The following is a 72,089-nucleotide window of genomic DNA, read 5'->3' on the forward strand; positions in this document are numbered from 1 at the left end:
TTATTCGGCATTGCAAGACCTGTTTTCGATAGGGCGGTACCATTCTCAGTCTTTGATATCCACACCATATTCGGAAATGAGAGGTCGATTTCGATAGAACAGTGACATCCTCAGTCAATGACACTCCCACCTTATTCGGTATTGAACGATCGATCTCTTTAATACACCTTATTCGACACTGCAAGGTCGATTTCTGTAGGTCAGTACCATCATCAATCTTTCATAATCACACCATATTCAGCACCGCAGGACCGATTTCGATGGAATGGTGCGATCCCTACCATCTCTGCAATGTCCGTCTCTGATATTGAACTGAAGTTGGTATTTTGTTTGGAAAATAAGAAACGAAATTAAATTGACAATGAACCGAACAATAAAACAAACACTGATTACTGATTTTCATTCTCACCGATCCTCACCGTGCCACCACCAACAACAACATTAACTTTGGTTAATCCTGTTTTAAATAAGCATTGATTAACTAGTTTATGTCATTATCTGATAATTTAATCTTCTATAAAATTAGGATTTCATTGGCCAATATTTTACTTGATTACCTAATAACGTAAACTTCGACGTAATTCTTTTAACGTTACGTTTGATTGGCCAATTCTGTGGTGAAAAAAAAAATGGAAAAATATTGCAATCTGTGATAATACATTATAAGGTACATGTACTCTGACGGTTTATATCAAGAGTACATTCTTTTTATGGATATTTTAAATTGATAGATAAATAAAAATAAAAAAAATAATGATGATAGCAGTTAAATCTTATAACATACCAACAACCTTTTACATTACATCTTGTTACAAGCAGTGCCTATTATTCCCTGAGAGGAGAAAATTCATTTACAACAAAAGAAATATACCAGTGCTCGATCACAAAACATACTTTTTTTGCTGTTGTTATCTCAATACTTGTCAATTATTTCAATTATTGTTTTGTACGTCGAAGACATGTTCAGCTATATAAAACAATTGTGTACAGTTATTGGCAGAATGTTATCGACGGACTTCTAAACCAATGCTCGAACATCCCTTTCAAATATCAAATATTTACAATATTTTGTGTGGTATTGTTCTATATGGTGATATTCAAACCTAAAGGTACAGACAGTTTTCTTTAGGGATAATTTAGTAAAAAAAAATCACAGATCAGCTTGTGTTTCTATGAGGGAAAACGTGGACCAATACTTTAGTTTGTTTCATATTAAGAAACTACGTTATATTCACTTTTGATGCAATGCTGTTCTTTAAAAGAGAATATTCTACTATGATTAATTCAGAATAAGCAAAAAATGAAATACACAACATTTTTAGAAACTAACGGTTATTTCACAATTATCGCGATCACCAGGATCGGCTGCGCAGTCGTCTGCTTGGATCAAATTTCCTCCGTAGTTGGAGAGCTTTTCTTATTAGAGGTAAAAAAGTCAGTACATAGTTACACGTATCATGTATCTTGAAAGGAAAAATCGCATATTTACATACTCTGTAATACAGTGTTGTTTTTGAGATTTCGTTCTGTCCCACTTCCTTACCTCTGTAATAATCTGTGACATGCAATGCAGAGTGCCGCAATATAGTTGGCAGTCTTAAATATTTCAACACGAGGACCAATTGAAAAATACAAGACTCTGAGTTGTAAAATGAATAAAACCACGTTGCCGTGCTGGGTATATTGATCTGATGATGTATTCCGATAAAGTTGTTATTATCAAAACTGCGTGTACAAATGAATACCATGACGTTAAAACACACATGCTCACGTTTACAAAGTCCCTGCTCACGTAACACATACACTGTACTTCATTCGCGTACTGTTTCATTGCCCTAAAATATTATTTCGTTTAAAAGTGGAACATGTGTATAAATGTTTTAATTGTTGTCTTGTTTAAAATCTTATTTCCTTAGCTCTCAAACTGTTGTTCAGATTTCTTTTAACAATGAAACATGAAAATATGTGAATATTTAATAGATGTTGGATACGATGTCTCTCAAAGAGCATTTTTCCCCCCAAGAAATCCATAAAACTGAAATTATGTCATTTTGACCATCTTTAATGTATTTTAATAACCGTTATTCTGATAAAAGTATAGGTTTAATAAAGATTTAGTACACCTATACAGTAATGGCTTAATGCGAACAGCTGCTTCTGAGATATTCACATAAAGACGAAGGATTATCAACATTTTAAAGATGAATATACGGTTTAATAGGTTAATGTTTGTTACTTTTGTGTATTGATATAACACTGTAGTGTCTATTTATGCTTTTGTAATTGTTAATTTAACAGAATTAAATAATTACATGTCTACATGTTTTAAATTATTTTATGACAAGAATAACTATGTTATTATGATCCGAAAATACCAGCAGAGATTCAAAGGGTAACAATCATCTGCATAGCGACTCGGCTGTACTCAGACAGGATAATCCATCACGTTTACACCTATGCACCCAAGCGTGATGAACAGGGAGTGATACTTGAGAAAAGCTACTGTTTTTCCTATGCCATAAATTACAATGAAACATTTTTCTAATGGATGTTCCTATCTGGAGATCCCTATATGGGTCGATTCATTCTCTATGACGACAAATATATATATATTTTCTTTCGCTATTGTATACAGTAGATGATGTTTATGTATTTGCAATGTTTCTGTTTTTGTTATGAAGTTCGACATTCTTCAAGCTGCTTGATCTTGGCGTTTTAGGTCAATTCTACTCACGGTGTTATGTAAAGATACTAGTTTTCCCGATAGATACATTACTTCACCACGTTTATGATTAATTTTCGCTGATTTTGGCACAATCTTACATGACAAATCAGACTCCGTTGATTTGCCAGATCTCCAGCAGTGTCATCATTTATCTTTTTTTTTTCATTCACAAGTAACCTGCTGCATAGCATGTTTTCAAAATGTGACCACATCTTTTTAAAATCTAACAAAATGTATTTACTACAGTTTTGCCAGTGAAATATCTCATTGATAAAAGTGTTATTTTTCACTAATGTAAAATGACACTTTTGTAGACTGACGCAAACGAAAAGAGAACACAAATCATCTGATAAAATTCACAAATCATAAAGCCCGGTACAAAAACACAAAATCAGACATCTGAAAGGGTTGTTTGCTTGTAACACGACCTTCAGCTTTGTGGTAAATGTTCATTTCCATGGATGTCAGCGAACAATGCAACGCAAATTACCTTATCAGAGATCAAATCCAATCCCCAACCAAACGTCTTGAATGTGGAACTAACGCGTTAAAGGATGTAGGTTGCCGCGTAGTAACTTGTCATAGGTTAACCTTCCTTTGAACATTTTTATATTCTGTCTCCTAGTGACAGGAATAAGGCATATTTTCTATGGGAATATGAGAAGGCTATATTTCATCGCGTATTGCGAAGTTATAATGAGTGAATAGTGTCCGCGAAAAGCCTTGCAAGCATCCTCGTTTTAAATTTGTTCTAACATGTCAGTAATTTGGCTATTTTGTTCGTGAAAATGTCACCAATAAAATATCAAATATTGTCTTCAGAAAAAACGAATATATTTCACTACTATGTCAATTTTTTTTCTTGTATCCTTCACTTTTGCTATGCTCTCGTGAAAGATATTAAAATATTAGACTCACTTGTGAAATATATCAACATGATGGTCAAAATAAACTTTTTATTACACCTACTCTATCTGTTTACCTCTTAGTACATATCAGATCTCCAAGGTTAACAAGTGATAATTGTTGATAAAGAATATTGTATAAAGATTATAATGAAGAAAACTAAACAGAGAAAGTTATTCTTTTGGCCAGCAGCAGACCATACGTGGGAACAAAGCACAGAGGGTTTCGGGGAAACGTGGGCGTGATTGGAAGATCCGTCCAATTCTTCTGGAACAAAAAAAAAACATTCACATTTGAGACTCATTAAACATGGCCTCGGGTCAACAATTGTGCCTTTTCTGCCATCCGAACTGTCTAGAAAGAAATAAATATGACAATATCTTTTTGTCCGAAATAACCTAATGTAAAAAATAAATAAATAAATAAAATATATGTTCTCAAGTCAGTCAAGAAAAATATGAAAGGAAACATTTTATATTGAACTGCATTGACCTCTAGTCTACTCGAGGAATTTGTTACCGCAACGTTACAAGTCTAAATACCCTTTTCGAAACTTTGCAGATTAATAAAATTCTGAAAGATGTTGGTCTGTACAATATGATATGACTTAGTATTTTAATCTTTTGTGATAGTATAACCATTAGAGATTTTTTAGCATTTGTCTTTTATCTATTAGTTTGTTTGATCTTATTTCCTTTTTGGATCTGTTTCACCAGTTGATGGTCTTAAGGACATTTTGTGTGTTGACGGGTCGTTTGGAATGTAATAATAATCATAATGATAATAATAGCCATGGAAAGCCTACATGGATTGAAGTATTATAATATAACTTAGTGAAGGTATGATTATAATTATAAGAATTGTTGATTGTTGAGGAACTGTACTAGATATCAGTTTGATGATGGTGGGCGGGGAAATAGTTATGTACATGATTAAAAAATCATTATTATTTAACTTACCCCAAATCAGATGTTTTAAATCAAAATCGAAAAACGTAATAATCTCATACTTTACTATTTAATGTTTAATCATACATAGTATGTACGTAAATTTGCATAAAATGTTAAAACTTGATTTCTTATAAAAATAATACCACAGCATACATGTAACTTCATTTAGCTCATAAAAAATTAAATGTTGATCAAACATCAAATTAGATATAATAACATCATTAGCTGGATATTTGCTTGACTATTCAAGCAACAATGACTTAATTGTGCCAAACAGAGATATCTTCCAAAAGAATATAAGTGTTTCAGAGGAATGAGTAAAATTCAAGAACCTACTACACGTATGTCCAAATAATTTTAATATGCGGAATGATATACTAACACACTATCTCCTATATGCCACCTGAGGTGCCAGTAGTAATACTGGATGAACGTACATATACCGTAGACATTTTTTCTTTCACCTCTATGTAACTGAATGAAAGATCACATTTTTTCCGAACATGCATTTCCATATAACTAACATTCGCATATACAAAGTACACACTCATTTTATTAATATCTCGGATGACATTGACAGTCTACCATGTTACACGGTGTATATTTCTAAATGTCACATACACAAACTGTAAGTATAATGATAATTCAGTCATTGCTGATTCGTTGGCAGTAAATCTATCAATCGATACAAACATACAAGTAATGTTGAAATATTATAGACGATTTACTTAGACGTTTCCGTTGACTGTTTGCACAAAGCAAGTTAAAACCTAAATAACTTTAATAAACTCTATATATAAGTTCTGAGTGCTTATCATGGATCAAATTTCAAACTTTTTACATTTATCACCAAATAGACATAATTCAAGTTGTCTGGATATGTTTATTTATGTTGTAATTTTAAACAGCTACATATGTAGTACTTTTTGTATGATTTATAGTCTAAAATAGCAAGAACACATCTCTTTAACAGTATCAAATAAGTGCTCAAAACTTTTAAACAATCATTTCAGACCAGTTTAAAACTTGATATTGCGTATGGTACATCACACTTTAGGCCAAACATAAAGTTGACAATGCCAAATACTCGTTACAGCAAAAGTTGAGTTATCAAATTGTATAAAAACAAGTTAAAAGAACATTAAAAATGAACACAATGTCATTCAATTCAGGTATTAAAACCGAAATGTCATTCGTGATAGTAAACCCAGATATAGGCTACTTTTTGTAAGTATTCTGATGCAATGCATGTATATATCCCTTACCGGTTTAATAACGCTACCATACCTAACATGTATAAAGATGTTGCTGAGGCAGATAATATTCTTATATCATTTTAAAAATTATCTTACTTATTTTATCCTTGATCAACAGCTAGTTACAATTTTGGTTAAACAAGTTCACATTTACAGAGCCAAATCATGTAATGTAAACGTTGATTAAAAAAATAAATAAATAAAAATAAAAAGGGGGCTACTTTCACCTCTCCATAAGCTTTTTAACATCATCATGACCGATTTGGATTTCCCTCAGTTGCCTCCTAGGTTTTAACAATCCAGACCCTTATTATCCTCTCTGTCAAAGCATTATTTGGTTATAATCCTAATGTTTGATAAATGATGTTATCTTGTTTAGTATCTTTGTCACAGTCCTTCTAACTGTATTGGCTTAAAAGTGTTTATTATCTAAAATCATCAACTGATGTAGACTTAAAAGTGTTATGTTTATCTGTAATTCTTCTGGGCACATGTAATTATTTTGTTCACGTTTACACATATTGATAAACAGGCATTATACGAAGTGGAATTCTAAATGGGACAGCGGTGGTGACCAGTTCTACAACTTGGTCTCCATATTCAAATGTAACGTAATATATCACTTTGAAACGAACATTTAACTTTCATTATCATTGTTTAAGTTAACACATCATGAAAAGTCTGTAAACAAAACACGTGTGTTCAAGATAACAAATATATATATAATCAGTATGTTAAACTTAAAATAGTTCATTACTCAAACAATAGAGAGCCTAGTGCAGTTAAAATCCACACTTATTTAATACATTGCAAGCCAATTAGTTTAACACTTCATTAATGGAGAACATTTCCCAGTGTAGATTTTACAACTGATAATAACTACCAGTTAAATTTCCTACCTATTAAATTGTAAAACTGTTCATTCAGCGGTTTAAAAAGGTCTGTTAACATTTCCATCACTCTCTTATCAACATCCGGGTGTTTCCGACCTTTGCCTTTAGATAAACACTGCTCTTGTCTAGTTCCATTGACACCATCAATAGACATGCAGTAAAATCCCTTTTTATCACTAAACACAAATCTATCTGGTGTTATTAAGTGAGGTAATCCAAGAAACTTTTCCACTGCATGAACTTCCTCGTAAGGATTCCGCACCAAGTTATCACCATCGACGATGTGGATTTGTGTAAGAGGGAAGTATTTAAGCCATCGCACCATGTGTTTGTAATAAAACGAAGGACGAATTCCTGGATATCCCTCATTAATTTTTCCATTTTTTTGCCGAATAATTAATTCTTCAAACGATGGTGTTAATTCTTTGTTGCTTTTATCCTTCTGCTTTCTCTGGAGGTAATCGGAAACTGCACGAGCAATAGGTTCTCGAACTAGTAAAATCATTTTCATAGAAGTATTCATACTGTACACACGCCATTCAGTGTCTTTATTGTGAAAATAATTTGAAGTTTTTTCCATGGTTATCTGTCCCTCATAAGAAGGTGGCATTAAGGTTTTATAATAATCAAATCCCAGCTTGAAATTTCTCTCATAGTCAAAGAAGTTAAGTTCTTTATCTGCTATAACAATATCTGGGTGTAATTTTAAATACTGTACCATGGCACCTGTGCCTGCCTTTTTCACACCTATGATAAGACACTGCGGCAGCCTCTGACGAAGATCTGTCTTTTTATGAACAGGAATGTTGCTTTGAATGTAAGTATTGAATTTACCACCGCGTCCTGGTTTGTTTGCTGGACCAAAGAGTCCAACAACGTTTGGCAACAATTGTCTTTTACCACCATAATTATCCTTCGGGCTAAGGTCAGGACTACTGAGAGTCAACAAGAACAGAAGAAGAGCTCCAAAACACAACAGTCCCAGTATCTTTGTTTTTGAGAACCGCCGACAGCAGAATCCCTTGGCACGAGGAAGCAGCCCTGCCTCTTCATGGTAGATATAATTACTAGGTGACATGTTCATGAAGTCTTACGAATTCATCTGTAATGTAAAAGCATCACGTTAATCCATTGCATAGTTCGTATGTTAACATGTGTCAGAGTAATTTAACTGTAATATTTCACAATGTAACTCATCAAATGTCACAATATTCGTACATATGGGTAACTATAACGAAATTAGTATCAGTATAACTTTAATCAGTTTCTTAAGAAATAGGCCACAACATCCAACATATAACGTTTAATCCTTACAAAGATTGAACAAACAACACCAAGATAACAAATTGGACTTAAGGTTTGATAACGTAATACATGTATATGTACCCTGTCGTGACATAGGAGTGTTAGCCCATTCCTACACATGTGTATGAACAGAGAGCTTCTCCCATCACACCGGGATGTGTATTGACTCTAAGATATGTACTTTAAACACTATCCTACTACAATGCATGCATACATTTAGTGAAAACTGATACACCTGAACTTTATGTTCATATTCACAAATCTGATATCTGATATATATAAAAAAAAAATATTTCAAAAATGTTTCTGGGGTCAAAGTGAAATATTTATCTGACTCAACTTGCGAAAAGTATATCTACACAAAATGCAGATATGCTTTCACGTCATCGGTTAAAATTTACATAGGAGACATTTCTGTTGGTAAGAGAAATTTTGATAGGAAATTGTGATCTGTGAATGCCATAGTGACGGGTAACACACATATACTTTTGAATGTAAACACGTTTAGGCAATGTAATGTATTAGATATATACCTGCAATAGTCATGTCTTGTTCGTACAAGATCACTTACATGCTTGCTGTAGTGTTTGTATGATATAAGATTAACTTCCTTTTCGCATGAGACGTTGTGTAATCCTAGTTATTTAGACTGAAATAGCTGGCACAATTTTGTGAACAGTTTTTACACTCATACTCATTAAGTCGAGGCTTTTAACCTCAATTATTGAGATTTAGCAATGTATTTTTTTATCAATGTAAACTACCTGTAAACTATTAAATTCTTTCTTAATCATAAACATAAATAAGTCTGGTTTGTTCTCGTGGATATCAAAAAATACAGTTTTTACTCTTCACACATTGTTAAGATAACCTTTTCCTCTCATGCGAGATGTTTTAAAAGATATACACATTTTTTCCACATGTGGGTCACACTCAAAGTTTAAATGTATCTAATTTACATATATTTGTGCATTATAAAAAGAAAACAGGCTAGGATTGTGGAGTAATAAAGCACTTTTAGGAATGACTCACCAAACACTGAAAACCTGAATCTGTCAAACTATAACAATGGCTAACAATACCATATGACCCAGTTCGCGTAGTAAGCAAAAATGGTATGGACCAGTGCATTGTCAAACCAGAATTCATTATAGTACTTATAATATATGAGAACCATTTTGCTTTAACACGTTAGTGGTCACCGGTTCACGTGGTACACACGTGTGTGGAAAAACAGATATACACACAGTGTAGTAAACATCTATGTATGAAATTATAGCCATTTAACAGTACCTTTTTATGACAGAATAAATATTTAAGATCGTTTTAGTATAACCTCATTTGTAGTCCGGCTGAGAGGTGTGGCATCTGGTTTACCCAGGACAGTATCCCACCTGCGGCATGTCCGTCTTCACATGGCTCAAGAAATCCTTTATAGCCGACTGTAATTCGGGCGATTCACACATTCCTCGTTTCAGAAAAAAATGTATAAATCTCACGTATACACTTATTTATGTGCCCAGAACAAAACTTTTTAGTTGTTTGTTCACCGGTGGCGGTTACGCCGCTAAAACATCAGAAATTCCTCTGCCAGTGTATCAGTACGGTGCTCTGGAGCGATGTAAACAACAATAAAGCCATAATCAGCGTATAACGTGTGTTTAACCTGTTCACCAACACCACACCAATAACAAGCTTACCACAAGATATAGACGACTAATCATGATGACCGACAACACACTGTCTAGGTAGCATAGTCTTGTTTGTGCCAGCCACAATACACACCGTGCTCATGATGGGACAACGTCTCCTCACATACACACAACATGGAGTCGCAAATGAGGATCTATAAGGGGTGTCGATCGTATGATGCTTCATCGTTAATAGTGTATAAAGACTTATTCTGTGTAATAGAATATCAATTAAACTTATAAAACGTAACCATCTACAGTCTAATCAATATTTACATTCAACAATATATGCCATATGTTACTTTTACAAATAAAAAAGTGAGACAGGTGCGCTTTTAATTAATATATACTCAATGAATTGTTTTCATCTTAACATCATATTCAGGGCTTTAAACCAGCAATATAGTTAACTTGTGACTCATTGTCTATTCTATACATGCTGATAAAACTGACAGAATAAATAAGTTTATAACATCTGTAAATTCCCTGTATATCAACACAAACCACAGAAAAGAGCTTTTAATCATGAAACATACGTCAAACATCGAAAACAAAAATGTTTATTTCTTAAACAGGATTTTTTTTCTTTTTTTCTTTTATATATATGTATATACAGATACAATAGAGAGCAGAATCGACCAATTAGGGAAGAACATTTGTAATGCATTGTCTTAACATCTTAAACTGGGATCCGTAAATCTTACTACATAACACATTATCATCATCAAATATTCATAACACCATCAGACGAAACATAGAGTTATGATGTCGTAACAGCGAGAGGAATAGACACTGCGGGCATCAATACCGCATATAAACGCGAGGAACTACAAACGGATTTACCCGTCGATTTACCAAAAATATAAAATGATATCAAACGAAGAATTTGTAAATAGAGGAGGTAAATCAGGAGGAAACAAATACACCTATTCAAATATAGTGCCACATGTATGTTGTTTTTCAGAGGTTTTATCGAAAACAAATCGATTGGATTCCTATAATTGGGCAATAACTACTACTTGTACGGCCTAGTGATTACGCCTTGAGGAAGTGTCGGGGAGAGGGTGTAGGGAGGCATATACTGGGTTAATGTGTCATGTGTATATGCAGATAACATTTTAATCATTTTTGAGGAAACATATTTGCACGTGCACTTGAAGTATGATACAAACTGTGAGAGTTAGAACATTCTCTATAATTGATCCCAGTTGCAGAAATGATTCGTTCTTCATTACTGCAACAAGGCTGCAGAAGGCGAGTCCCTGCCCTCAGCCCCTATATCCTTATATGGCCCATCCATTATCGATCAACGGAATCACTGCCTGTACAATACACTGTGTCGTGGCTTATCGATCTCACACCTCTGACCCTTGAACCTTAGATTCAATTTAGGAGCGTAATTATACAATGACGAATGAATACGAAGAAATCGTACATCTATTATCACACGAAGGTAGGTTACGGTGACATATGTCAATAACTATTTTCTGCACGAAAAACAATATAATGATCTGACACGTACATGTAATTGTGCTTACAAAGGCCTTGTGTCAAGCCTTCTATTTTAAGTTTAGCTTTATTGATCACTTTCTGCCGTTAAATAACTAACAGATATTGACCAAATCGATCGGAATGCCTTTAATAACATAAAATAAAATGCACGGGATTCCTTTACCTTCCACTAAGCTGTATGATTAGTGATTATTTCTGTTTTATTATTATGAATGTTTGGTGCTCGTTATCTTTTATATGTTCTTCGTCTTTATCAGCTTGCTTTAATTGTGAACGTGCCATGACTTACGATTGGATTGACAATCAAAACATAACAGGTATTATCAATGATGTTGAAGACGCTTATCATTCAGGATCTTTCTTTTCTTATTCTTGTTCTTTTTAAAGATTTTTTTTCAATCTTTCTTCCGGTTATATTTATCGATTTTATGTTTGAATTTTTCCAAGAATTTTCTTTGTCCCTGTGGAATTTCAAAGTACTTCTAAAATATATACCGCAAATTTCTAAAACTCTGAAAGAACAAAAATCCTACTATAAGAAGTGTATACCATAAATACTTATACATTGGATGTCTATCCTTTCGTTCTGAATATCTACATGAATGTATTATAGAAAATCTATGGTGTAAATGAAATATGAATACCTTGCATAACTGGGTCCTGCTGTGACATTGAGAAAAAATCTTTGTTGGGCAAATGTAATGGTAACAATACATTTAAAGTACTAATTACGTATAGCTTATTTATTATTGATTTTAATCAATAAAAATTGGAACTAATAAATATACCAAGCAAGGGTCATTTCACTTAACTGTTGCTGATGTTTAATCGCCATGGCAACGGTTGATATGTGTACCTTATAACAAGTTCTGATAACACACAAGTGATAAAAATAGACGCTATAACAATTTAATACTTAAACCTAATCTGGGATTTAGTGTATTCCTTAGGGAAGATTAAAGAAAATCCAAGTAATAAAATTCATAAAAAAGAACGAAGAGGAATTAACACCGATACTGAGATCCAAGAGAACAGGCGATTAGGTAGCCCATGGCTGTCAAACTGTCCGCCCATTAATACTGACACTAACGATTCTAGAGAATAGGCGATTAGGTAGCCCATGGCTGTCATTCTGTTCGACCATTAATATTGACACTAAAGATTCTAGATAACCGACGATTTGGTAGCCCATGATTGCAAAAATGTCTGAACAATAATACTGACGCTAAAGACTCCAGAGAACAAGCGATTAGGTAACCGATGACTGCCAAACTGTCTGACCATTAATACTGACACTATAGAGTTCAGGGTATATACGATTAGGTAACCCATGACTACCAAACTGTCTGACCATTAATACTGACACCTATAGGGTATATACGATTAGGTAAGAGTAAAGACCATTAATACTAACACTATAGAGTTAGGTATATACCCATGACTACCAAACTGTCTGACCATTAATATTGACACTATAGAGTTCAGAGTAAAGACGATTAGGTAACCCAAGACTGCCAAACTGTCTGACCATTAATACTGACACCATAGATTTCAGGGTATATACGATTAGGTAACCCATGACTGCCAAACTGTCTGACCATTAATACTGACACCATAGAGTTCAGAGTAAAGACGATTAGGTAACCCATGACTGCCAAACTGTCTGACCATTAATACTGACACTATAGAGTTCAGGGTATATACGATTAGGTAACCCATGACTACCAAACTGTCTGACCATTAATACTGACACTATAGAGTTCAGAGTAAAGACGATTAGGTAACCCAAGACTGCCAAACTGTCTGACCATTAATACTGACACTATAGAGTTCAGGGTATATACGATCAGGTAACCCATGACTACCAAACTGTCTGACCATTAATACTGACACTATAGAGTTCAGGGTATATACGATTAGGTAACCCATGACTGCCAAACTGTCTGACCATTAATACTGACACCATAGATTTCAGGGTATATACGATTAGGTAACCCATGACTACCAAACTGTCTGACCATTAATACTGACACTATAGAGTTCAGGGTATATACGATTAGGTAACCGATGACTGCCAAACTGTCTGACCATTAATACTGACACTATAGAGTTCAGGGTATATACGATTAGGTAACCCATGACTGCCAAACTGTCTGACCATTAATACTGACACTATAGAGTTCAGGGTATATACGATTAGGTAACCGATGACTTCCAAACTGTCTGACCATTAATACTGACACCATAGAGTTCAGGGTATATACGATTAGGTAACCGATGACTGCCAAACTGTCTGACCATTAATACTGACACTATAGAGTTCAGGGTATATACGATTAGGTAACCCAAGACTGCCAAACTGTCTGACCATTAATACTGACACCATAGAGTTCAGAGTAAAGACGATTAGGTAACCCAAGACTACCAAACTGTCTGACCATTAATGATGTCACTAACGAAGGAGTCCAGAGAATAGACGATTAGATAATCCATGGCTACAAAACTGTCTGACAATTAAAACTGATATTAAAGACTCCAGAGAATAAGCAAAACGGTAACTATGACTACCAAATATTTTATTATTAACACTGATTCTAAGGAGTCCTTTCTAACGGTCGGACCACTACATGATTGTACTGGTAGCAGATCGTACTACAAATCTCATTATGTATAAGCATTCGTTAAAGATAAAGCCAACAATTTCATATTAAAGCAGTCGAGACAATCAGCCCCGAAGAAAATCACTTTCCCGAATGTTGCAGATACAGATTTGCGAGCTCTAAAAGTGAGCGGTCCCGGAAGTTTTCGACTCTTTATATATTGTAGGCCGAGAGTTTTCTGTAAGCTGAGACCATTAAATGTCAACCCTCTGTATCCAGGTACATGTACGTCTCCTGTAAATACATTTTGAGGTCAGAGTTTCAGATCTTAATTCAGCGAATATATTACATGCGAGTTAATTGATATTTGCAGATATTAATTAAACAATAAGGTAAATATATTTGTGAAGTACATTACTTATAAATAGTATTTGATGTATCATAGTAAATAACTACACAAGTTTCAGAAGTTAAAGTTGTAGGAAGACATTGTCCATGCAACGCAATCACTCCCTTAGATCACATGTCTGAATTCAGCCATGAAGCTGAAATCTTCATTGTTTTGTAAATGTCTAGACTAATGATCTAATGAGAATGTGTTGCATCAGTTCTGAACTTCATTCACGGTTGTTTTACACACTTAGTGCGGTAGTAGAAACCGAGCAATACTCTCGATCATCCAATATGACGCAATCTTTCATTTCGACTTTGATCTTAAAAATTGTATATAAAATCCTTGTAGGGCAAAGTTTTAACATGAAAAGACAGATACGGATCACACCAAGAGCCTACTATTTCATCACAAGTCATTTTGTTTACTTGAATTCATGATACAAATGTTTCCGTGACTTAAATAGTTCTTGGTCACCAAAGAAAAGATTCTATATCAATTATTGTCAAATACATATAAATCTACAACACTATGACGCCGTTATATGACATAACGTCTTACCATTTCAATCACATGCGCTGCCACGATACGAATTACAAGCACGCTATACGTCTTGGATCAAAGATTATCGTCAATAAAGAGAGACTATTTTTGCGTATTGCCCTGGTGTCACTTTGATATTTATGCCATTATATTGATATTCAAATCATCAACTCGGAAATCTGTGTATTTAATCTGACAAGGAAAAGAGAATAGTTCATTATGGTATTACAGTCTCAGGATTTTAATGTGTTTTGTCAGAGACATCGCAATATCATTGTACCTAGAATAGCCTGACAGCCTGTCAGTGCTTATTGCTACCAAGTATCTGATTAAGGGAGACGCTGTTTTATGTAGGCGGTATGGAATATAGTACGTGCATCAAAGATTCCAATTCGGTTTCACACGAAATGCAGCTACAAAAGACAGAATGAACATGAATCTCAAAAGGCCTTTTCTTCAAAGTCAAAATGTTGCTGTGAAGCAGAAAACGTCGATACATGCAATAAGATGACCCCCTAACAGGGGTCACTCGCGGCTCTATACACGAAATACCGATGCTACTGACAGGTTGAATGTAAAACAATTTACGACATTCTCCCGGCAGAAACGGATTTGATTTACCGGTTTATTGAATTCGTCAAAAACATGCATCGAAATTTACCCTCGGAAACTTGTAGTCGTTTTTCTTTTTTCTTTTTTTTGAATTATACGTAAAAAGATTCATATAAAATATCACTGTGGGATCTGATCAAACACAGTTTGTGGTGCTTTGATCAGAGATGGACGACGTTCAATACTCATTTTACTAGGCATGAGATTTACTCAATGCCTCCGATTTCAGTTCATTCTATTTAGTAAAGGATACTTCTAAATAAAGGTAAAGAAATGACCCGCCAATCAAATCTCGTCATATACATACATGTAGTTTGATGTGATTTTTTGTTTTCGTAACGGTCAATAGGGAAAATAAAAAAGTTCCGACGTATGCGTATGAACGAAAACACGAACTCGAAAACGACAATTAAATTTAACCGGAAACTAATTTCATGTACAATGACAAAGAGCGTTCTCTGTCCCTTCGACTTAGTTGGTTATATTGAAATTGAGTTTCCAGAATATGCACAAGCATTAAGCACATTGGAAAGGCAACAATGGAAGAGGAGGACCAGATGTTCTGAAGGAGTAAGCGTTTTCAACGTCGTCGATATCTGTCTTGTAAATTTTGATCAATCCAAGTACATGTAAAAAATGGCACGATGGTTTGCCCATGTAGGTATCTATTTATACAACTGATTTCTGTGTACATTTTGAGTCCAAAAATATTGTATCGATTGCGACATATCAACACCATAGGTAGGGGAAGCAGAAATGTTTCAGTCAAGAACTGGAAAATACGGAAACTTACATTTATCATTAAGCTTAGTGGAACGCTGCCGCGGTTGTTTTGTTGTAAGAAAAGAAATAAGAGGTTCAAATTACGCTATAAAAGAATGTTTTCCTAAGAGATTTTATAGGACGTCCTTAAGAAAATTCCAACCAATTTTCATCAACCTGTTTTCCTCCTCTCTTTTTTCTTTATCAAACATCAGGAACGCAAATGTATGCACTTTCACTGTCAACACGAGGACACTCTATGAAACCGACATTGATGCTGCAAAATGTAAGTTTCAGAAATATATGCTTTAAGAATATTACTTACTTTTAAGGAACAATATTTGTTTTCTAAATAAATATTAACGAGCATTTGTCCATTATCTACATAAGCGGACGAACTCTAACACCATCCTGGGTTGCTATTGTACACACATACATTATGCCTACCTGTACATCATCAAGTTATGTGATGCTGCAGCTGTCATACTATAAAACATAATTCATTGTTATTATGAGAATATAAATTTATTCCTTAGACTTGCACGATGTATGTCTTGCATAAAGCAGACTCCTTACCCTCTTCCTAAACATCAGATAATTTTCTCGTCGTACTATTCAAATGTTTCTGTGTATGGATACTTTGCGACTGTTTGTCGATTTTGAGTGTAAACGATATTTTTGACAGGTTGGTATTCTTTTTGTTTTTCTTACACGATAGGTACTTAAGTAAGCTCACCACAATGTATTGTCCATACCGTTCATTTGTCTGAGTTAAGACTACTGCAATAACAGAAAAACTGGGGCGTTCCATAAGTTTTGAAAGGGTACATACAGAAAAACGGCAAAACCCAAATGCTCAAATGTTGTTTTTCTTAGGAAGCGTTCATTCACGATATATACCAAATTACATCTAGAAATGTTATCGATTTTATTACTGTAGTGAAACTTCTTACTGGCCAATGATGGAAGCTCATGAGAAGTTTGTATATGGAAAGAAGTAATCAGAAAAATCATTATTTGTCAGGCAGATGATCTCTATACGTTGTCCGGACATGGAATCCAGTTCAATACAAAAATATAAACCAACCTACCGTCTGACAGACTTTTGTCGACTGGAATGTCCATAGAAGGCTGTAAACAATCGGATGAATATTTGGTTGAGTAGCTTGTAAGACTAGCAATTTGATGTTATTTATATGTATTTTGCTGTTTAGTAGTTGTACTAAGCGGATAATGTCTTCTTTCCTAATGATTAAGGGGTAATTAAATTGTAAAGCTGAATGTAGGTTATTAGTATCATTGGAAATAAATAATTATTTGAATTAATGGTACGTACAGGTATCCCATTTTTATATTATCGAAATCTTTGACTTTGGTTTCGACTTCAAGAAAAAGAAATGGGCATAGTTATGATTTGGACTTCTGAGGATGTGATTTCTTTCCGGTAAATGGACCAACAAAAGCTCATTTTTTCAAAGATTAGTACAAATCCTAATCTATTCCGTTACTGATCAGAAATCTATTTTCACTTTGCTGATTGGTCGTTCAGATGTTCAAACATTTGGTTCATAACATCAAAAACGGGTCAAAGAAGGTAGAGAATGCTTTAAAGTGTAGTTTAACACAATTAAGCATTGTGCTGTTTATATTACTTAAACTACATGAACACGTGTTTCTCATGTAAAATTTCTAAAATATGCTATATCGCAGTTATATTATCAAACACATTGGGGAGTATTTTATATCTGTAAATGGGTCTCGCAGTACTGATAATCCTAAAATACGTGAATTATTAACTCTGTGCTAAAATCTGTATAATTACTATATACTCATACTTCTGTCATATATCTGTAATTCTATATCACGATAAAGGGGGAAATGATCTATATAAATAATAAGATCTTTATCACAATGTCAAGAATTTTCACCTGATGTCACTTAATGCGTTTTGTAACTACTATTTACCGCTTCCAAATTATCTAAGGACGCCTGGCTACATTCTAATAATCACTACACCACAAATCTTCCCTAAAGTGACAGTCTGTATCTCCGCAGATATTGCTTTCTCACGCTACATAACGGCCAAGCATAGATAGATGAAAACTTCAGTAATTCATTACGGACGGTTATGAACTAAGCGACCATATACAAGATGATATATCTCTTTCCTTGAAATATCAAAATATCTTTACTAAATTCACTATATAATAGATACGTGATTAAAATATACTATAGACCGACAGCTTGGAAATCCAGAAGGAATTGATAGAAGAAAGTCGTTACACAGAAGGACATATGTAATCAACATGATATGACAATGTCTGATTAAAGTCATCTGAAGCGATCCCAGTAATTAACACATACATAATAATACCATTCTGTTTACGGACTTCATTTCCGACAGCACATATAATTCAAACAGTCATTCGATCTGTTGTAGTTTTTAGTGTGATTTATTCTTATGAGGATTTTAAATTTTCATCTGGCTACACAAGAAAGACTCAATCGACACAGCAGATTACAATATGTCCTTTAATGAACAGAGGCGAACGAGCTTATCAGGTGTCACAGCACTTGGGTGATAAAATGTTTTAGATGAATTGTTTTTTTGCGAATATATCAGGGCTAAACTTTCCAACGTCTCCTGTAAACTTCCATCTTCTGATTCGAGCCGAATATGATGATTAGAAAACAAAACAACAACAAAAACAACAACAACAAAAAGCAAACAAAAACAAATAAGAAAAGCAAACAAGGGGAAGCATGTGACATGCGGACGAAGCAGTAGCTAGAAGATATTCTAATATTCAGATAAAAATACATTTAACACATAAACTAAACGTTTTAATGGGCTGTTTTATTTCAGGTGATAAATGTTTTCTAAGTACATGTGTTGGTTACGCTTGTCATGAGACCGACGACAGAAACACGACTATCGTTTTCTTCATTTACAGGAGATATAAAGGTGCTGAGTCTGAGAAACACAACTCAAGTACCTAAGTATGCATTGTGGGGATGTAACTACGCAGTTAACCTTTTATACACAAGTACAATAATCCATTTAGTTTCGGAGATAAAATAGCTAACAATGTGGCCCTAGGCGCAAGAAAGAGACCAACTAGGCAGGTTTATGTAGATCACACACGTCTTTTATGTAGTCAATGTGCAGTCCAGCGTGATGCAGCCAAGTTTTACTTCTGTCATAAACGCAGTCAAATAACTCATCTAGCGTTAATTGTATACTCGGACCGTCCAATAAAGGTTGTCACGACACGGCTACCGTACGAAAGCATTTGAATAACAATGCACGTGCAAAATCTTCAATATAATTCGGTTAGCAATTAACAATTTAAGCATTGATAAATGATATGACTTCTGGTCCATAATTAATTTTGAATGTTAAAAATGAAGGTTGGAAACAAATTTGAAATACACGCCCGTTTCACATTATTCAGGCTTCTTGGTTCACACTGTCCGTGTGGGTTTCGTTGCAGCAAATGACAGACCGTCAGTTGATTGCCAACGTAGGCTGTCTTTATATCGTTTGCAAAATTGTAAAAGATTGAGGCATGTTACTATCAATAAATGTAGCATACACGACATGTGAAGAAGGCAATTCGTTAGCTTAAACAACGCTTTATCAATGGGTCCCTCGACACTTTTAGCAAAATCACATTGAACACACTTCTCTGGGAAAACGTGTTTTTTAATTCTGTTTTCGGTTTCACTATCCTTGAAAAGGACAGTATTCAAAAGCAGAAAAGTATGCTATCCGTTTTAAAGGCTGTTATTTTTATACCACAGATAGGGCGAGCAGATACAACGCAGACTGAAAGTGAAGGTGTTAATACAGTGTAGGCTGAAACAGAAAGAGCAAATACATGGTAGATAATGAAGGGAGCAAATATGTTGTAGACTGAAAGTGAGGGACCGAATTCAATGTAGACTGAAACGTGGTGAGCGCATACAATGTAGACTGAAAGGGAAGGAGCGATTACATTCTAGACTGAAAGGGAAGGGGGAACCGAGATTTACTTCTCAATGTACAATGCAGATTGAAAGGTAAGGAGCGATTATATTCTAGACTGAAAGGTAGGGGGCAACCGAGATTTACTTCTCAATGTACAATGTAGACTGAAAGGGAAGGAGCGATTATATTCTAGACTGAAAGGTAGGGGGCAACCGAGATTTACTTCTCAATGTACAATGTAGACTGAAAGGTAAGGAGCGATTATATTCTAGACTGAAAGGTAGGGGGCAACCGAGATTTACTTCTCAATGTACAATGTAGACTGAAAGGGAAGGAGCGATTATATTCTAGACTGAAAGGTAGGGGGCAACCGAGATTTACTTCTCAATGTACAATGTAGACTGAAATGATGAATTTGGAGTTCTTACTTCCAGATATCAGTATATATTATTGGTTATTGTTTTATAAGTTTGGTGTACTTCAAGGATTTTTCTGTTTGTGGCAACACTTGTCGCCACATAGCAAGTCGTATGAAAATCGTATTCACAGTGTGTACCGTTCTTTTCGATAGCTCAATGATATTTCTTCCTAAATGTTCCATCAATACTAACTATAGAGGTCAATAGCAAGCAGCATATCTAACATTGAACGGAAAAGGAAGGAAAATTTGATCTGGAGATCCACTAATCATCTCACGGATATCATCAAAATTCACCAATCATCTCACGGATATTATCAAAATTCACCAATCATCTCACGGATATCATCAAAATTCACCAATCATCTCACGGATATTATGAAAATCCATCAAACATCTCACGGATATTATCAAAATCCACTCATCATCTCACGGATATTATCAAAATCCACTCATCATCTCACGGATATTATCAAAATTTGATTACGATGAACATTTTAAAACCGTAATGATGTGTATGGACAAATTATGATTCCGGGTCATAATATATCTTTGCCAGACAGTTTAATAGATCATCGGGCTCTTCAAAACCAACACCTAAACTTAATGGTTCGTTTTACTGATCATGGTAACACCGGTAGGATAAGCTGGATCAGCGATTTCTTTTTGTGATATTATACTTGTTTATGACGGTTACATTGATGCTCTTGTTATAGAGCTAAATCCGATTTACATAACACTTGACGCACCGCGTCCCGTCAAGGGGTCGGAGGGGAACAACTTATGAAGAATCGACAAGTCTGTGGGAGCTTCAACTACCATCAGGCTGATTGATAATATAATCAATCACATTACGCACACGGAGTTTTCTATATACCCAACTACTTGAGAATTGATTCTTAATTAATTCTTTAAAGTATTGAAAAAAATGAAAACAAATGAATAGCGCTAATCAATGCAAATTCAGAAACAACACACTAAACCTGTTGTACAACTAATACTGTGCTCGTCTGAGCTACCTGTACCGGTGGGAGTCCAAAATTAAAATCGGCCGAAGCAAATTTAGAATATTTTTGTGAACATGTAAGAAATAGAGTGAGATGACTTTCTAACTTGTTTCCATGGCTGACAGAGGTATTTATTGTTGACTGTTTTATCTATATATTTGATGAAACCTTCCTCGTGTTTAAAGAAAGCTGTACATTTTCTTGTATATCATAAGATATATAAAATATGCATGTTCAGTGTCTTTTAAATATTAGCTGTATTTTTGACATGGTGAAGAAAGACAAGATAAAAATGTCACAATACATTTTACTTTTTTTTAAAACACTGACCATGAATTATACTTATATCCTGCAACATTTGTTGAAAATTCAACTTATGCATCTTGTTGCAAAATATCTATCTTATTCACATTGAAGTTACGGTTACGATGAATTATGCCTGATAAGGTAGACTACGAACGTAAATATGGTTTAAAACTTCAACGAATGTAACATTTCTTTAGATTATTTTTTTCTTACTAAACGTGTTCAATCTAGGATATCAAATCACCTATTTAAACTGTTATTAATATTTCTAAATGTAATATCTAAGTAGATCGGAAAGTAACATTGGCGGGTAATAAATACGGCATGTGTGCCGTCACAGCCAAATACAGAAAAAAATATATGTGTGTTAGGTGTTTTCAACAATATGTGTAGCAAATACATTCAGTAGTGGTAAATTTTTTATCTGATGGGCAGAAATTTTGTTCCAGGTTGATGAATTTCGCGTGCATCGGAAATTTTTTTTTTTTTCCCCTTATTGCTCCGGATGAGTAATAAAACAATTCATGGGGCTGACGATCGTGATGGCAGCTTGAAACTTGTCATGTTTATTATCAGTAAGTTAATTACATATCTACTTAAAGAGTGGGTATTGAATAAAGATGCACTGCCCTACATATATAACGTGAAAACAAGAATAATACAGTCACATGCAATGACACGTATTTTTGAACTAATATGGTAATTTTAAGATTTTGTTCTGACGATGCTATTTTCTTTCTTATCCTTGAAGCATAGAAATAATTCATTTTCTATGTTCACAAGTAATGGAACAGTTGTAAATAACATTAGAACCGTTATATATCCAAGCTGTTACTACATAATGAGTATACATATTTTTATCTTTTCCTAGTGAACAAGAATTCTCTACATGCAATTGCATTGAAACAATTAATCTATTACATGGAAATTGTCTTCAGTCACCTCTAATTGTGAGAAAAATTGCTTCGCCCACAATGGCAATAATTACAGAATTGCCTTTTTGAGATGTTTAAGATTACAAACGCACCATACTTTGTATAGTCAAGTACCTTCATAGAATGCTTTCGAGACATATTTTACACAATAGCAACAGCAGCTTATCTCTTTATGATTCGACGAACGTAACGTTGAATAGATTCGACATCCGTCACATTTTAGTTTAATTAGGATATTTCTAAGTAGACCAGGACAAGTTAAGGACTTCCTAATGAAAATATGTTACTTTATTTCTGTGAGTAGCGACAGTTTTCACAAAGCAAATCCATTTCTAAGAAAATAAATCATATTTTGACAGTTGAGGTCAAGCAATTGTGTTTGGAAATCAAAAAGTTTCCGTTATAAACATGTACAAATATAGTCGAACCTCGTTATCCCGAAGTCGGCTGGATCATTTGAAACTTCGAATAATCCGATTAATCGATTTAAGTAAGATCGAATATTAAGTGTAATGTTTAGCCCAGATCGACGGAATACTTCGAATTATACAAGGTCTTCGAGATAGAAGAGTTCGAGACAACGAGGTTTGACTGTACGTTTTAGATTTTCTTTAAAATGTTTGATTAACGACGATTTACCAATTTTCGTTGAAAGTACAGCAGTGAAAGAAGACATTCATGTCCTGTCTCTTTCCTTCTGATAAAATTGACAATAAACACAAACCACACAACATGTACGATGTACAAATACAGGGATCATTTCCGTTTTTGTATCAGATTACCATGGAAACAGGCCTCTCTGATGACTACAAATGCGGGTAATATTGGTAGGGAGACAGTTGCAATATATACAATTTGTTGCTTCGTATTCCGATATTCGAAGGGAACTCACTTCAATAGGTGTTTTTTTCCCGAATTTAATTCTTTTTCTTAGGTTTAAAATAATCATTTTACATAGTATATAAGTTAACACCTGGGATTTAGCTTGCTTAATTGTGAAAGAATCTATTCTAAGGAAAAGGTTTTATTTAACATAAATCAATTTTACACCATTATAAAGAAGAAGAAAAAACATCTGTTTAGAAATTCCGTTGGTTGCATACATATATGTGTCTTGGATTGTACATGTGGTACAGTAGTCAGTAATTATACAGCTGTAATTTGTATCTTTTCTTGCCTACAGAGTTATGTCACATCCCCAAAGTAACGATGTCGATAACTTGCTGATAAACTCTCCAAACCGCTTTGGAAGTTTTGTGTTCGACATCATTAATCTTACTGTGAAATATTCTCGTGCAGTATAATTAGTAAGCCTGGTAACTTCTTTGTTGTTCTACTGTTCTTTTTGATGACGTTTTATTACTTGTACTCGCATTAAAGGACAAGAGACAGAAATAGAGGAAAGCTGGTGACACATTACATTATCATTAAAGAAACCATGGATGTTTCCCTTTATTTCTACGTAATGTAAACGAGTCTCATCCTGGCAACAAATGCAGCGAATTGCAAATCACATGGTGTATTAGATATTAATATGTTCTTTTATTGCCTTCAAAAACTGATTAAAATTCCGTCTTCGTGTTTGCTGAATTTTTTAACGTAATTCTATACGATTAAAGCAAGGACTGAAACTCAACCCAGGGACGCTCCTAATTTTCCACTAATGGCAGAATCTGTACATATACCATGTCTTATGCAAGCTGTTGTAGGAGCGGAGACCACCTGCAGTCAATAAAAGCAAAAAAAAAAAATAATAAAAAAAGACAATTTTTAACATTTCTGAAATTTCAACGGGCTTGCGTTCATTTTCATCGCTATTTCATACCCTTATTTATTCAATAATCATATTATCATGGCATAGAAGTTCACACTTAGAATATATATTTTTCATCTCAATTTTCCAAAATTTATAAAAAAAAAAACAAATACGCTCGTTGTCTTCTGGAGACAGGCATGCGTTATGTGAGTTTGAGAAATAACTATCAAAATCGGAAACACTGAAATGAGGCCGCTGAGACCCATGAATATTTTATACACAGATCAGAAAATAGATATTGCGCAACGTATCCACACAATTTGTACAATTTCTCATATTCTGTGAGCTTAATCTTGCTCGGATAAATTTGCACCCATTACTTTAGCAAGATGTGTTTTCACAGGAAAGTTGTGATATCGGTGTATCTTTCCATTCTTCACTCCACCAAGGGTACTATCAAAGACTTGCCGCAGAAACAGGGAACCGCTCACGTCTTCAGTTGCAGAACATCGAATTTATACTAGAGATGCTATTTGATAACACTAGTATCTATTTTATTTCTGGGATTTTATTATGCTATGGGTGAGTTTTATTACATACCCTTCATATCTGATCCTGTTAAACATCAATATATAGAAATACATAATACTAAGTATCGTTTTGAATGGGCTCCATGGCACAGATGTGGCTCTAATTTAGGTTTTTTTCAAATCATATCGATAACGTCGGTCTTTATTATATTAAAGGACAGAGTAGATAAAGAAATAAAAGAGAAAGAGACAAAAGAAGGATGAATATAGGGATTTTGCTACTTACAATGTAAAAATTCGTAGTGTATCTTTGTCAGAAGAAAGAAATGCAGTCTGTAATTTTCAAATTCGCGCCTTTTTTATTGACTTCCTGTTTCCCGTTTATATATACGATAAAGGGGAATTAAGAGGACGATAATACACTGAACAAATTCAGGGGAACGAAAACAGAGAGACACTAGCATTTGTACAAGAAAGATAGATAGAAAGAGAAATATTAAGACAAGAGATAGGTAGAGATAGACAGGAATAGAGAGATAGAGATAGAATAAGACAAGAAGTAGCGAGAGATCGACAGAAATATGGAGATTGATAGGAAGTAGCGATAGATAGACATTAATCGAATGACAGAGAGAGAAAGAGGGGGAGGAGAGATTAGCAAAGAGAGAGAGAGAGAGAAAGAGAGAGATACACATTAACAGAGAGAGAGACAGACAGACAGACCTACAGAAAGTAGAGAGAGGAAGGGTAATGCGGATGTTGGTGATGTATTGCATAAAAATATCCAGTAAAAATGGCCATCTTCATAAACAAATCGACTGTTTCAATATTGTTAAATGATCGCCTTCCACGTATCTAACCGTGGTGTGTGATTGTTATAGACCAGTAAATTTCCAAGTGTCGCGTGTCTTCAAAATGCAGCAGCATTAACATCACTGTTCTTTATTTCAGATCGGGGAAAGTTTTCGTCAACACAATTTCCTGGGTAGAATGAATGCTGTTCCTATTTTTTCTAACTCTTCAATGCTTTCGATGTACATCACAGCAACGATATCTAAACCACGAGTCGAAAATTAGCATCTGTTCTATGTATTTTGATTTAACAGAACTACGCCCTTTTAATTTATTTGTTTCTATGATTTTTCTGAGCACATAATTATCACCACGAATACAGCATGCTTGTAAATGAATCCGCCTAAGGTTTGACAGCTGATGTTGACCAAGATTTTCATACATCACGTGTATTCGATCGTGCATGCTATAATTGTATTTATGTTTATCATATGTCAGTGTTAACATGATTGCTATAAATGACACTTCATACAGGACCATAAAGCATTGATAAAACACAAAAAATAAGCTGACGTGTCAGGCGATGAATATTGCACACGTTGTTAACACCTTGACGTCACTGAAATGTAAATCTTCCAATGTATCTTTATGATTACAATTATGAGCTACGGACTGCGAAACTCACATACGTAGACCAGAGCGTAGAGTGAAGAAGATCAGAGGTAAACAGGGACGGAGGTTAAGCGAAGAGAGCTAAACAGGGATTAAGAAGAGGTAGGCAGGTACATAACCTAATAAAGAGAGGTTGGATGGCTGTTGCGAAGGACAGTCAGGAAAAAGAGATGAAGAGAGTTAGAGGTATGGTGTTCAATAACGTAGACAAATGGAGGCAAACATATACAAAAGGAAATGCTTGCACGAAGCAAAGAAAGGCAAACTCGAGGAAAATAAACATGACCAGAAATCCCTCCAAGAATAAGAGTGAATGACGATACGATAGGATGGCGTAAAGTTAAAAACAATAACAAACAAACACAAATTAAGACAGAATACAGGAAGTAGAAAGTAGAAATAAAGACAGAATACAGAAAGTAGAAATAAAGACAGAATACAGAAAAAGTAAAAATAAAGGCAGAATATATGATGTAGAAAGTAAAAATAAAGGCAGAATATATGATGTAGAAAGTAAAAATATGGACATAATACAGGAAATAGAAAGCAGAAGTAAAAACAGAAAACCGGAAGTAGAAAGTAGAAATAAAGGCAGAATACAGAAAGTAGATAAGGACAGGAAGTAGAAAGTAGAAATTAAGGCAGAATACAGAAAGTAGAAGTAAAGACAGAATACTGGAAGTAGAAAGTAGAAATAAAGACAGAATACAGGAAGTAGAAATAAAGACAGAATACTGGAAGTAGAAAGTAGAAATAAAGACAGAATACAGGAAGTAGAAAGTAGAAATAAAGACAGAATACTGGAAGTAGAAAGTAGAAATAAAGACAGAATACTGGAAGTAGAAAGTAGAAATAAAGACAGAATACAGGAAGTTGAAATTAAAATAAAGACAGAATACAGGAAGTAGAAAGTAAAATTAAAGACAGAATACAGGAAGTGAAAAGTAGAAGTAAAGACAGAATACAGGAAGTGAAAAGTAGAAGTAAAGACAGAATACAGGAAGTGAAAAGTAGAAGTAAAGACAGAATACAGGAAGTAGAAAGTAGAAATAAAGACAGAATACAGGAAGTAGAAAGTAGAAATAAAGACAGAATACAGAAAGTGGAAGTAGAAAGTAGAAATAAAATAAAGACAGAATACAGGAAGTGAAAAGTAGAAATAAAGACAGAATACTGGAAGTAGAAAGTAGAAATAAAGACAGAATACAGAAAGTAGAAGTAAAGACAGAAAACCGGAAGTAGAAAGTAGAAATAAAGACAGAATACAGAAAGTAGAAAGTAGAAGTAAAGGCAGAATACAAGATGTCGAAAGTAGAAATAGAGACAGTATACAGAATGTTGAAATTAAAAGTGGCGACAGAATACAGGAAGTAGAAAGTAAAATTAAAGACAGAATACAGGAAGTGAAAAGTAGAAGTAAAGACAGAATACAGGAAGTGAAAAGTAGAAGTAAAGACAGAATACAGGAAGTGAAAAGTAGAAATAAATACAGAATACAGGAAGTAGAAATAAAGACAGAATACTGGAAGTAGAAAGTAGAAATAAAGACAGAATACTGGAAGTAGAAAGTAGAAATAAAGACAGAATGCAGGTAGTAGAAAGTAAATCTAGATACAGAATAGAAGAAGTCAATAATGATTTCAGGCGGGACGTCATCACGTAAACAGAAATTCAAGACTCTGTATACTTCTATCAGTTGTGTGAAGAGACGAAGACAGAGGACGACGGATAGTATCTGAAGATAGGACGGTAAAACTCGGAACATAGTTATCATTAAAACAACAAGAAACATATATGACCGCTAATTACACTACTTAACAAACTGTTAGTAAAACAAATCACAGCATTATCGCAAATATTGTTAACTGGAAATATTAGCATGTGTATTATAACAGATGGCAGTTATATATTTAATAAAGACGAGTACAGATGCATGTAAAGTGTATGTAAAGTGATCAATAGAAGTAACCCTTCATATAGAGTTGCCTGGAAGTATAAAAGCAATATAGATTGAAGGAATGTGTATTGAAGACAGTGCATGTATCATTTATTACAAAATGTGTGTGAGATTTGCCCGTAAAATTGGTGCTCTTACTGTTTCAAACCGTGTCACAGAGAGACCGGAACACATGCTGTCAGTCTCTCGATGTGTGATGGAGGCTCCAGCGGCATACGAACGAAGAATGAATATATTTATGTTATCGAGATGCTAATGATCTACAAATAAAGAAACAAGTTAACAGACGACAGTAGATAAATAAACATACCTGTTCACGACTTTTAGGAATTCAGGCGGACCTGTATGTCTTTTCGGCATGTAATTGTTGGCGCTTTGTACTACCACACAGCTCTGGCGACACTACAGTCACTACACCAAACCATCCGCACATACACAGCGTATTGACAGTGGTATAAATGTCAACAGTTCTAAAACACATGGAGTTATTTGAAATTTCAAACGCTGCAAATTTCAATAGTTTAAATTTTTCATTGCAAACAGCACGTAGGCATCCAAACACAATAACTATATGTACATTGTATTTCATTTGTAAGGCTTTGAACACCTATACGATACCCTCGTAAATGTTTAACCATGAAATTTATCCATTTAGATATGAATAATACATCTTACTCCACTTCTACAGCAAGGCAGATATAAGTGGTAAATTATAGTTACAATTTTTATTGTCAAAAATCCCCTTTTTTAAAGTAATATTAACACCTATTCCACAACATGCATTTCCATTAACCGTTTACTTGTAACACATTGTGCAATATAGACGCTGAGGGACTACCGTTGACAGATCACTCTGTCCAGGAAAATGCTATGATATCCAAAATCCTTTATTTCTTCTATAGAACATTACAAGTTTTCAAAACGACACCTGTTGGAGCATCTTGATATTGCAATCATCAAACATGTTTTCGCTATCAATATTTCTAAACCATTTTTCTCATTGTCAGATTTTTCGTCTTACGTAATTTCCAGTCAGGAATTACCGACAGAATATTACGTCTGACAATCTGTACATTTAGACATTATGTACATAGTATGCATGCATTGTGAAATATTTCCATGCATCAATATCGCTGGAAACGTTAAATCAAGTCATGTTTCTCTTCCGTTTCAAGTAGATATATCTAGGAACGCTGTACACCAAAATCCCTCAGCTGGCTGGGTTTCTCAGTGCGGCGCTATTTCTTAAAGTTCGGTATTTATGATGGACCTACCGAGGTACTCAGTGCTCGTATCTTTCAATATTTTACACACATAACATGGCGGTACACATTCTAGTGGCGATATCTAAAGAAGATCATTTGTTTCATTCTTAATGGAAACTGAAAGATTTTAATCTTTTCATTTTAAGCTGTCGTTTTATGAAACAAATAACGGTAAGATAATCGGAGGCAGATCAATGTGCTGTATGGATTAACTTGCCTCCATGCTGTACGGAAATGAAAAAAAAAAAAAATAGAAAAATAAATGCCGACATGTTAACATAATCTTAATGCAATCCCGAAGTCGATGAAACTATGACAAAATATGCACAAAGGAAGATTTACACAGGGACTCCTGAAAAAAATGTAAGAAGAATAAGACCAGGTCTTGCGGAAGAGTAAGCGTTTTCTGCAAGAAAGCAATGTGACGTTCTCATATGAACGAGATATACAACAATAAAACCAATAGGCAAAGTAACTAGCATAAAACACGTCTAACTTCATATCGTACAAACAAATAGAATATTTCTCAATGAGATCACTATGACAACCATAAACTTTCCTAACAATCTTTCATCAACCTGCATCTATTGAAATTCAGTATAAAGGGTTGGTCCATCAATTGACGACTTCTTGAACGAAAAGTTCAGTCTATATTTAAAAAAAACTGTTCTTCAACATATGTGTTTTATGCCGTTTCCCATCTTCTTGAACATCGAGAGGAACTTAAATAAGTTAAAGTGTCTGTATATCATTGTTTGTACTGAAGTCAGTTTATTACCCGTCAACAATAGTGTGAACATTTCTCTATAAGAAGACAATTGTTGAATGTTTTATGGCGTCTAGGAACAGGATTTCGCCAGTGCTGCGCGCATTACGTCATGTATTGCATGTATACGGCCAATGCTTTTTTTATCAAATAACACGAATCCATTCTTTACGGACGTAATGCTGGCAGGGAACATTCTTGTTTCGTATACTTGCAAACTCCTGTAGATTACATAGAAAAAGAAGTTTGAATGTATTGTTACTCAACATTTTTAGACTTACATATTTTTAATTTATCAGTGTTGATTAGACAAAAAAATTGTTTACCACTAAGTCTGGCTTGATATTAGACCGCACAGGAGTGCATTTCTAACAACAGGGAGATAAACCAAACTAATTTATTCTGGTCAATACTAGGAAATGTCTAAGAAAAAGGGAGGGTAAACAAGCTATCTTATTCTGTTCAATACTAGACACTCTCAGACAAAACAAGAAAGTAAACAAACTGTCTTATTCTGCCCTGTATACTTAAACCACAGGGCTTGTATCTCTAAATGACAGTGATCGCCAACATGCTATCAGAGAGATCGGGATAAGCACGGTAGTGTTTATGTCGGTATTGTGTTGTTCCACGTCGCTACAAACTTTTCTCCGTCACAATTATACCGCTGGCGGTAATACATTTTTATGCGCTGGCCATAAAATAAGGAGCTTTACAGTAGTACAGAAGACTAACATGTAAACTGGTTCAGTATGTTTTTATTTACTTTTTAACACTCTAGTATATCTATTCACAATCTTAGACTGTTTCGTCATCATTAACAAATACATTTTAGAAAATGTATGATATTTTTATCAAGTTTTATCAGCAGTACACTAAACCACCTCGCTAGGCATTCATAACGACTACACCATACTTTATCAGTTATAACTATACTAAACTCTTACTGTTGCTATGCCAACAAACCGACATATATATGTATATTTAAATATCACTACATATAACCCTTTATCGTAACAGTATCAAAAGACAATAACACCCCTTTTTCAGAATGGGATGTTCTAAAGAGATGACGGTTGATTAACTGAGCAAATAGTAACAAATTATCTAAATGTTTGCTAATAATTCCTTTTAAACACGTAGTTTGATATTTGGAAATGTACATGATACAAAGGAATATCCAAAATTGTTCGCATTTTTTAGATATACATAATCATTCTGGATCGACAGATAGAATTTGTCCTGTCCAGAAACTTTTATTTATATACTCGAAAGACTGTTAACGGAGAATAATCACATCATAGTCAATCATATTCTGTTATAAATAAAACGCTTTGAAATATTCCCCTCACATCTCCCCATGCTTAACTTCTTAATTCCCACACTCCTGCTCTCCCCATTCTACATACTTCTGATTGTCCCCATCCCCTTCAACTTTCTAGCATCCGTTAGTAATTACCAGATGGCTCAACATGAAGAGAAGGTTAAAACAAGAAGTTAGCCCGAACATTGGGACCAGTGAATCAATCAAAACGTGTAATAGAGTGCTGAAACCTACACGTGTATTTTGCAAATTGAATTAACACAGTAGGTGACTAGTATCCTTCTTCACGTTTGATGATATGGTGTTTTCGATCAAAAGGATCGCCGCTTAGGATATTCATGTTGTGACGAAATTTTCTTGCTTTTTTCCCTATAGTCCCCAGCCAAGTGGGAATGATTAGCTTATTGGCTTTTGGCATATATATGGGAACACACTGCGCCCCTCTGTTGGCTGACATGTTTTTGTTTTCATACGAGGTAGAAATTATTTGGAGAGCTCATCAAAACATGTCACAAAGACCTTGTAAAGTCGTTTAATTTTATCATAAGGTATATTGATGACGTCTTGTGTTTAAATAACAAGAAATGTATTGATTACGTCCATCGTGTATATCCACCAGAACTGGAAATCAAAGATACGACAGACTCTTCTACACCAGCTGCTTATCTCAATTTTTTCCTACAGAGAAATCATTAGGGACAGCTTTCCATCAAGTCGTATGATAAACGTGATGATTTCAATTTATTGTGAATTTTCCATTTCTGGATAGCAATACCCGTGGATCTCCAACCAATGGTATTTATATGTCACTGTCGATTCGATATTCAAAGGCCCGTTCCCATTATAACGATTTTTCTGCCAGAAGTCATCAGCTGACTGACAAACTCGTAGCACAAGGGTTCAAAAGATGTAGGTTGATGAAGATTATGGGGAAGTTTAATGGTCGCCATAGTGATCTCATTGAGAGATATTTTATTTCTTTGTGCGATATAAAGCTGGACGTATTTGATGCTCGTTAGTTTGCTCGTTGGTTCCGTTGTAGTATACTTTGTTCTCATTTGAGAACGTGACATTACTTACTTGAATTGAACAAGTTTCTCATGACGGGTGTAGTCTATAAGCAGAAAACTCTTACTCTTCCGGAACACCTGGTCTTATTCTCTTTGTATTTTTTCGGCAGCCTCCGTGTAAATCGTTCTTTTGTTCATATTTTGTTCAATCTAGACAATGCCTTATACTCAGTAATGTATGCTGATCAGAAGATTTCGGATAAAATTACCTATATTAATTGTAAACGAGTGAAACAGGTGATCTTTATACAATTCGTATCCATATATGTACATTGGGATCCAATTTACGATTTGCCACTATGATCATCACGAGAGTTTCTATCAGTTTACCACCATGCGTCCTTTTTTGGGGATATCGTGTTGGTGTAATGGTTAGGCAGTTGTATACAGGTGAATTGACAATACAGGTATTGAAACATCGAAATATTGACTGCGACATATTAATTTCTCATTATGGTAAGCAGTATAAAGGAAGAGTGTACTTGATTTCTGGTCTACTCAAGATTACACAAAGAGGGGCTGCTCCCTATAAATTAAGATAGAACTTAACAACGACCAAGCAAGAAAAGGGGCCTATCTTGGTGTCTAAAATGGATCTGTTTCCAAATACAGAATTTTACCACACGTCGTCTGGCTTCAGATATTTTGATAACAAATTGAAACAGGCATTCCTGATTTCTAATAATTAATACTATAACCACTGTTGTGCTGACCTGTTAGAACCAGTTTGGTGACAGCCGCGTCACGATGAGGTTTTTAAACTTCCGGCACTAATGAAATTGATGATTACGTTAAACATCGGTAGGACGGTATCAATTTACTTGGGATCACGAACCACGTTCCCACGTCTGATTATTCGAATTTGCGTTTAAACTTGCTGATATTTCTAGCCTTGGTTAACGCTATTTGTCACACGACAAGGAAAATGTCTTGAGGGATTTGTAGCCTGCACAAAAAAAGAAAATAATTACATTATGGCTGGGTTAAAGTAAGACATTGAGATGTAATCGGATTTGCAATCTATAAGCGTATATTTCATTATATTTAAATGGTATTTTCCAGGTAATAGGTAACTCTTAAATGATTACAGTCATGCATTTATAGGAGTGACAGTTCGCATTCCTAGCGTTATCCTTGTAAGTAGTCTAACTGACCAGAGGCACACCTCTCTGTTTTATACCAATAGGAATGCCAAGTTCCTCGATAAGAACGTAGTGTTATTTGCTTTGCTTGTGTAAGTATCAAAGCTGAAATTTGTGCACGTGTTGCTATAAGTACAAGCCCATTTAAATGTTTCTAGTTTAAAAGGGTTAATTTAGGGTCAAGTTCTCCCGTGTTTAGCTTATATATCACAAACTGTTAATGTTATCTGTACATATTGAAGTTTTACAGCCCATTGAAAAATCATTTAACATAAACTAATATAATTTATAAGTTTGGTAGATATGTTTTATTAGTATTGAGAGTTTAAAGATCTGTGACGGTAAATTCGCGATGGGAAAATTAGATGGTCTCCTGATAACCTTAAAACTGCTGAAATATTTTCAGCACACCTCTTTTTAAGGTCATAAATCAGGAAGTTATATCCTTAAATACTTACGAATATTATGTGACGATAGAGGCCAACTGTCCCAAAAATGGATAATTACTCAATAACCAAGTCCTTGTAATTTACATATAAATCTTAAGTGACAAATATTGCTCTGACTATAGTCTGGTACCTGGTATATTGACGAACCACAAAAAATAAGAATGTCATTAATTTCACTTTCAAATATATTGATTACGTCTTGTCCCTAAATTGGAAATTTATTGACCACGTCCATCGTAAATATCCACTAGAATGGGAAATCAGAGACCCATCAGACTCTGCTACATCAGTCGCTCATCTTTTTCCTACAATGAAATCAGGATGGACAGCTTTTTACCGACCTGTATGAGAAACATGATGATTTCAATTTCTTTTTTGTGAATTTTCCAGTTGTAGATAGCAACATCTTTGCGTCTCCAACCAATGGTGTTTACATGTCGCAGTTGATTCTATATTCAAAGGCTTGCTTCCATTATCATGATTTCGTGCTGCAGGTCGTCAACTAACGGACATAATTATAACAGAAGATTTCGTGAAATGCAGGTTGATAGAAATTATAGGCAAATTTTACCCTTGTCATAGTTACATGTATCTATATATTCGGGAGATAAGAAGCTGGACGTGCTTGATGCTCGTTTGTTTGCTTGTTGGTGCCGTTGTTTAGTACACATTTTACAACTTGATATTACCTACTTGGATCAACCAAGATTCACATGTCAGGTGTCGTCGGCGAAGCGGAAGACGCTTACTCTTCTGGAACACCTTGTTTTATTCCCCTTGTACTTTTGCAGGAGTCTCCGTGTAAATCTTTCTTTTGTTCATATTGGCCTTCGTGTTATTGAAATTGAGATAGGACAATGATTATGTTGACAAGTAGGTATTTTTCCGAACAATAAACATCCATTAATCGGAATTCAAATAAACAGGTTTTTAAGAGAGACGTATTAAAATCGTATCTTACTCATATGAAGAGACAGGGATTGAATTAATAATATATCAAATTGCATCGTGCGACTCTTTAGTACTGCTGAGGTGCGTTTGAGATATTAGGTGTGTAAATTGTTGAAGCGTAGGAGGCGAGGTAAGAACCAGAAGTGGAATTACTGAAATAAATGTCTAATTATTCACAGCTAGGTGTAATTAACCCTTCATTCGATCTCTCTTTCACAGCTTCACATCTAAGACATGTTAGATTTTTAGTGGATAAAGTGGTGATAGCATAAAATAGTACAAAAACGATATAGGTAGATAGTGCATTTTGATGTAGAACTATAGGAACCAGAAAGGTCGGACGATCAGAGATGTTTGAAGCATTTCACACAATTCTATCCACTGGGTCACAATAAATTCACCATAATGTTATCTAAATGATTAATATGATATCATAATAGAGCTGACAACCCTTAATTCACACCAGCTCTATAGCGTAAATGTCATTACGATATTTACAATGTATTACCCAAACAAAGCTTTCCGTTATTGTCGAATCACGCCAGCTTTATGGGGAATATGACATTACAATATTTATAAACTAAACTCAATGCTTTCCATTAACGCCAAGATACAACAATTTTATGGTGAAAATTTCATTACTATATTTATGAACTAAACGTAATGGCAGTGATTTCAAAACAGTTACATCCATGTACATGCACATGCATATTGACTTCGTATTGAGCTCATAGACAACGAAGAAAATATTGGCTGTCAACATAATCTTAAAACCAAATTCAATTAAAATAGGGCAACAAATAAAGGAAAGAGGGAATCTGGATATCGTGAAAGGCAAGGAACACAAGACAAGGCGTTTCATTTCCTTGTGAGTTTGATAAGATGTTGGAAATTGAATGGGGTTTCGTTGATATAAACTTTGTTGAAATCGACTCTGCTGCTTCAATTGACCAAGATGACCTATGAAGTATTTTTTACTTGCCCATTGAGCAGGTTTCTTAAGTATAGTCTGTAAAGTATCTGTTTTACTTGCCTGGTGAGCAGGTTTGAAAGTGTAGCCTGTGACGTATCTGTTTTATTGTAGCCTGTGACGTATCTGTTTTACTTGCCCAGTGAGCAGGTTTGAAAGTGTAGCTTGTGACGTATCTGTTTTACTTGCCCAGTGAGCAGGTTTTTTAAGTGTAGCCTGTGACGTATCTGTTTTTCATGCCCAGATAACAGGTGTTTTATGTAACTTCTTAGTATTTGTTTTATGTATCCAGTGGGTAATTGTTTTTATGTAATCAGACTAAATCACGAGTACTATAAATAGTCCGAATGCCACGACTTCCGGTATATTTTGAGTACAGAAAGGCATAAGGTTTGCCTCTCGGCCGAAACTTTTTTAATACTGCAAGTTACATTTGTCCTTGCTTAAAGCTTAACAATGTGGTAATAATAAGACTGGTCTCCCCGTTACCAATATAAATATGCTAGGTTTGGCTGTCCTTTAGGGTGCCTTCGGCTATATACTTCAGTGTGGTATAAAGTCGTTTTGAATTCTGTACTGCCACAAGTGGGGCCAGTATCTCCCTATCCTCCCTTGTAGTGGTAGACGTCCTTCAGTGACCATATGTTGATGTGATGTCAAATAATACAAAATCGAAGTCATAATCAAACGTCCTTGTACCAACTACATGAAGATGGTATCCACGAGACTCTGAAAATCAGAACCTGGACACGGTAGCATAATGAGCCGAGAAAAAAATGGATCACGAGATTTGACAACTCTGAATGTCAATATTAACTTCGTCGTCCATTTTACATCAATATAACAAAATTTCATAACCTGAGATTTTAAAATGACACACATCACTGTGCAGGAGAACAACGGACGGATGAAATTCCCGGCAAAAAAAATTGAAATGTTAATTCTGTCATTCCAGACTGGTAACACACAAACTAAAATAATGGAAAACTGACTGATTTATTTTGGAAAAGCTTTTACAATTTAATGGCAAGAGGAGCGCTCACCCTGATCACGTTTCGGTTGTTATAACGTCACGTAATGGACAATATTAGTACTACGTCATATAAGAAACATACATAGGAGATCTAATTGTTGTCGGATGGGAATATCAAAACTACAGCTTACATTATATTACCATTAAAGATAATACAAGGGATTATTCAGTATCAATAGATTATGTAATTAATATAATAAATTATGTCGTTATATAAACACATTCTCCATTATTGTGAGAACCTAATTGTAATTTATTGATAGAACACGCCATTAATTCTTGCTTATTAAGAAAATAAATGTGAAATCTGTGCTTACTAAATTGAGTCATTATAAAAATGTTCGGATCCAGCAAACCTGACGACACATCTCAAACTAACAATCACACCATTAAGACACTGTAGTTTAACTTTTCCAGCTCTTGTACAGGTTGATGATGTTATTATTTTTATAACATTCTTAACGGCCCGTCAATACATAAAAGGTCATTAGGGCCATCGAACGGTAAAACACACAGCGATCCAAATGGAAATAACATTAAACAAACCAAAACGTAAAAGATAGATGTTAAAAATCTTAAATGGGTATGTTAACACAAAAGATTAAAATGGTGCGTCATAGTCTATTATATAGACCAACATCTTTCAGGTAATGTAGAATTTTACAAATCTCAGCAGTTTCAAAAAGGGATTTTAGACATGTAATGTTACGATAAAAACATTCTCGAGTAGACAGAAGGCCACTGCAGTCCAATAAAAGATGTTTAACGGTGAATGGCTCATCACATCCTACGCACCAAGGGTTATCTTCGCCTTTCAACATATATGAATGTGTAAGTTATGTATGACCCATCCGAAGACGGGTAAGGACAACTTCGTCTCGGTGGTTGTCTCTATAGCATGGAGACCATTCACCGATAACAGGTTTAACGGAGTGCAATTTGTTATTGGTATATATATTCCATTCATCCTGCCACTGAGCTTTTAACATTGTTTAATAAATGGTTTAAACTCGGTTACATGAATGAACCGTATAGTTTAATATTTCTAGCTCTAGCACACGGTGAATGGACAGTGAAGTTAAACATTTCTGTCATAAACGATAACTTTACAATGCAATGTAACATTCTCAGTTCTAGTTCTAAACATTGCTGTGTAAAATGCACATCTAAAGGTCTATACGCTGCAGACTAGCATTCACATGACTAATGCTAAACGGTGTAGTGTTATACAGTGCAGTGTAACATTCACAGCTCTAGTGTTATACAGTGCAGTGTAACATTCACAGGTCTAGTGTTATACAGTACAGTGTAACATTCACAGGTCTAGTGTTATACAGTGCAGTGTAACATTCACAGGTCTAGTGTTATACAGTACAGTGTAACATTCACAGGTCTTGTGTTATACAGTGCAGTGTAACATTCACAGGTCTTGTGTTATACAGTACAGTGTAACATTCACAGGTCTAGTGTTATACAATGCAGTGTAACATTCACAGCTCTAGTGTTATATAGTACAGTGTAACATTCACAGCTCTAGTGTTATACAGTGCAGTGTAACATTCACAGCTCTAGTGTTATACAATGCAGTGTAACATTCACAGCTCTAGTGTTATACAGTACAGTGTAACATTCACAGCTCTAGTGTTATATAGTGCAGTGTAACATTCACAGGTCTAGTGTTATACAATGCAGTGTACATTCACAGGTCTAGTGTTATACAATGCAGTGTAACATTCACAGGTCTAGTGTTATACAGTACAGTCTACATTCACATGTCTAGTGTTATACAGTGCAGTGTAACATTCACGGGTCTAGTGTTATACAGTATAGTGTAACATTCACAGGTCTAGTGTTATACAGTACAGTGTACATTCACAGCTCTGGTGTTAGACAATGCAGCGTAACATTTCTTAGTGTTATACAGTACAGTGTAACATTCACAGGTCTAGTGTTATACAGTGCAGTGTAACATTCACAGGTCTAGTGTTATACAGTATAGTGTAACATTCACAGGTCTAGTGTTATACAGTACAGTGTAACATTCACAGGTCTAGTGTTATATAGTGCAGTGTAACATTCACAGGTCTAGTGTTATATAGTGCAGTGTAACATTCACAGGTCTAGTGTTATACAATGCAGTGTAACATTCACAGGTCTAGTGTTATACAGTGCAGTGTAACATTCACAGGTCTAGTGTTATACAATGCAGTGTAACATTCACAGGTCTAGTGTTATACAGTGCAGTGTAACATTCACAGGTCTAGTGTTATACAGTACAGTGTAACATTCACAGGTCTTGTGTTATACAGTATAGTGTAACATTCACAGGTCTAGTGTTATACAGTGCAGTGTAACATTCACAGGTCTAGTGTTATACAGTACAGTGTAACCATTCACAGGTCTAGTGTTATACAGTACAGTGTAACATTCACAGGTCTAGTGTTATACAGTGCAGTGTAACATTCACAGGTCTAGTGTTATACAGTGCAGTGTAACATTCACAGGTCTAGTGTTATGTATTGCAGTGTACATTCACAGGTCTAGTGTTATACAATGCAGTGTAACATTCACAGGTCTAGTGTTATACAATGCAGTGTAACATTCACAGGTCTAGTGTTATATAGTGCAGTATAACATTCACAGGTCTTGTGTTATACAGTACAGTGTAACATTCACAGGTCTTGTGTTATACAGTACAGTGTAACATTCACAGGTCTAGTGTTATACAGTACAGTGTAACATTCACAGGTCTAGTGTTATACAGTGCAGTGTAACATTCACAGGTCTAGTGTTATACAGTACAGTGTAACATTCACAGGTCTAGTGTGTAACATTCACAGGTCTAGTGTTATACAGTGCAGTGTAACATTCACAGGTCTAGTGTTATACAATGCAGTGTAACATTCACAGGTCTAGTGTTATACAGTACAGTGTAACATTCACAGGTCTAGTGTTATACAATGCAGCGTAACATTCACATGTCTTGTGTTATACAGTATAGTGTAACATTCCCAGGTCTAGTGTTATACAGTACAGTGTAACATTCACAGGTCTTGTGTTATACAGTGCAGTGTAACATTCACAGGTCTAGTGTTATACAATGCAGTGTAACATTCACAGGTCTAGTGTTATACAGTACAGTGTAACATTCACAGGTCTAGTGTTATACAGTACAGTGTACATTCACAGCTCTAGTGTTATATAGTGCAGTGTAACATTCACAGGTCTAGTGTTATATAGTGCAGTGTAACATTCACAGGTCTAGTGTTATGTATTGCAGTGTACATTCACAGCTCTAGTGTTATACAGTGCAGTGTACATTCACAGCTCTAGTGTTATATAGTGCAGTGTAACATTCACAGGTCTAGTGTTATACAGTGCAGTGTAACATTCACAGGTCTAGTGTTATACAGTGCAGTGTAACATTCACAGCTCTAGTGTTATATAGTGCAGTGTAACATTCACAGCTCTAGTGTTATATAGTGCAGTGTAACATTCACAGCTCTAGTGTTATATAGTGCAGTGTAACATTCACAGCTCTAGTGTTATATAGTGCAGTGTAACATTCACAGCTCTAGTGTTATACAGTATAGTGTAACATTCACAGGTCTAGTGTTATATAGTGCAGTGTAACATTCACAGGTCTAGTGTTATGTATTGCAGTGTACATTCACAGGTCTAGTGTTATACAGTGCAGTGTACATTCACAGCTCTAGTGTTATACAGTGCAGTGTACATTCACAGCTCTAGTGTTATATAGTGCAGTGTAACATTCACAGGTCTAGTGTTATGTATTGCAGTGTACATTCACAGCTCTAGTGTTATACAGTACAGTGTACATTCACAGGTCTAGTGTTATACAGTGCAGTGTAACATTCACAGGTCTAGTGTTATACAGTGCAGTGTAACATTCACAGGTCTAGTGTTATACAATGCAGTGTAACATTCACAGCTCTAGTGTTATACAGTGCAGTGTAACATTCACAGCTCTAGTGTTATATAGTGCAGTGTAACATTCACAGGTCTAGTGTTATACAGTGCAGTGTAACATTCACAGGTCTAGTGTTATATAGTGCAGTGTAACATTCACAGCTCTAGTGTTATATAGTGCAGTGTAACATTCACAGCTCTAGTGTTATATAGTGCAGTGTAACATTCACAGGTCTAGTGTTATACAATGCAGCGTAACATTCACATGTCTAGTGTTATACAGTGCAGTGTAACATTCACAGGTCTAGTGTGATGTAGCATTATTACTTTCTAATGCCGTTCGATATTGCCAATCACAATTTTCTTGACAATATTTTGTACAGTTCATCGCTTTGTTTGACATTTCCCTGCACTTTAAGGCGAACAGTAAAATGGGCTTTTAACAGTATACCATTTTGAAGTGTAAAAAATCCTACGGAATCAGAATCCTTTAGTTGATTTTCAATACTTTACCAATAATGTTCTGTCTTTTCTCAGATTTGGAAAATTAGGTTTGCTATGTTGTCAGATGATGATTGTGATTTATAGCGTTGCGCATAGAAGAATATGAAATTTGGATAAACCAACTGTTATTGAATCATTCTCAGCGTAGTTGTATTATATATCAAGTGGTCAATCATGACTGAAACTGCAGACAGTAAATAAATTCTAAAATCAACATGGTTTTCATAAATACTACAAAATCTATTTCAAATACAAAAAATTGCAAGAAATGTCATGGACCAAATAAGGTATTTCTATAATTGGTTGGTTTCTAAAAACAGCTTTCACATAATATGTACCGAAATGCTAACATACTAAAATTCACGCAATGGGTAATATATAAGGGTAAAATATAAGCAGATATAAACTGAAGCAAATACGCTGACAAAGTACATCGTGAGAAGACCAGATGTTCCAGAAGGAAAGCGTCCTCTGTTTCAAAGACCATAAACCCCTTGCAACGTTTGGTCAATCCAAATGAAAACCGGATTTATAACAACAAAACTACCTGGCATATTCCCAAATATTGTTTTCATCTAAATTGAGATCGAATCACGAAATTTGTTATTGACATACGAGGTAACGATCCCCAAATTCTTCTTCGACCCTTCCCTCTTGGCCCTGTATTATATGTTTAACTATTAGCTATCGGCATCTGTCATGGAAATGATTATAATGGGGACAAATCCCTTAATAATGATCGACTTTGACATGTAAACACTAAAAGTTGAGGAAGCAGGATCGGTACTATCTGAAAACGCTTAATTCACAATATCGTGATCATTACGTTTATCATACATGTTAATCGAAGGTTGTCATGTTGGTTTCGTTGGAGATAAAGGTAGGGATGTGCGATGGATGTAGCATAGTATGTTAAAACCTTCTTTCTAACTCTGGTGAATATAAGGTATATTCTTTGGATACTTGTGTCAACATTCATCATGATTCTCAAAAATAAAATCTTAAGTTTTAAGCGGTGATTTTACCGCACGGCACGGCACTACATGCTCGACACGGCCAACACGGCCCGGCATGGCACGGCATGAAATAAAATATACGAATCGAGACATTTTCTTAAGAAGACTTTTCGCATATTAAAATTGAACATCAATTGTATTTGTCTTGTAAAAGAGAATGTCCCTGCATTTGAAACTTTCGTCTTTAAGGGAATGGGTCAAAATTAGAGCTAAGCTCTCCAATTTTCACAAGCAATACAAGTAGCTGAATTGGTGCGACATCAACCGTTCTTCAGACAGCCTGCAGTGTAAAAGTGCTATTGGAACAAGAATGCGTCGTGACAATTTGACAACTGACGCCAAGTTGTGAATCATCCTCAAGGAGCAGTCATTTGCATTCATTTCATCCGTTGTTTGTGTTAACGATAAGCATCTTCTCAAAGAAAACTCCAAGCTCGTTTACAATCCAAATACATGATGGAATATTGTTGAATAATTGAATAAATATTGATTAAACTGAATTTAAAAAGAAGTCTTCATAGCGTTAACGTTTGAGAGAGCCTGTTAGGATAGTTTGAAAAACACTTTTTACAAAGACTTATTCAGACACACACACCAATCTCAGGAAGTGTGTATCCCTCATCTCGGGGAAAAACAACACTTCACGATAGACAAATATCCCTGTAGCTAAAAATAACCTTGAATTATTTATCAGAAAAGAGAAATAAGTTTATAAATTCTTTATGAATATATGACGTGTACAAAGTGTTGTCTGATGAGGTTTCTAGCCGGTCTCTCCACCAGGAGGGCAGTCCATAATTAACACCGTCCTGTCTCAGTATTGGCGTAGCCTTATCTTGTGAGTGGTAACGTTTTATCAAGACCATTGACATAAGGTAATGAATAATAAATTAAACCAGAGTGACATGTTGGCTAACATTCAATTACAGGTTATGTAATACAGAATCTTAAGCACATCTATGTTAAAACAGATTTGTAGAAGTGTTATGCATGTAGAAGGACAAGGCTTATTTTAGCTCGTTTGAAAACCACGGGTTTGATATTTATTGATTTGGGAAATGTCGGTTTTTTTCCTTGAAGCTTTTTCGCCATAATGGAATGTATTTATGACAATTTGTTCTTTTTGATAAATTTTCCTGTCATTTTCTGTTTCCCTAAATTATATCGATTTGAAAAAACAAAAAAACGTCAGAAAAATAATTTTGCAATCAATTGTGGGACATCCCTTGCAGATTCGAAGTAGTTTTTCCAATGACTTCTGTTTAGGAGACATCAGACCATCCAAGAATCAGGTCTACTGCATTTCACTGAACGCTCGAAATAGGCGACGAAAAGTATGCCCTTGTAGAATCTGGGAAATTTCCTCCGAGTCTTTCACTAAGAGAACATTGAGCAGACCATACTTGAGACCTTGATGATCGTTTTCTCTCTTTTCCTGATCTGCTCTACCTTTCTATGCTTTGTTTGTCACTCTTGGCGTCCCCAATTGACGCCCGCTCTTTTCTGATTATGTCTGTTGCGAAAACTTAAACAGTTCAAAAAAAAAAAAAAAAAAAAACATAGATAAATCTTATAAGAATTTTAATATTGATGTCCTAAGTTTTTCTCACTTAAATGACTTTTTCACTCAGACGTCCTTGTATTAAAAGGAATAATATATCCGTTAATTATGATTTTTTTTTATTCTCCACTTTATATGCACAGAGTTAAGAATGACATGATAATATAAACCTCGATATACAAATAAAATGAACAAATAATGGCTGACATTTGTATTGAAAAGTTGCGTAATTGATTAACAAAACAGAAAGCCAAATTCGGCGAAGATATAAGGGGAAGGATGTTTATAAATGCTAACCACAGAATAAACTTAAAAAAAATGAAAACCTGAAAGTTTAAAAAAAAAAATGTCGGACACATTTGAAGCTAAACGACACATATGAAAAGACAAGTAGAAAAAGTAAATCAATATACATGTACAACCCGGTGCATTTTATAAATAGTTTCACTGTTAGATATTCTGGTTCGTACGATACGATATCTTCGTCGTTTCCTGACTCTGGAAGTATGGCTAGGCTGTCATCAGATAACTGCAGGTATATTAAAATCTTTATCAGGAAAACGTCACCAATGAAGGCCTTTATTACATGACTTCTCTATTACTGAATCAAGATGGTGACATCTGCCATGAGCTTATATGTTGATTTATCAGAGACGAAAGTAATTCGTGTCATAAGAGCTGTTTAAGTTAATGGATCCCCTGACAGGAACTCGGTTGTCGAAATTACTCGAGTACAGTTATGCCATATACATGTCACCCTTATTTCACCCTCTGCCAGAGAGATAAGATGAACGCCATATACAAGTGCACGTGACTTTGGATAATTTACTTTACTGACAGTACATTTTTTTTAAAGATTGAAATGTATATTATTGTATATAAGTGATCGGTAAAACGAACACTCGAATATTACAAATATTTGCTGCCTTGACAGTTTATGTAATATGCCGAATCTCTGAGACAAACTTAAAACAGTTCGGTTTTTATAATGGGACGTAGCAGAATATGAAATAAAAGCAATTTCAAGAGAGATACATATTCGTTGGGTTTATGGAGGCGGTCTAATTTGGATAGTCGTCTTGTGGGAATAGTGGGTTATTGGTAATGCATTAAAATATATGTAGCAGGTACTATATAATATACATATATGTGTCTAGTTGCCTTCATATCGAAAAATATACAGTATCCAAAAATAGTGACTTTTGCCTACGTGCTCACATGGACCAAGGAACATATTGATGAACAAAGCAACGCTTTATAAAACTTGTAGTATTCATGTCAGTGCAATCGGTAAGTCACCAGACAGTGTCCTTATTGGTCTATGTCACTAGAACAGATCTATGGTAGATATTTAAGATATGTAATGCAAGGCCTCGTCTGATATAATGGTGATTAGAGGCTGGTCGTACTTTAGCTAACAGAAACGCGGTATATTAGGGTCACCCATGTGTGTTATATCGGCATAACATGTAACTAGGGAACAAAATTGGGTCCTAATTTACTTAAACTTGTATAATTTAGAGTAGAACATCTTTATCCCAAACATCTGCATATGATTAATGATTTTCATCCAAACTTAAACACAACATTTAGTAAATATAATATCGATAAACTGAGTACAGTACTGAAAATAGCAAAATGTCTATGCAACATATATAAAAACATGTAAGAAAGGGTTCTACAAAAGACACGATATACTGTAATATATTTCTGAATCTCAATACCAGATACGGTATACCGTAATATATTTCTGAATCTCAATACTAGATACGGTATACTGTAATATATTTCTGAATCTCAATACCAGATACGGTATACCGTAATATATTTCTGAATATCAACAAAATATACGGTATACCGTATATATATTTATGAATCTCAATACTAGATACGGTATACCGTAAACATATTTCTGAATCTCAATACCAGATACGGTATACACAAAAATTGTAGTTTATCTATTGCTATCAACAAGAAATATGATATACAGTGGATATATCCCTTAATATCAACAAAATATAGGACGTACAGCAGATATATATCTTAATATCAAAACGAAAAAGTTATAGTATACCGTAGTCTTTCTATTAATATCAACAAATGATACTGTGTACCGTAGACATATCTCTTAATATCAACGAATATCTCTCAATATTAAACACAAAAATTGTTTTACCGTAGAAATATCTCTTAATTTCAACAAAAGATACGGTTACTGTAGATATATCTCTTAATATCAACAAAAGATACGGTTACTGTAGATATGTCTCTTAATATCAACAGAAGACATGGTATACTGTAGATATGTCTCTTAATATCAACAAAAGATACGGTTACTGTAGATATGTCTCTTAATATCAACAAAAGATACGGTTACTTAATATCAACAAAGGATACGGTTACTGTAGATATATCTTTTAATATCAACAAAAGATACGGTTACTGTAGATATGTCTCTTAATATCAACAAAAGATACGGTTACTGTAGATATGTCTCTTAATATCAACAAAAGATACAGTTACTGTAGATATATCTTTTAATATCAACAAAAGATACGGTTACTGAAGATATGCCTCTTAATATCAACAAAAGATACGGTTACTGTAGATATGTCTCTTAATATCAACAAAAGATACGGTTACTGTAGATATGTCTCTTAATATCAACAAAAGATACGGTTACTGTAGATATGTCTCTTAACATCAACAAAAGATACGATTACTGTAGATATATCTTTTAATATCAACAAAAGATACGGTTACTGTAGATATGTCTCTTAATATCAACAAATGATACGGTTACTGTAGATATGTCTCTTAATATCAACAAATGATACGGTTACTGTAGATATGTCTCTTAATATCAACAAAAGATACGGTTACTGTAGATATGTCTCTTAATATCAACAAAAGATACGGTTACTGTAGATATATCTCTTAATATCAACAAAAGATACGGTTACTGTAGATATGTCTCTTAATATCAACAAAAGATACGGTTACTGTAGATATGTCTCTTAATATCAACAAAAGATACGGTTACTGTAGATATATCTCTTAACATCAACAAAAGATACGGTTACTGTAGATATATCTCTTAATATCAACAAAAGATACGGTTACTGTAGATATGTCTCTTAATATCAACAAAAGATACGGTTACTGTAGATATGTCTCTTAATATCAACAAAAGATACGGTTTCTGTTGATATGTCTCGTAATATCAACAAAAGATACGGTTACTGAAGATATGACTCTTAATATCAACAAAAGATACGGTTACTGAAGATATGACTCTTAATATCAACAAAAGATACGGTTACTGTAGATATGTCTCTTAATATCAACAAAAGATACGGTTATTGTAGATATGTCTCTTAATATCAACAGAAGGCATGGTATACTGTAGATATGTCTCTTAATATCAACAAAAGATACGGTTACTGTAGATATGTCTCTTAATATCAACAAAAGATACGGTTACTGTAGATATGTCTCTTAATATCAACAAAAGATACGGTATTCTGATTGAATAGTAGTTCGTATTACACAACCGGAAGAGGATTTGAGTGAAACAGAGTTCTTAGAATTGTTTTATGGATCCTCTTCATAGTAGCGCTTCAAATGAAGGTGTTAGCTTATCAAGCCTTAGAGACCAAGGATGATTTAACATCACTTGTAACTATCGCATTTTGTCCTACCTATACGTTACTCGAACAGTGACCTCACTTTAAAAAACATAAACAAAACACATACATGTGATTAGCTTCTTATATACAAATGTAGTAGTGACAAATAACTTATTTAACTACATCACACAGCTGTTTTGTCCTTCTAGGGATTATTGCGTTTGTGATGGAGACTATACCACCAACTTATTGTTTGATGAATTAACGAGATACGGTAAACGCATGTTGTTTATTCAAAGATCCACATTCATAAATCAATAAACCAACCTTTTTGCAAGTATCCGGAAACCTTTTGTCTTCATGGCATTAAGAAAAGTATGTGAATACGACAACCATTTCAGGTAATGATGAAATGGTGGGGGTGTACTCTCAAGTATACTCTGCCTATCAGTCATATAATTATATGCAAGTACACTCGTTATAGAACCTAATAATACGGTTTGAATGCATGAACCATGTATATGGTACGTGTAATTGTTTAGCTGTGTTGTTTTTGAACATGTTTTCTATTGGCCAAATATATTATGTCGTCATCATTGCCCTCTTCCCTAGAACATACCTGGACATAACTGGTCTATGAATTGTCATCATAAGTTACTGCTTGTAAAAACACATTTATATACCTTGCGTTATTTTTTAATCTTACTACTGATATACCAAATCACACGATACGTTCTATTCACAATAACGAATATCCAAACTCCAGGCTACAGCCTCAACAATTGATTTGGCAGACACAACAACGTCTCAAGGGCACCCCTTATGGAGTTAGAGCTTCCCTGAAACTGAGCCAAGACATCCAATACTAAAGAAAAAATACAACCTTGAGTCTATCTTATTAATTCTCTCGAAAAAGTTGTGAATTGTGACAAATGCCCTCAGACACCGTAGAAGCGCTGCTGGAACATCACGGATGGTCTCTCACTTGTATACACAATGCAGATAGAATATTCATATCGTAACAAAATAAGTATAATAAGTTCGTTCATTGGAGAGATATAGGTGTCTTGTTGGTTATCATTGTGCTCGCAAGTTCATAGTATAACTTGATTACACAGAACCTATACTGAAAGGCGGCAAGAACAGAAACTACTATCCTTACAATATTTAGTTTGAAATCAACTCACTCTGGCCTTTGGGCATATTTATTTAATAATATGATCACTGTGGTAGAGTATAGAATACTGTATGGTATATTTTCACTATTATCGGATTATTGTGCTTCAAGCCCCAAAACACAACCGCAGAGAATCATAAAAGGCACACACCAAACTTCAAAAAACCTTCATCAATTAATACAATTTGGTTAATACTGAGAGCATACAAAAACGAAACCATTGAAAATGATAACCAATGGTTAATTAGAAACCGGGGTTCGGCATATTTCTAAGCCCACACAGCTTAACCATTGTCGCTGTGTATTTATTACAATAGATGTTCCTGTACCCGTGCAAGTATAAGATCCTAATGGAATTATGGAACATTTTGGTGATTGGGTGATGTAAATCGCGTAATCTGTTATGGCACTTAAATGAGGACAAATAATATGAAAAAAAACAAGATAATGACACTGAAACTGAATTCAAATTCAAGCGTGTTCTGCTTCATAAACGACATCCACCACGTAAATAATGGCCAATCCAAGTAAGTTATGTCGTGGTCTCAAATGCGAACACACTTAACATAGAAAACACCCAACATGCAAGAAAGCATTGAACAGATGTACCTACATATCACACAAGTATATGTGTATTTCTCAACGAAAGTCACGTGACGATAACCGTGTGCTGTACGTTTATTTGTCAGCCGTCGGAAGATTTCATAGAAAACGTATTATCGGGAACAATTACTTGAATATCAAATCGACATGTAAATGCAATAGATTTGGAAAGAAGGAATGCTTCTATCCAGGTAAAAAAAAATAAAAATAGGAAAATTGAAACCATCAACTTGGTGAAAAGCTCCCCCTGACGCTCTAATGGTAAGGCTTCCTTGACTTCAAATTGATTAATTGTTTTGATAAACACAAATAAACACATTTTGAAATATAAACAAAGGTAATCTAAAATATTTTCTTTGTGGACCGCACAGCTATACTGAATAGTGTGCGTTGCTATAGTCATGCACCTATTACACTAACGTTGTGATCTCTATCATTCCAACACGAAGAATGTGCCACTGACCTTTATGTTTCATTGTTTATCTTTAGACAATTAAACATTCAGCTGACAATCTACAAATTTAAATAGAAACAATCTTCCTAACGTTGATGTTTTTCCTAGAATCCACAGCAACCTTCCTTAAATCTTGGAACTTTTTGTCTGGCAGTATCACGCACCATTATCGAATTTCATTAAGTAGATAGCTTACAATGAGTCTATCTAATATGTATTCTACATATATATCGGTATCATTCACCCGCTCTAATACATATATCACGTATTACTGAGAATAAAAATCCACTGAAGGGTTGGTTTGCACGGAATCGATCTATTACTGCAAACGATGGTGCCTAACATACGAGATCTCTACAGTTTTGCTATTATCGTCAGTATTATCATATTTCCCCAGTGAGAATTTGGCGACATGAGGTCACCGGTAAACACTGTACATATGATGCACAAGGGTCTAGTGATTTTTAACAGTAACATCGGTTTTACTAATCATATAACACATGCATGTATCGTAATCATTAAGCGGCCATTTGTGTAAGACAGTATGAGACGTCTGTCGATAACAATAACTCCCACAGTATGCCAAGTCCATTAATTTATTATCCATTTCACATCTCTGTATAGTCAACAAGGCATCCGATAATGGTAGCAGAACTCGGTGTCTAAGTGGCACACACTGGTGTTATCTGAGCTAAAATGGCAACGAATCACGTGATATCTGCTCACCAATCAAAAAGTCGGAATTGTCGGTCATCTTGCAGTAGTCGGATATCAAGGCCTTTGTTTATGAGACCTAATGCTTTGTGAAATGCACGGATTTAGCGTAACTGTTGTGTAGCCTTCTTTCTATGTGTTTAATGCTATATACTTAAAGCAAATAAAGAAATCACAAAGTCGCTGTTATTTGTATATCATCATCTGTAAAGAAAACGGAATATTGTGGCTTTAACTAGGACGTACGCGTCTTAACTTGCTGTCTGTTGTTGTCCTGACCTGGATCCATGAACAAAAATTTAACAGCCAACCAGGGAGACAAAAACAACGCATCTTAAAAAGTTATGTGTGGCCTTTCATACTGACTGGATAGTTATATTCAAATATCATTCGCGAAACAAAGACCTCTGAACGTCGACAGTTTTTTTCGACATGAATAAAGCTTACTATATTACCTGACTGTATGGTTTCATAAAAACCGATTCTGTGGTATGCGTGGGAAATTCGACAGACATTTTAAAGTATAGTTTGTACAAAATTCTCTCAAACACCAAATCAGGATATCGGTAGCCTCCATCGGGGACTTTTACATCTCACTAAACCAAAACCAACATTGTTAAGTGCCTAAGCATATCAAAATAGGATTCTTCAGGTAATTTCTTGATCTGTATCAGGTCAGGATATATGTACACAGTGTAACAGCAACTACAACAGTTCGTGAAGAAATATGAAAAATGGACAAATAAAAACGGTTTTAGGTTCTTAAAATCGTGAGCATGCCACTTCATGAATCGATGAATCGCACCTTACCGGGACAGTAATCATCCAACCCATCGCTCAACTAGCGAAATATCTCGGGTAAATAATTCATTCAAAACTGACTGTCACGTACTGGGAGTATACATAAATAAGGTTTGCACTTGAACTCATTAAGCATGTACATGTAAGTGTCGATTCCTATCCCGCAGAGACCAGGTAGCAGAGATACTTTTGCACCTTTGCTGCACTCTTGTTCGATCTATGTTTTACTATTGTTCTAGAACGCTAATTCTATCTTCAGATGTCACACACCTTCATCTCTCCCTTTAATTAACAGCGCATCTAAAACGTAATTTCTAAAAAATCATGTATTTTGATATTATTCAACTCTTACTTTAGAATATCGAATCATCTGTGACATGTAATCACCAAACGTGAATGTAGGTTGGGATGCATGTATATCGCTATCCAGAAATAGAAAATATTAACGCTTTGGTGTCCTTGATAATTTTCCAGAAACGGTGGTCTGAAGTGACTAATAATAAAATAGTTCATTAAAATACAGTTCCATTAAATGGGCAATTCGTAGATTTATTTTAATGTATCTAGTACACATGTATTTTTGAATTCAATATATTGCAGTTTTATTGTGCAAAATTCTATCCTTCAATTTTAACTTGAAAATATTTTAGTCTCTAACAGTTACAGAAAACTTCCAATAGAAAAAAGTTTAGCTGAATTAATTCTGGCTGTCGACGGGAGGGTCGTTTGATATAAATCAGATCCAATGATTTAAATAAAACCAATTCGCATGACTTTAACAAATGTATCTTACAACGACACTTGAGCTTAAATCAGGAGTTATGTACTGCAGCAATATATCATGCTCTTTTTGGAAAGAAAAGCAAAACTAAAAAATGTTTTGAATTATTACAATGTATCAATCATCGCAGTCATCATGTAATTAAAAAAAACATCGTATCTGTGTATTGGTTATTCAACTATTTAATAGAGTCAATTACTCTTAGTTAAGATAAAGCACGTAAAAAAATTAAACTTATGTCTACGACAGACAACGACATGTGGTCATACCACATCTCACAATCTCGTTAAAGAAGATAATTCATAGGATTAAAAGTGATAGGAAGTGCTAAACAGATTCCAATTACCCCGCACCGTGACGTCTCCATATCAACAGGGACGAAGTACCAAGACTTTATCATGGACACAGCAACCTATTTCTACATCGGAAAGAGATCCTCAGACATATTGTCGAGAGTATCACCCGACAGTCATCAAATCTTATCAGCAGCTGTTCGTTACGTAAGTAATAGATTATTACGTCGACATACAAGGACACCGTCGGGAAAAAGTAACAGACTGCCACGCCATGGTCGGAACAATAGCAATTCAATTCAACGGCAACCGGCCTTACAGAATAAACCACCAAGGCATTTACCAGAACATATCTTCCATAACAATCTCCATACAGAATATACCATACCATTATCAGAGAATGTCTTCTGCATCTGCCAGAACACATATTGTATAACAATCGTCCATACAGAGTATACCAGACCATTATCTGGGAATGCCTTCTGCCAAGGTATGACAGATCTTTTATACAGTTATTGACCGGTTTATTTAAAGTGTGATATATTTTCTAAAAGTACAAACATGTATAGTAATGTATTGTTAACGGCGTTTGAATTTTGCCGCGTGTTATGTGGCCTTGTTGTACAAAGTTGGTATCAGTAGCTGTGGGGTTTACTAGTACGACGCCAAGTGGGATTTTCAGCCAATCAGATCTCCGAGCAGACATAATACATTCACCTGGGCGCTCTGAAAAATGGGTTTAATGACTACTTCTGGCTGTTTTTTGCCATGGAAATGCTCCATGGTGTTTGTTTGATTGGGTAGAAAACAGGATGGGGACCTGATCAGGACGGCTGGGCATGACTGCCGTTGACTTCACCCCTGTTCAACGTACAGATCATGGGCGAATGACCTGAACTTCATTTGTCACCATAGTGTACTTCTATTAGCTGACCACTCGGACCATCCCTCTACAGTTCAAGCGGCACATCAACGTAGATAGATACACCCAAGGTTCACGCACCTGGTGATAAACAGTCAGTGGCTTCCAATATGTGACAATCGTGAGATTGATATTTGAACTGTATACTGGAACTTCTAACTGTTACGGAACATTCAGTGTTATTATACCCTGTATCACAAAATACAGTGAATAGGATAGAATAGTCGGAAGACAATAAGTAATACTTAACCTATCTTTGTTGGAAAGATGAGCTGTAGCGGAGATAATGAAACAGTAATGTCGGATATCTTATGAAAGTTATCCTTCTAGTTATATTTTAATTGTTAAGTAATCTGCGTGGCCAATATTGTTATTTTAAGCTGGCTTGAGACGAGATGGGATCTGAGAACTAAGATTGAATATTTTGTAAAGCTTGGTATATAACATGTTGTATATTTGTATAAAAATTTGTTATTCACAATCTATATTCAGGTTTGCGTATTCCTTTCACTTAGTACGAGTGCTTCGAATTAGCTATACACATTCTGTATCTTCCAGAACACATGTTCTATAACAATCGGCCATACATGAAATACCAGACCTTTATCAGAGAATCGTTCTGCATTTTCCAGAAAACATGTTCTAAAACAACTGTCCATACAGAACATACAAGACCAAGACCATTATCAGAGAACCTTCGACAACAATATTCAATACAAGCTATGGCATACTTAAACACACGAAGTCTAGTTCGCGTTGATCTATAAAGGTTACAGGGAACAAATATTAACCTGTTCCGGAAGAGTAAGCATTTTTCTGTTCATTCACAAGGTGCATCATATGTAGCTTTGACAAATCTGAGTGATTTCATATGTAGACGTTTTGTATCTGCGTAGTTTAATACCTCTTGTCTGGAACTGCGTATAAATGTGGTCGAGAGGGAATAAGATTTTATCGCCAAGATGTGGACATTAAGTACTGATATCAAGTAAGGAGATTTAAACTTTAGTTAACGATACTGGTCGCTGTTACGCCGATATCCCCCATGATACCAATTATATAAAGGAGGTTTTTTGCACGAGCAATACAGAGTCCAATGAGAGTCCATCAAAACGGTATAGATGTGGGACTGCTTATCGATACAAGACACTAGCAGAGTATTGCAAGATCCCTATATCTAATACACCACAGATACTATCGGTGTTTACGAAATATAACATCATAGTAGATGGGTATGAAATTGATGACATTTTAAAGGTAACATAATTACAATAACTGAGCACCCATACATAAATGTTATATGTATTAAGACCGGCGACAAGGTGTAAACTAACATAGTTATAATATCTGTCATACCAGTTTCTATGTATATCTTCAGCGGATGCTGGTATCACCAAAAGTATATTACTCATAGGTGGACGTCTGTCACACCTCTCTGGTCGAGAAAGGCCTCCACAGAAATTACCACAGGGACTGTTTGGTTTATATCTATGATGCTGGATGTGATAATTTTTTTACACTGTTAGCTATTATTGTCGATGAATGCGCACAATTTGATCAACACAAGGGAGAACGATCTGTAATTAACTCTAAAGGTCTGGACGAGAGAGAGAGATAAACCAGTATCGTTACTAATATATGAAAATGTTCAACAGCGTTTCATCTCCATCCAGAATATCCTTAAAATTATAATCGGTTGGATGTTTGCCAAACCCATTGTAACACTTTGGTTAGGATAATTCACGTTTCTTAAACACCCTACTGTTATATAAATACATATATTTCATGAACTTAACTTTTTTTCAAAATCTCGAAGTATTTCAAATTTAAATATTCACTTTATAATGTATATTGAAAACCTACTGCTTAATTGTTTGCCACCGGAAATAATGATGTAATAATATATGTGTTCCTTTTCTACAGGGATTTCGTCTTTTCCGCTTATTGCTTTGGTTGGATTTTCTTCACCTTAAATGAATTCCATCATTCCATTCTTTCGTTTTCCTCGGGCATTTCTCGTGCGCAAAGACAAAATGTCACGTACAAGCCACCATAGAAAAGTGCACGGAGAACAGGTAACTGTCTTCGTGCATCGTCACGAAACGTGTGGCCTTTGTTTTTTGACTTACTGGAATTAAATCAAGTCATTTTACAATAGAGTAATTTCACTGAAACTTAAAGCCAAAATTGGTGATTATGGAACATACAAAAATATGCCACGAACAGTAAACTATTGTCTAGAAGAAGATAGTGGGTACAGGCACTAGTTAAGTCGTCGTAATTCCTTATTTGGCGAAACGGTATCTATTTCCAAAATGTTTATATGTGTTACGGACTCGCCGGTCATATGTTCAATCTTTACATCGGCAACAATAGGCGATCTTCACAAGTCCTACCCGCAGTACAGCCTTGTGAGATATCCTTCCCAAGTATCGTGATGACTTTCACACTAGTAGATACTGACTGCTGACGGAGACATATCAGCAAATAGTTTTGACCGAAACAGGTTGTAGAAGACCTTTCCTTTGGGCAATATCTTTCTTTGTGTTGTATAAGGTCTGGCATACTAATTGGTTTGTCCGATGATTGCTTTCCACCATAGCTGGTTCACATTTTGAGATCAGAAAATCACACGGATTTGACCGAACTTCCAAGTTTCGTTATACCTGGTTGCGATATCAAAGCACTTTCACCCAATTTCCATGAAAATCCTGATTGTTGTTGATATTTTACTATTGTTTCACCCAATTAAAACGCAATTTGCATAGGAAAATGTATGGTTGCTATAGTTTAGATATATACGTTTAGCTGAATCCAATTAAGATTTACAATGAAGAATGTAAACTTAACCCTAGATAAAACAAAGAGAGTGGAACCATAACAATATTATAAAATTCAGTATGGGCTTTCGAATATGACAAATGTAAGGTTTCTCTAGACATGGTTTATGAAGGCTAGATCTAGTTTATAAGGAACTATCTGCTATACAAAAGGTATATGATAATGTCATAAATGCCATTGCTATGGAAATAGAGTCTGGATTGCAAGGACAACATCCCGCATGTACAATGTAGCTGTTTTCGGTGACATGCTATGCCCATCTAATGTGTCGTTTGCACTTTTCCAATGTGCCTGGTAACTAGTTTCGCTTGCTCACCTCTCATGTGATTGGTTCCCCGGAAACATTCGACTGCGGTAGTTCTCTAGCTCTGAATATGCGTTTTAAACTTTTACAGCATGCATTGCAAAGTTGAGGAAAAGGTGAGAAAACAACAGATCTAACTAATTACTTTTATAACGGGATAGCAAAATAGAGGTATATTAAACTATCTTAACAAATGTTTCAACGATCAAATGTTTGGTATCTTTACCGATATACGTTGGATTCTGTATATCCGTTACACATTTCTTAGTAGGGGTGCACGACAGAACAACAAACACGTACAAACATTAATGTTTCTCAGCTATAATCAGATTACTAATCATATTTTCCATTTTTTAACAATAGTTGACATATCAAGTTTTTAAATCTACATTTATACTGTTATATCATGTTCATATAGGATCCTTGTATAGTGTCGCATATAATTTTCACACTTAACGTGTGAGAGGTTCAAGAGGTTATAGGAGAGTATAGAATCAGACTTACTTCCGTGGAAATCACTTCCATTTCGAGTGGAATTAGTTTTCACGTTTATACACAAGGAGAGACAATCGTAAATTCAAATCCCTCGATATTATTTGTATAAAAATAACTCTGGATTGCATTCATATCGATTCGATTACAAATATCGGAGTCTTAAAGAGTCCAAGTTTCTAAAGGCTCGTTATTCGCGAATTTAAAGTCATTTCTAGATCAGCATTCACACAACTATGTATTCTCGAATATATCTGAATAGGTTAGGTCGCGTAATAAGGTATTCGTGAATTCTTTTTTTTTTATTTACAATATCCATCTGACCACTTCATCCTCTCTGAGCATACTTGAGCCTTTATGACTTTATGCAGTTAATGCTCTTATTGGTTAAAGTCCGTTCTTCCTTTTCCGCATATATATCTATAATAAAATTGACTTCACAAGAGTCTAAGAAGTTATTACCGCCCAATACATGTAGATATATATAGATGTAAGCAAAAGTACATGGTGACTTCAGTTCATATCCTTCGCCCGCAGAAGGCGAAACAACGACCGACCGCGAGGCCAAAAGCGTAATACAAACTTAGTTATGTGTCCCTAATTACAAAATGTATTCATGCTTAGATATAAGTGATAGACCATAATTTGTGTTCTCTTCCATCTGGTCTTAGTAAGAGTAAGGTATAGGCTTGGTATTATTCTCAGCTAATGTGTAAGAGGTTAAAGAGGTTGCGGCGGAGTATAGTAGCAGACTTAGTTGGGTGTACTGTGCATCATTTATAATTCGCATGGGATTTGTTCTCTCGTAAATGTGCAGGAAGAGTCAATCGCGAATTCAACATCTATTATTTGTATGACAATAACTCTATTTGATATCCATATTAATTGGGTTGTCCATATCGGAGTCTTGAGGAGCCCAGGTTTCTGATAGGTCATCAAATTCAAAGTTATAATCTAAGAGAAAGGTAAAAACCTGTTGGTATTTTTGTTTTTTCTTGCATCAAGCTCTTTGACGTCGATTACACTATTCATATGAAAAAACATAACCGATCAAACATAACAAATTTTATTATTTGACATTTGTTCAGAGTAAAATATCTACAATCACTGAAAAGAATCATTTGGACAATTCAATCATTTTGTTGATTTTTTCATTCAGTATAGTTTTGTCTTCGTGATAACAACACTGGCGTAGGTTTACTTAGATTTTTGTTTAGCTCGTCCGTTTTGTACAGTAATATCATACAATGTTAGATGATAAATAATGATCGGGACCAAAGTCAAAACGTGAGAACTATTGATGATACTTTGCTTTTGTTGTCTATGACTGCATTTGGCTGCACTAGCCACTGAGAACCTGTAATCGTTTATTTTCGGCTATTATCAAATGATGTGGTAATTCGGACTTAAGTCTCGCTACTTGCCTAAATTATATTTTTCGTTCTTGTTCTCATTTCACAAGCGACATTGCATACTGTGGTAGACCAAGATTCACGTGGCGAATATTGTTGATAATGCATAATACGCTTACCCTTCCTGAAAACCATCTTTCTTTCGTTCATACATTGACATCCCAATATCAATTTTGAGTTCAGAATACGATTCTGTTGACATTTTGTCATTTTCGTGTTCCTGAACACACTAACTCTTTGTGAAATAATGATGGATTACTGACTACAGATAATTATCAGTATGCTTAAGCTTCCTTATCTCATGACATGATAAATTTCACTTTCTCCTTTGATATTTAAATAATTTCCATAACTCGATCTCTATTTGTCAAACTTTGCCATGGTTAAAAATCGAATTTACCAGTTATTTTTTTCGGAATATACACGTATATGCGAAACGTTAGATTTCAGTAAATTTCGTCCTGTCAACCAAATAGAACTACTATACTTAAAAATAGAACATTTGAGTGTTACATTGCGATGACAACACGGTCACCTTCACCAGACAAATGGCCAGTGAGAAGCGTAAAAGAACTGACGTATATAGTGTACGTGATGGTAAGGAATCAATCAACTGTACACTAAGGTCGAAAATAGTGTGACGAGATGTTAAACAAATTATAGATCAAAAGTACACAAGACAGTAACAATGTACTGTTGTCAATTCGGTAACTTTTCAACACCTGGTTATAAATGTGCTAGAGTTCTTGCCCATTGCGTCGTATCCAGATGACTTCCTTAACCAGTCGCATGAAAACGATGTTTTCTCCGTAGATAATTTTGGTATTTCCCCAGTCAATAATAGGATTTTGCTGTGTGGATTGATCTGTAAGTGCAGATTCATTGATCTGGGACCGAGAATTGTTTTCGCTAAGGTCTAGCGTTGTTTTTCTGATGTTTATTAAGTCGGACCCCGTACCTCCTGCCTGTTTCTCTAATACATGGTATGTCGCAGTAATTTCATTCTAGTTTGCAGACGTATTCTGCGACATTCTCCAAGGATGTTTGGTCCTTACGGTGGAATAGGAAATTTCTGAGTCTTGTAAGGTATTTCATGGCTGCTCATCATATCCGTTGTTACAGTTCTGACTTGCCCGATCGGGGCATTCACAATCTTATTAAAACAGGTAACAAATTCATTGCATAGTTTGATTTCATTTTGAGATATAGTAATGGCATGGTTCTTTTCTTAAAATAACAAGAAATTTATTATCCACGTTCATTGTATATACCCAACATCATTGGAAAAGACACGTCATCAGCCGCTTATCTCTATGTTTTCCCACAACGAATCCAACATGGACAGCTTTCCACCAAGCTGTAACATTTCATTTTCCTTTTGCGAATTGTCCATTTCTAGATAGCATAGTAACATCCCCGCATCCACAACCTATGATGTTTACATGTGGAAGTTAATTCGGTATTCAAGGTTTTGTTCCCAGTATCACTATTTTCGTGCAAGAAGTCGTTAACTGACGGACAAAGTGGTAACACAGGGTTTAAGGAGAAACAAATAAATAAAAAAAATATGGGGAGGTTTCACGGTCATCAAAGTGAGAAATATTCTATTTCGTTATGCAATATGAAGTCGACGTGACTGATTCTCGTTAGTTTGCCTGCTGGTTCCTATTTATACATCTTATTCTCATTTGATAAGGTTTATACGACGGGTGCCGTCGTTAAAGCAAAAGACAATTACTCCTCCGGAACACCTCTTCTTATTTAAGTATTTTCATGTATTTTTTATTTATTTTTTTTTCATATTTTGACATAATTGTATTTTCTTTTGTTGTTTTCGTCTGTTGCCCTATGTTTATTGAATCTGAGTTTGAATTATGACAATACTGACATGTTGATATTTTGTTTGTATAACGCACATCTTCTGGTTAAAGGGGCGATGCGAATGCATATTGAGGTATTAATCCGAGTGTTTGCCCATGTTGTAGCATGTGAAGGCTCTGCCATGAAACGGAAAGAGCCAGAAAAAAAAAACGTGATCCAATAGTTGACCCTATACATTTTTAAGATCCAATTTGCAAAGCGCAATTTAAAAGTGAATTTGTTATGTGATTATGATATTTTATTACTTTGAAAGCTTCCAATTTCCTACTCTAACTTAGTTATTACGGATTACAGTGACCGGGCACAGCACATTTTCCATAACAATAGTCCTTTACACAACTATACTTTTATGTATATCTAACGTATTCAAATATGTTTGCATGTTGAAGAGTGTCATATGGGATGAAAAATGAAACGGAACTCAGACAGATGGTATTTCTTATTGCAAAATCTGTCATACTGCATAATGATTTAACACTCATTTGTCTGAGCATTATATTTACATAACAACAAGAGACATTCTGTCTAATGTAGGATATGGGACGAATGTGGCATGCTTATCCTGTTATCCTCGACCCTACTACACAAAAACCGATGAAATTTTATCTGTTGAACCCATTGGAATATTTGGTATTTTTCTCTCTCGCCACAATTTCCTTACCAAATGCCCCCGAGATCGTGGGAATGATGTGAGGTTTGTTCCTTCACTTGTTTATGTCAAGACCTAAAACTTAGAGGTAAGGACCACGTTTATCAGTATTTAGAAAATATTCAACACGTACTTACACACAGCTGCTGTAAATTACATTAAATGTAAAGGGTCTGTTTGTTTACTGCGTTTATAACCTCGTGAACAGTCAGTGACATTATGAGGTGTGGACTCGTTAAAGTAGCTGGTGGTTATCTCGCTGAACATAAGAAGAGATTGGGGGTAAAGTGTCTTGTCAAAGTACAAACAACGACAGCAGAGGCTGGTCAGAGTTTCGTAGCTTTCCTAGAACCTTGAACATCATTAACCAGGATAGAGAGCGCGGAATTACACTCCTCTGATCTTGACATGACGTTGTGTAAGCCCACACTCTCACAACTGACCTATCACGGCCTCAAATGATATAGAGAACCCTAAACGATCACAAACATTGCACGTCCTTACTGTCAAATACTGTCTTTATAATGATGTTATGCACGTGCAACGTATCAATTAAGAAAATGGCAAAGTTTTGTTATAGTTTGAAAAGGTTTATATTGATGAAAGCGTTATGCGTGTTATCCTTTAGAATATAGAGATGTTACTACCCAATCAAATTATCAATCATTAAAATGTCATTCGTTCAAATACCAAACGACTAAAACATTATTTGGTAACAAAGAGCAGTCCGCTTATTACCCACAATTCCATGCTATATGGCTGACACAATTGTTATTATCTTTCGCTTTTGAATGACAGATGTCAATATCAGTATTGAAAATGATCATACTAAGTGCCCCAGTGTGCACTCTGTTTCAGCATAAAACAGATTTGTCTCGCCAGTTGAGCTGCCGTAAAGATAACTCTTACTTATCTTGATGTACAACCCATTTGTTTTAAATGCGCTTGCATGTATGAAGCAAATTATAACTTCGAAAATTTGACAACAGTCAATTTTGATTTTGATTTTGCCATGCACAATACAAGGTAAATCATATCATTATAGATGAAAATACGCTACCTCCGCTTGTTCTATGCTTCTCTCTAAGGCCCTGAATAATTGTTCTTTATCAACAAAATTGCTCTGTCTGGATGTTTCTCGTCTTAAGCTGCAAATGACAATTACCATTGACCGAGTCGTACATCCAAGAAAGACTTTTTGATGACTAGTTATTGTGTATGCGAGATATCATTGCAAATTGTTTAACAATTGGCGGTCGGTTGACGTTTGTTGAAGTAGAAGTGGAATAAAACCGTAGTCTGTCATTTCATGAGTCAGCGGGAAACACACAGCAATAAGTACACGTCTCGGGATTGTTGACAAGGCTTGTCAAATCTGGTCGTTTGTTTTGTATTGGTATAGAAGGGAAATTGTAACTACACTATGGTTGGTAGTAAATTGCCGAAGCTTTTAAATGTGTCTCGTTCATTGCGAACAATCTAAACAGGAAACACATTATGTTATTACGAAGAATTGTACTCGGTCTGTTCTCCAATAACTCCAGTAACAAGTCTGAACACTGCAGATAAATAATTATACCTTACATTCTATTCATTTTGATGTTAAAGCGCATCCCTAATGATTGATAAGAAGACAAGGACTATTATAAAAAAAAAAGTTATCACTCAGATGATAAACAAAAGTTAATAACTCTGGGATTCACAGATAAATAGAACTCTTTTAGATACTAATTTGGTCATGATATAATATGTCACATAGTCTGACTGTAGAACATACTTATATAACGCTTTCTAGTCGATAAAGGACACCTTCACATGACAACTACCTTTCCATGTAAACATAATCTGCCTATTACAACACTTTTTCTCTGTTCCCTTGACTGGCCCTTATAGAGATATTCATTCCACTAGATCAACGTTAAATCGCCTTCTTCAAACATCGGAGGTGTAGCTTCATGATTTTGTTTTGATGGTTTATTTTTTTTTGGGGGGGGGGGGGGGGGGGGGGGGGAGGGGGTTGTTTTTTTGTTGTTTTTTTTTTTCCTTTGGGTTTTTTATTTTTTTTTTTACTGTCTGTTAAGTTCGTGAAAATAACTTTCTTATCCTTTTCAGTTATATAATGAATATGTAACTCCGTCAATCTCTTCTTCCAACAACAGTGCCTAGTTACAGAACCATAATTGAACAAACGGAAACCAAGAATTACGTATGTGTAGATCAATTGCTGTGGTAAATATATATATGTATATCAGTTCAGATCTCAACCCTTAAAAACTACACATAGAATACGGGAATGCTTACTGAATCATAAGGCAAGGACAACGTTGATGAAACTAGCTCAAAAATGATTAAAAGAAAGAATTACACTACGAACAAGTCCAGGTACCGGAAGGGTAAGCGTCTTTTGCTTCATCGATGATATCCGCCATGTAAATTTTGATTGTCGAACTGCCTGCCGAACGAACGAACCGAAGGACGAAATCCTGTGTTACCAGTTTGTCTGTCTGTTGCCGGCATTTTGCGGGGAACGGGTTTTGATTTGGACGTATCGTTCAGGAAATACGCTTCAGTATCATTTACAACCACATACTTGTGTTTTCACATTTTTCAGAGTATAAAATTACGAGCAGGTACATGTAAGAACATCTAGAACGTTTACGTTTTCGTCTTCTTATGTCGTCGCATGCTTTGATACAAGTGATTTTAGGTATCTACGGAAGTGATATCATCACATACATAGTTAGAGTGATGATCGTAAATACATGTTCATCTTCGATTCTCCAATGGTTATGATCACTTTCGCTCTCTGCACCCCTGTCATGGCAAAACTGACACGTGCGACACCTTGTAAACAGGACGACAAGACTAGTTTGATTGTTTGGTATACAGCAAACGAATCTTGAGCTCGTATATAGGTATCTTATAATAGCTTTGAAGTTCGATGTCGCTTCTTTGTAATATTCGAAAGGAGCGTATCAGCCTGTGATTGGTCAGTATTTTTCTCTTGGACCAATCAAATTACTTCGCTTGTACCTTCGATTTTTCCCATGACACGTCCATGGGTGCAGAGAGCGAAAGTGATCGTAACCGCTTAAAGACTAAATTAATGCAAGCACTCGATGATATCTGTGTTATGGGAATTATTTTATGGTTTGAACAGTAACATCTTTACAGAATTTTTAAGGAAATTTGCAGAAATGTCAGTATATATCATAGATAACATCAGTTCATCTTCCACTTACATCAAATAGGATAATAATGTATGCTTATCAGGAGGAAGTATGCCTAATCCTAGTCAACCAGGACTGAGTTCAATGTCACTATGAGAACTCAAAGACCTCTCAAGATTTACAATTACATCATAAGCATTTGGTCAATATTGCGTGACATGACTACTTGCCTTGCTAATATGTCCAGATTAGGACATTACATTGGGGTAACACTAGAAATTATTTCACGATGAAATAAGGATTATAGACATAACCCACCGTTTATGTTACTAAATTTTCCTAAAGTCAAAAGAATGGTCATATTATGACCATACGCTAAAATGAATGGATAACGCAATCTGTAAAAATAATTAGAAATATATTCCTAGACAACACTAAGTCCATGAAATAGGATTACGTTGTCAAAACCCTCTTTGTACAGTGATATAACGGTAGGCTTATCCAGGACTTTCATTGATGGAATCAAATTTACGTTTTATGCTTTGTAACGAAATTTCCGACTACTTATACCAGGGAAGACTGATGTGACAGACTCTTATGCTATATACTGGCTAACCTTAGTTTTTACACTACGAATCCTTATTCAATTGATATATTACTGATTGGGTGCCTCTAGAGTCTACAAAATCGCATCATATAACTTGAAATATCATGGACAATTCAATTTAAGACTCTTTTCAAGGGATAAAATATGTCTCATATGCTTAATTGTTTTCCGTCGAGTGTATAATATGTTTTACGAGTAGGGTAAATGTAGTCATATTTTACTGTTTTGCCAGCGAGTGACTGATCTAGACTGCCACTGGAGACATGCGTACGTCATACTTATCCTGAATTCAAAGCAATATCTGTTTATTGCATTTCGCGATTTTGAAGACCTCGGTTTTCGTTTGATAAATCTGGTTTAAAGTCACGGTGCAAAGCTCATTGGGAAAATTACAAGAAATCCATGTAAATGTTAATTCTGATTTAGTTGTTTTTAATCTTGAGCGATAAATAACCAGAGAATACCAAAATGTCAGCAAAATCGTTTCAATAAGTAGAAAAAATGAGACCTCTTTCACTGGCATTCGATGTAATTTTATCTTAAATGGCACTTGCATCATCCTTAGTGTCATACACAGTAGCCTTAAGTTTATATGCTGTGACTGATATAGACAATTTAGACAATAGCAGTGACCATGCTGTCACTAATCTACATTTAGTGATGACGCGAATATTCATTGTTTCAGTGTCTTCTCTTCCTGATAGATAGCTAGAACTGAGTTCAATCTTACTCAATCGAAAACTGACTAAGTTGATATGGTATTTGATATATATTTAATCAAAATAACTTTTTTTTTTATATACATTTTAGGGCTGTCTTCCCCACAATACTTACAGTACTTAAGACTACCTTGTAGGTGGCGAAGAGATGAAAGAACCTCTCAAGCACAGCCCTAAATTAAGTCACAATTGAATACCATTTCTCGGCCATGGTAGCGTTACGCCATACACAAATGCGTTAAAAACTGTTGCAAGATGTGGGCAACTGACAGACAAACTCAAAACAAAGGGTTCCAAGAGATGAATGTTGATGATAACAGTAATGATAATGATCTCATTGAGAAATATTCGATTTCTTTGTGTGATATGAAAATGGCGGTGTTTGGTGCTCGTCTTATACTCAATGGTTACGTTTTTATTCACCTTGTTCTCATTCACATTAGATATTCTCATTCGTCGATAAAACAGAATACGCTCATTCTTCCGGTACACGTGACTTTTTTTCTCTTTGTACCATTCCAAGGGTCTCTCTGTGAATTGTTCTATTGTTCTTATCTAGCATCTAGCCATATTGATAGTATCAATTTTCTTTATCAATTAAGATTCTGTTAACCTGACGGTGTTTTTATAAACCCCCTCTATTAATTGAACGCATTGTCTGGAAGCGGCACATTCATACTTCAGTTGTTTTTTTTTTATTTGCATCTATTTCATTCTTGTTATATAGCACAGAGTGTTTCAGATGTTATCTACTATGTAAAGAATGCACTACAATAAATGAACAAATCACTCCAGCGAAAGTAATACGGAAATAGTTTATACATTTAAATTACAATGTTATTTTCAAGACATATAACTTGTTATAATTTATACATTAGATATTAAGATAGATAGCACAGTCTCACTCTTGTTGTATCGGATTTTTTTCCATTTCTAAACTTCTATGATTTTATTTGCGTTGTATCGGATTTTTTTCCATTTCTAAACTTCTATGATTGTAATTTGCGATGTACCTCATGCTTAGAACGCTTTGGTCCTCGTTAGTCTAAAACCATTATAGCACACCTGGATGAAATCTTTTTCTCTAGAAAATAGGTTTTCAATTTAAATAACACAAACATTTGTCTTGAACACAATAAAAATTGTAACTGTTTTAACCAGGCTGATTTATGATGTGATAGTGATAACATGGAGAATTATTCAATCGATGCAGAAGCTGCTCAACGAAATGCAAAGAACAGGAGATTTGACTATCAATCCACCCAAGTAAAGTGCGCGTAATCCTATTATGGATGTGATTTAATTGGTATTTGCTGACGTTGTACATCCGATAAACGTATATGCGATTGCATCCCATTAGGAAAGTTAAAGAGGAAGGCATGTAAAACTATGTGACTTTATGTCACTGACATGACCGAGTCGAGATCTTACAACTGTTAATATTCATATGATAGTCACTTACCTATCTGCTATGAGGATTACACATTGCCTCACGTGGCTACATGTTGATTGTTTCCATTTTATTCGAAAGCAAGTTGTTTTGCCACAAAATTCGATAAGATAAGGAGTCGCAGTTAGGGTCATCGATGCCTTTATTAGGTTGCGCGGTAAAAACTGAGTATGAACTAGCCAAATACCTGCACATATCTCATTCGTAAGAAGTGCGTCCGAAGGTACTGTTATAACCCCTGTTTTTACTTTAGGTTGCAGCGAACACGAGAAGCCCAAAGTCGTCGATAGATTATTTCATAATAAAAGGCTAAACTACACGATAAACTAGTCGATATGACAAACTAAGACAGAGCACATGTAGAAAGTTTCGTCGATATGCATATTTAAAATCAATAATATTTTTCACAAATAACTTCAAAACCAACATAACCATTGTAACAATTTATAAAATTCAACCAATGAACGGTAAATTAGAACAACTCCTTGTGTAAGGTTAAATCAATATAAGGAATAAAGCATAGGCATACAGTATACATTTTCAATACAATATAATTGCGACATCTAACACCAGAAGTGATGCCAATTTCAAACAGCTGCGACGTCAACATGGCTTATTAATGTTGCTTTATCGAGTTAAATATGACCTGTGGGATCTTGTGAGAAAACTTATATCGCAAGATGTAATGTCTCGAAACTAATCCGAATTATATATTGACCTGAAGCTCCGATTCGCCCGTTAATGCTGTAGTTAGTACGATTCTGTACAAAACGTAATGACGTGAGCATCCTACAGATGAAACTGTAAACACTGCACTTAGTGTTGTAGTCAGATGTACTAAACAAAGGAAAGTACATTAGCACTGCTGTTCAGTAGTGGTAATTATAATTAGAACAATGTTGATTTTTTGTATTTTAAAAAAGGTAATAAATTGCACTCTCGTGAGTTTACAATATGGATTTTTATTTAGCACCATCTACGTCTCTCTGTAGGACCGAGGTATTTTCAAAAGGTTTTGAGACAATATTTTTCTTTCAAATAATCCCCATTTTTTTTATTCAACCGCCTCTTGTTTCTCTTTATCATCGAATGTATAACCAATCCAGTTATGATAGTCCTGTATAGTTTGATTGTCTATTAACTTAATAAAGGTTATAGTGATAAAGCATAAAATATGCTATTATCTTTTCATTTTTTCAAGCTGGGAATTGAAATCTTGAAATTTATAAGAAAACGTGTTGAACTTTATTGTGAGTATCTGCAATTCAACACCATGATTGAAAATAAAAGCAAAAATCTTACTTAATTGCACTAGAAACAGGGCTAATGAAAGAGGCCGGATATGCATTGTCGTGGCTAATAAGATTGATGCAAACGCACTGCTGTGAGGATGGCCTGCAGTGTGTACTTGTCTTCATTGTGAAACTGATCTGCTTTGCCGTCTGCAAATTTACAACACATAAAGTGCACTAATAAACCAGGTTTATGTATTAAGACGTACCCTGCATCTCTATATGATTGGCTTCTTGGCCGTTAATTGGTGACAGGCGAACATTGTATGGATTCCAAAAAAATAATTTCAAGAATTTTCCCTGAGAGATGCCGATAGATTTATAATGTAAGAAGTATTTAAGAATCTGTTTTCCGTAATTCACTTGTGCTAAAAACCTATTACAGACAGTCCTGATGAACATTAGACTGAACAGATTTATTACCAGCTGTGAATTGGTGGTAACATATCACGACCAAGACTCTCTTATGACTGGATTTCATAATGTTTAATTTCCATAAGTACATTTCAATTAAACAATACTGCAGGTGGGAACGGTGCTTGTACAAATGTTTAAAACCACATGTATAAGCAATGGTATTAAATTAGTTCTTAAGAAGTTATTACAATTAATTGAAATTGAACAACAAACAAAAAGAAAAAAACGAAAACATATTTAGTTTCATACGGCCTGAAAGTCGAGTCGCTTTTTTTAATAATCAATAAAAAAAATATAAATTCTTAGATATTTGATTAAAACGGGTGAGTATTATGTACAAAAGAAATTATGACACAAAGACCATGAACGAAAAGGAAAAGTATTTCTACCACAGGTGTTCCAGAAGCAGAAACGTTCATCACATCATCGACGGCATTTTGTTATCTTGATTAAACAATGTTGCATTATTACAAATCCACCAAAGTTAGAGACGCATGACTTTACACACAAGCCTTTTCCATTTTGTACTTGTACATCTGTCAATATTTAAATTCATATCAGGATGAAATACAAAGGCAATAAGAAAGATTTATCGGCTCTCAAAATTAGTTCACTCTTGAGAATTTATTGATTCTGGATGTAAATCACCAATCACAGCGGGAAACGTAGTAATATTCGATAGTGTGAACTATTTAATTGTTGAAATACTAGAGCATTTTGCTCGTTTTCTCAAAAAAAGACAAACATTTTACGACTGAAGTGCATATTCAGAGAAATTAGTGTTTCGTGTAACCTACTTGCTTCAGTTTTATCTCATAATATCTTAATATTATGTCTATTTCACATCACTGTTTCCTTTGATTAATGATACATTTTGAACGAAATGTTCACGTAAATGGTGAAACAGACATTCCTGCAGTTACACGGGGATGTTTTCTGCTGTGACAAAGCATATACATTCCGGACATTTTTTTTTAGAACCTGAAACCGATGGTGCGATTCCATTAATGTCCAATTAATTGAACAGTATGGAAACATCAGAGCCATTTCCTATTGAAACCATCCCACTTTATTGATGTCGTAATGCATTCGCGAACATTTGAGAGAAGAAGTGATTCTAGTAGCAATAGTAGTACATTGAAGGCACGGGACAGCTTTTAAATGCCCACAACAGAATTGGTATCAGTTTATCTTCAGACAATTTAAACAAGCTGTTTCAAAGGAGAGGAAACGAGTTAACCAGGAGCAAACAAGACTAGAGGTTCGGCATGAGAAATAAATGAAGATCAAATCTGCTGTAACTCATGAGAAAAGAAAAAAGACTCTACAAAGTACTTCAAGAAGAAACAAACGCATAAGAGTGGTTTTATCTTTTACCGGGAGATACCAAAATAAAAAAATCTAAAGAATCGTAGAAAAAGAAGCATAAAAATCCCGTACTTAGAGGTACCTGTACCTACATACTGTTTGTGTAATGTGATCGAGTTGAGTGTCATCCTGGAGCTTTTGGCAGTACATTTCAGTGAGGTAGTACTATAAGTCGGTCTCGCGAGTAAAAATGTAGTCTTTAACAAGCATATCGCAATGTCCTACCAACACATACACTCATTTCAGATACATTGTAAGGACATCCATTAATTATCATGGCTGTTGTTAGGACGTCGAACGATATTGTAATGTTAGTTCTTTTATAGTACAGACTATAGGTATTTTTTACAAGCGAAAGCGTCCAACTGTTCATGATTCATGTCATGGTCAAGGGTACTCTTGAATAGATGCCATGTTGCCAAACAGACTTTCAGTTGTCACTGTTGTTATTAAGCCATAAACAAAATATGGTGTCAGAAGTAACGTACTCGAAAGAACCTGAACCCAACAAAGTTGTAAGTAGACCTACATAAAACAGAACAATTTGTGGTTTCACTACGATTTCGTCACTTGTGAACTCTTACTCGTTCCTCGCCAAACACGTGTTTGATTTCTCGCTGACATGGCCAGTTATCAGTTCATACCGCCGGAATCGTTTAACTTTACGGAACCTGAGGGATGGACACGCTGGATAAAACGCTTTGAGAGATTCCGTGTAGCCTCAGCCTTGATAGATAAAGACGAGGTTCAACAAATAAACACTCTCATATACAGTCCAGGTCAGGAAGCCGAGGATGTGTTATCGTCTTTCAATCTGTCTGCCGACGATGGCAAGAAATACGAGGTGGTCAAGAGAAAATTTGACAACTATTTCATAGTCCGACGGAACATTATATTCGAAAGAGCTAAATTCAATCAACGAAAGCAGGGGGAAATGGAAGGAGTTGACACATTTATAACTGATTTACACGCCCTGTCTGAACACTGTGGGTATGGCGACCTAAGAGATGAAATGATCAGGGACAGACTTGTAGTTGGTTTAAAGAACATAAAATTGTCTGAGAAATTACAATTAGATCCGGATCTAACGAAGGAGAAAACCATAAAGCAAGCAAGGCAAAATGAGGCCGTGCACAAACAACAAGCAGTTGTCAGAAATGAACCATTACAAGAGCCAGCGAACGTAAATAGAGTTAATGTTGGTGGACAGAAATCAGACAGACGATCGGACAGAAGACGCCCTCGTAGAATGTCGAACGCCAATCAAATGCCCACACCATGTCAACGATGCGGAGAGAAACCTGGACACACGAGACAGGATTGTCCAGCACGAAACTCAAAATGTCATGGATGTAACAGAGTAGGTCACTGGCAAAACAAGTGTCGATCGACGGTCCGAAACCCGGGGAGATCACAAATCCGCGAGATACGAGAAACCGAATATCCTGACGATGAATATGCATCTGGATACTCTGATGATGACTATGCCTTTCTCGGATCGGTGGACACCGGAAATTCGCATACTAGCCCATGGTTCAAAATAGACACTGGTGCTGATGTGACTGTGATCCCCGAATCACTATATAATAAGATAGGAACTGACCCCCTGAGGAAAGTCGACAAAATACTGATAGGCCCAAACC

General features: G+C 35.1%; 1 protein-coding gene across 4 annotated transcripts; it reads right to left on the reverse strand.

Annotated features, from left to right (window-relative positions):
- Positions 1 to 5,114: 5,114 nt before the first annotated feature.
- LOC132562759 (heparan sulfate glucosamine 3-O-sulfotransferase 1-like) lies at positions 5,115 to 28,869 on the reverse strand. 4 transcript variants are annotated; one of them, XM_060227521.1, is made up of 2 exons: positions 28,800 to 28,869; positions 5,115 to 7,832 (listed from the first exon to the last, which is right to left on the reverse strand). In XM_060227521.1, the coding sequence occupies exon 2, from the start codon at positions 7,812 to 7,814 to the stop codon at positions 6,717 to 6,719; it is 1,098 nt and encodes a 365-aa protein (XP_060083504.1). In that variant the 5' UTR covers positions 7,815 to 7,832; positions 28,800 to 28,869; the 3' UTR covers positions 5,115 to 6,716. The 4 variants fall into 4 exon arrangements, with proteins under 4 accessions (XP_060083504.1, XP_060083503.1, XP_060083501.1 ...); XM_060227520.1 differs by lacking the exon at positions 28,800 to 28,869 and adding an exon at positions 9,736 to 9,810; XM_060227518.1 differs by lacking the exon at positions 28,800 to 28,869 and adding an exon at positions 9,372 to 9,718.
- Positions 28,870 to 72,089: the final 43,220 nt, after the last annotated feature.

This window comes from Ylistrum balloti, unplaced genomic scaffold, assembly GCF_031769215.1.
Source record: "Ylistrum balloti isolate Yb309-2 unplaced genomic scaffold, AGI_CSIRO_Ybal_v1 Utg371506, whole genome shotgun sequence".
In the NCBI taxonomy this organism is placed as follows: Eukaryota; Metazoa; Mollusca; class Bivalvia; order Pectinida; family Pectinidae; genus Ylistrum; species Ylistrum balloti.

Bases quoted from the DNA above. Each gene is read 5' to 3' on its own strand.
- LOC132562759 (XM_060227521.1), bottom strand. From the start codon at position 7,814: ATGAACATGTCACCTAGTAATTATATCTACCATGAAGAGGCAGGGCTG.